The sequence below is a fragment of the Conger conger genome, chromosome 9 (genome assembly GCF_963514075.1).
Source record: "Conger conger chromosome 9, fConCon1.1, whole genome shotgun sequence".
NCBI classification, from domain to species: Eukaryota; Metazoa; Chordata; class Actinopteri; order Anguilliformes; family Congridae; genus Conger; species Conger conger.
This window is the reverse complement of record NC_083768.1, coordinates 1,360,317-1,432,405: the sequence shown is the minus strand read 5'-3', so window position 1 is coordinate 1,432,405 and position 72,089 is coordinate 1,360,317. Positions and strand designations below refer to the sequence as shown.

At 44.2% G+C, this 72,089-nt stretch overlaps 3 protein-coding genes across 4 annotated transcripts in view; 2 read left to right on the top strand and 1 right to left on the bottom strand.

Annotated features, from left to right (window-relative positions):
- LOC133136344 (metabotropic glycine receptor-like) overlaps positions 1 to 25,204 on the top strand; it is a 76,786-nt gene extending 51,582 nt beyond the window's left edge. The window contains exons 6-11 of the mRNA XM_061253769.1: positions 9,691 to 9,800; positions 14,113 to 14,351; positions 17,601 to 17,739; positions 21,824 to 21,929; positions 22,106 to 22,252; positions 22,777 to 25,204. Of these exons, the coding sequence (XP_061109753.1) occupies positions 9,691 to 9,800; positions 14,113 to 14,351; positions 17,601 to 17,739; positions 21,824 to 21,929; positions 22,106 to 22,252; positions 22,777 to 24,618 (2,583 nt within the window). The 3' untranslated portion in view covers positions 24,619 to 25,204. The remainder of the gene's footprint in view (positions 1 to 9,690; positions 9,801 to 14,112; positions 14,352 to 17,600; positions 17,740 to 21,823; positions 21,930 to 22,105; positions 22,253 to 22,776) is intronic.
- Positions 25,205 to 40,770: 15,566 nt separating this feature from the next.
- LOC133136363 (annexin A13-like) lies at positions 40,771 to 53,723 on the top strand. Of its 2 annotated transcripts, none has more exons than XM_061253812.1 (12): positions 40,771 to 40,890; positions 41,232 to 41,362; positions 42,598 to 42,673; positions 44,501 to 44,595; positions 45,414 to 45,587; positions 46,175 to 46,208; positions 46,734 to 46,813; positions 47,825 to 47,893; positions 49,522 to 49,623; positions 50,020 to 50,095; positions 50,806 to 50,918; positions 52,007 to 53,723. In XM_061253812.1, exons 2-12 carry the CDS (start codon positions 41,348 to 41,350, stop codon positions 52,124 to 52,126), a joined length of 954 nt encoding a protein of 317 aa, XP_061109796.1. In that variant the 5' UTR covers positions 40,771 to 40,890; positions 41,232 to 41,347; the 3' UTR covers positions 52,127 to 53,723. The 2 variants fall into 2 exon arrangements, with proteins under 2 accessions (XP_061109796.1, XP_061109797.1); XM_061253813.1 differs by having other exon boundaries at positions 40,777 to 40,890; positions 45,417 to 45,587.
- A 778-nt stretch (positions 53,724 to 54,501) lies between these two features.
- On the bottom strand, positions 54,502 to 65,502 carry LOC133136362 (CMP-N-acetylneuraminate-beta-galactosamide-alpha-2,3-sialyltransferase 1-like). The gene is made up of 7 exons (XM_061253811.1): positions 65,221 to 65,502; positions 58,814 to 59,471; positions 58,142 to 58,335; positions 57,802 to 57,981; positions 56,418 to 56,457; positions 56,147 to 56,266; positions 54,502 to 55,765 (listed from the first exon to the last, which is right to left on the bottom strand). Exons 2-7 carry the CDS (start codon positions 59,090 to 59,092, stop codon positions 55,595 to 55,597), a joined length of 984 nt encoding a protein of 327 aa, XP_061109795.1. The 5' UTR covers positions 59,093 to 59,471; positions 65,221 to 65,502; the 3' UTR covers positions 54,502 to 55,594.
- Positions 65,503 to 72,089: the final 6,587 nt, after the last annotated feature.

The following is a 72,089-nucleotide window of genomic DNA, read 5'->3' as shown; positions in this document are numbered from 1 at the left end:
TGATGAGATCTGAAGCCGTGAATCCATAACCAGAGATCATTTACCCACACAGCCACACTGCAGTGTCTGGAACATCTCTGTGCCTTTCCGGCTCCCACAGTCTGTCAGAGTCCAAATAAACACTGGACATTTTACTCTGTGCGTGATCCATACATTTACATCTAAATAAACACTGCAAATTTTACTCTGTATAATCCATACATCTACATTGATGCATGCAACCTCAAACAAGATTACCATACCATACAATTATACAAAGTTAATCATAATGGTATTAAGTATGTGCTATATTTCTATATACACACTGACTTTAGGCATCAGAATGTTTGAGTTGCTGTTGAATGATAGAATAGTATTGTTTATTGTAATTTTTTGGGATTGGGGTATAACAGGTTTGTTATAAACTAAACTCTGGTTGTTTTTGGTATATTTGCAGTGTTTCTGCTGTATTGAGCTCTGGATCTGGGTGAGGCTCATTGTAATTTTGGGGGAATGTGGATATTCTGTAGCAGAGTTTAGTGTGCAGGGCGTTTCTGCTGTATTGAGCTCTGGATCTGGGTGAGGCTCATTGTAATTTTGGGGGAATGTGGATATTCTGTAGCAGAGTTTAGTGTGCAGGGCGTTTCTGCTGTATTGAGCTCTGGATCTGGGTGAGGCTCATTGTAATTTTGGGGGAATGTGGATATTCTGTAGCAGAGTTTAGTGTGCAGGGCGTTTCTGCTGTATTGAGCTCTGGATCTGGGTGAGGCTCATTGTAATTTTGGGGGAATGTGGATATTCTGCAGCAGAGTTTAGTGTGCAGGGTGTTTCTGCTGTATTGAGCTCTGGATCTGGGTGAGGCTCATTGTAATTTTGGGGGAATGTGGATATTCTGTAGCAGAGTTTAGTGTGCAGGGCGTTTCTGCTGTATTGAGCTCTGGTTCTGGGGTCACAGCGCCCGGTCTTCCCATGCGGAGAGGCTGAGGCTCGCTGGGTCGGGTACTGTAGCAGGTCTCTGCCAGGCTGAATCTAAATAATTCTGTTCCCGGAGCCAGAACTATTTTTAACATCGGAGGCGAAGCCTGGTGAGCTGGAGCGGGGGTGCGGGGGTATGCTCGGCCCCGGGTTCCTCCGGGGGGGGGGGGGGGGGGGTGGCATGCATTTTTAATTTCAGGAGCGTGTCACAGGGAGGAGCACGGCTCCCTGCCAGGGAACCAGCCCCACGATATTACCGCCCCGGCCAGCCCCGCTCTGGGAGGGTGGGGTGAGTTGGGTGGTTGGGGCAAGGGTGGTGTGGGTTGAGGGTGGGGTGAGGTTGAGGTTGGTGAGGGTGGGGCGAGGGTGGGGTGAGTGGGTTAGGGGTGGTTGGGGCAAGGGTGGTGTGGGTTGAGGGTGGGGTGGGTTGAGGTTGAGGTTGGTGAGGGTGGGGCGAGGGTGGGGTGCAGACCTAGCGTTGGGCCCGGGGATTACCAACCCACCCCGATTCCCAGAATCCTCCTCCACACCTCCTCTCCTGCACAAAAATAACACACTTACCTCTCCTGTCCAATGACCGTTTACCACATCTGTGCTGTTTGCTGGATATAGATATCTGTGCTGTTTGCTGGATATAGATGTCTGTGCTGTTTGCTGGATATAAGCACAGACAAACATCGAGATTGAGACAGACATTGTAAAAACAAAACAGAGCAAAAATAATAATAAAAATCATCCAGTGTATTGTGCCATAATATTTATAGCTTATGCTAATTTTTATGGCTCATGCAGAAGATGTTTATTTGTTGCTTGCCTGTTAGGGAAGCACATTGACATACATTGAAATGTTGTACAATAATGTCGGATTATACCATAATATTTATAGTTTATGCTAATTTCCAATGCTTTTTGACGGCTGAAAAAACGTTTACCCTTTCATTTTTGTTTGTTGGATAGAGGCAGATAAAAACTGAAATCGATGCATTATAAAAAATAATAAAACACTGAATCAAAATATTTTACTATAACATTAATAGCTTATGCTAATTTCCTATGCATGTATAGATTAAGATGTTTACTGTTTATTTGCTATTGTTTTGATAAGGACAGATATGAAATAGATAGAATACAAAAAAATCATGAAATAATAATGAACAATAAAGCATTGTACTGTAACATTTATAGCCTCTGCTAATTTTAGAAGCATTGAAAAAGTAAAAGGAGTATGTTTGGTGAAGGTGTGGTGTAAACATTGGATTAGAGACCGTTTTATTGGTAAATTATCTATAAGACATAAATTTGTCAAGCCAATCACTCCATTTCAATATTTCCCCTCTTTTAAATATACTTTTAAGTGCCAAAGGAAGGGCAAGCTGTTGGCCCAGATTCAATCAGATCACAGACCTGTTTGTGCCTTCCCTGCAGCAACACAGAAAGGGGCCTTTACTTCCTTACATAACATCCTCAGGCTGGCTTTCCGTGGCAGAGGAGATTGTGTTGTGTGGGATAGGCTGGTTTTCATGTCCTGTGGGTTTTTCACTTGATATCGTAACATGCGTCTGCAGTATTTATTTTATGCAGTATTTACTGCATACGGTACAAGGCCCTTAACCCCGCATTGCTCCTGAAGGAATTAACCCCTGCTTAGTCTAAAATAACTGGAGTACATTGGCAGAAGGAGGTTCAGGCTAATGAGCAGCCCTACTGCAGGGTCGTGACCTTTGACCTGTGAGTGCTGCAGTCCATCTCCAGCCAGCCAGCGCTGTCACTTCCAATCTGAGAGACACGGTGAAGCGGCAGATCCTTGAGACGGCAGATCTGATTGGTTATAGCCACACATCTCCCTGAGACAGCAGATCTGATTGGCTGTAGACAATTCATTCACTGAGCTGCGATCTCCTCTCTCTTCACAATGAAGTTTTTTTAAGTGAAGAGAGAAAGAATTGGACTCCGGAGGGCTGTTATACTGATTACATTTTAAATATTTGTATTATTTTAATGAAAGAATACACCCCTTACAGCCTCTTTTGTCCCTGTGGTTCCTGTGCCTTGTGTGTTTGGGTCTGGTTCTGTGTGCAGTGGGTCTGGTACTGTATCAGGTCTGGTACTGTGTACATTGGGTCTGGTTCTGTATTGGGTCTGGTTCTGTATGCATTGGGTCTGGTACTGTGTGCATTTGGTCTGGTTCTGTGTGCATTGGGTCTGGTTCTGTGTGTATTGGTCTGGTTCTCTGTGTATTGGTCTGGTTCTCTGTGTATTGGTCTGGTTCTGTGTATCGGGTGTGGTTCTGTGTGTATTGGTCTGGTTCTGTGTATCAGGTGTGGTTCTGTGTGTATCGGGTCTGGTTCTGTGTGTATTGGTCTGGTTCTGTGTATCAGGTGTGGTTCTGTGTGTATCGGGTCTGGTTCAGTGTGTATTGGGTCTGGTTCTGTGTGTCATGCATCTTTAAAGCCGCACCAGCATCAGGCCATAAAAATACATCTGCTGATTAATTAATGTCTGCGCCGCAAGAACCTGATTTGTATCTGAAATATTTTTTGCTAAAACAAACGGGCTGCTTCCTTTGTACCCAAACTTGCTCTGCTCCCAAGACTGATCACTGTTTTCGCTTCCACTCCTGAGATCAGATTGGGGTTATTTTGGTTTATTATCATATCTTAGGTGTACCCTGTTGTGGTGGCCATGTGCTCTGACTGGTAACTAAACCGTGGGACACAGACAACACAGTTCAGTCTGTGTCTGAAATGACCTTCATAAGAATATACAATTTTCCATAAGCATGCCTGCTGATATCAGTGACAGCAAATTGGCAAATACAGTCATCGAGCACTTTATTAGGTATTTATTACACTTATTTTTTAGACTTATTGGTCTTCTACCTATTACTGTCACCTTCCCGTTAGCTTTGACCAGTCTGGCCCTTCTACTCTGTCCTCTCTCATTAACAACACGTTTCTTCCCGCTTCTTAGGATTGCTTGGTGAACTGAATTATGGGTAGTGATCATGTTACCGGATGATGAATTCCAGGGTCTTCATAGATGGGTTTGTAAATGATGCATCGATAAAATGATGCAGTCATAAATGATGCAGTCATAGACAGCTCATAGCCCTGTCCTCGGTCCTGGGTGCAGTTGGAAGCCTGGTATTCTGAGTCGCGTGTCTGCTCACATTAACACTGCAACACTGCAAACGACCTCGCGTAGAGTCCTGTACTCCCATTGGTGGAGGTGCTATGCAGAAATCGCCAGCGGGGTGTGTCGCCAAACTGCATAATCATCAAATCAGCGGTGATTCATGGAGCCTCAGCTCATTTCATACCTCATGTGTGCTGTCTGAAGGTATACGCTCTTTATTTGGGGTTCCGCCAAGTTGAAAATTGAAAAACTGATGAAATGTTAAAATGGGTTTCGGATTACTGTCAAATGCAAGACGTCACAAGACGTGAGGCGATGGGAATGAGGCGATGGCCTTTAACAGCGCGCTTTTTAACGCCCGCTTTCGGGGTCACCTCGATCAGCGCAGGAAAAGGACTGAAATAAAAATTAATGAGTTCCCCATAAATGTTAATTGCATGTAAATTCTTTTTCCTTAACTGACACAGTTTCAATGGAATTGACGCTCTCTGGCGAAAACGCAAGATAATAATGTGGAGTATATTTGGGTGTGTGTTTCAGGGATTCAGTGAGCTTATTAGGTATTTATTATGACTTATTGATCTTCTGCTGCTGTACCCAATCCACGTATTGTACGTTCAAGGTCTTCTGCAAAGCACTGTTGTAACCTGGCTATTTGCGTTCCTGTCCTGTCAGCTTTAACCAGTCTGGCCCTTCTCCTCTTATTAACATGGTGTTTTCGGCCACAGTTTTCCGAGATACTCAAAAGATCAGCAGTTTGTGAGATGCTCAACCCACCCCGTCTGGCACCAACAATCATTACATGGTCCATGTTGCTGAGATCACATTTCTTCCTCATTCTGATTTTTGGACTGAACAAAAACTGAACATCTTGACCATGTCAGATTTACATGATTGGCTGATTAAATACTTGCATTAACAAGCTGGTGTAGAGGTATACCTGTAGCCTAGTGGCTAAGGTACTTGACCGGGACCTGGAAGGCTGATGGTTCAAGCCCCGATCAGTGAGGCCTCGTCGCTTGGGGGGATTAGTCTAATCAACTGTAAGTCGCTTGTGATATAAGTGTCAGCTAAATAGCTGCAATGTAATCTGTAATGTAACAAGTAATAACATGAAACGTGTTACAGCCAAAGTTAGGCGTGCATAATGCATTTCCACTCAGAAATTCTCATTTTCACACACTCGGCCTGCCTCTTCCTGGGGAAGGTTAAAACCAACAATTGTTCCCTCGGCCTGATGACACAGCATCTAATGTGCGACGACAGTCACAAAGCAAGATGAAGTAACTTCCTCATTCAGGTCATTAATCTTCCTCGAGATACGCGGCAGCTACAAATCCCGCGGGCGAAGGACACATCCATCCCGTTAGCGCCGTGCAGGCATCGTCCTGAAACGACAGGGTCCTGTCAGCGTCGATTGGCTGTTCTCCTGGCTGAGACTTGGTGAGATATGGGGGAAGATCTGCAGCGGTTTTTCCGGAGATTTCCGACTTTTCTTTGTAAGTGGACATGCAGGAGGGTTCAATTTTGTGAGGGACGGGATTAATAGAGTGGATCCTGACCTCAGCGCACAGTCCGAGACAACGTGTCGCCGCAGTTCAGCGATGATGACATGGTGGGGCCTGGAACGAGAACTCAATTCTAGTAGGACAGTCTCTAAGGCTGGGACCAGTGTTTTTCATTTATGTTGACTGACAATTAAAAGCAAGAATTTGTCTTGTTTTTTTTCTTCACAAATGTAGTTCAGCAAGTTCAGTTGTCACTAAAACTAACCTGCCAAACTTTCAGCGGACAAAGTGTAACACTTTGATCAAATAGATAGATGTTGATTAAGTAAAGGCCAACATCTAGATATAATATTGAGACTAAGACACTGTTGATGACCAGAGCATTCAGTCATGAGTGTCTAAACTGAACTGGTTGAGGATAAAGTGGGATCCAAATTGTGATTTCTCACATATAATCATTTTATAAAATATCTGCTGAAATATGTGTGCATGTGTGAGACCATGCTGGCCAGGGATCATCAAATCTGCCTCTCTAATACAAAGCCAGCCCTGGTGCTCTTTTCTCCCGGGTAGTTAACTTAACAATTAGTGCTACTGACAGCCAGAGTCTTCACACGTGACTCCCAGGTAAAGGGAGGGTGGAAAACCAGCAGTTCTCAGCCCTCAAGGACTGTGATTTGATGATCCCTGGTGTATACTCATTCTATTTTCACCTGATTTACTACAGTAAATTAACAACTACAGTGACATGATAACCTCAGAAGCACTACTGTCTTTGCGCCTTCTCTTGGATTTTTGTGTTGAGTGTTTCTTGAAACATATTTATTTAAAATTTTTTAAAGAGAGGCTTTTTCCCTGACTGTGACACCTCACTTGTTGGCTGCAGCCTCTAACGGCCGTCCTGAGTCGTGGATATTAATTCATAGAGGGTTCACATCAGACCAGGATGAGCAGCTTCTCCCACAATTTTAGGAGCATCTCCTCGTCCCTTAAGGACAGTGTGGCCTGGACACCTCCACACCTGTGGTATCAGGTCTCTGTGAGTATTTAGGAAGGAAAGGAGAGGGAAGTGGAGTGTCTGACGGGGGATCGATAAGACCATGCGGAAAGCTCTCTGTCCCCACATCAAATTTAGGGTGAACTTTTTGTTTTTAGTTGTGGGAGCTTTTCCAATTCATGATTAAGGGGTTAGTTCACTTTCTGGGGTTTATGGGGTTTTTCTTTGTGTTCTCAGCTGGCCCAGACAGAGTTTGTGTGTGATGAAGGATATTATCTGATGTATTACTGAGTTAGTAATCCTGCTTTGTGAAACAGTGCAGTTATCCAGCTAACTCAGTAATTATGCTTTGTGAAACAGCAAAATTATCCAACTCAGTAAACCCCTTTGGCTGTAAAATAGCAGCAGGGAAATTTGGGGGTTCATGATGAAATACCCCAGAACATGAGATATATTATATTAGATGTTATTGTTTTGTAAGACCCTTAAGAGGATAGCCCTTAAGTTGCCTCCTTATAAAAGAAAAAAGCAGAAAAAAAAACAGTTACAGAAGTCTTTAATGAGCCTCGACTGAACATTGTGGCTTGCTGGTGAATCATGTCACAGCAAACTCAACATCTGTACACCTAATGAGAGCACACAATATCTCCAATAGTCCATTCTGTGTGGTGTGGGAATTTTTTTTTTTTTTTTTTTTTTACCAAGATGTATGCTTTTTTTATGTACTTTATATTGCAAGTTATGACATTTCAGTTTTCAGTGAGAGACGACTGTTTCAGAATGGCTGCTCCCTTCCCCTGTTCCCCATGGTGCAGTGTTGTTTTTCCCCTGAAGCAGAGCAGTGTGAATGAAACCGCATCCTGTTCTGGTAACGGGGGCGTTGAGCCGCTTGTCCTCCTCCTGTACCCCCCACCCCCAGCCTGTCTGCTCCACGGTTTCTCTCCCTCCGTATGCATCACTGCTCCCTGCTTCTCACTCAAACATTCATGAGGCTGTTTTCACACAGAGCGGAGAGACTGGGGACCATAACCCAGCCCCGACCAATCCGCAAACCCGGAATATCACTCCATTACCCAGCCTCGACCAATCACAACCCCGGAATATCACTTCATGACCCAGCCCTGGCCAATCACAACCCCGGAATATCACTCCATAACCCAGCCTCGACCAATCCACAAACCCGGAATATCACTTCATAACCCAGCTCCGACCAATCCACAAACCTGGAATATCACTTCATAATCACAAACCCAGAATATTATATGACCCTTATTGAAGTCTATCCAGTAACTGTACGCTTCAAAGCAGTGTGGTCACTCTGGCTGACAGCAGCGATGAGGAACTGCCTTTACACGGCACCTTTCATCACTCTGACAGTGCTGCACTGTGAAGAAGGGGTGACTTTAAAGAAGCAGACATGGGTCAAATATGCTATCGTTTTGGACTCAAATACTTCTCTGTGCTTGATAGATCTTTCCTGGAGCAATTGAGCCAACCAAGCGAGCCAGAAGGTGGGGGTTTGCACTTTGAGAGAATTTAATAGGTTCCAGTACACCAGACAAACTCAGTAAAGCGTAGAAAAATGTTTGAATCCAAAACAGTTCCGTAGTTGAGCCAGGTCTGTTGGGAAGGAGGGGTGAATCTAAATAGGCTTCACTGTGAAGGAAGCTATTACCTTACAGAAATGAAATATGTAAGGGAATAGCTTCCTTCTTTCCTGTAACTGCATTGTACATACTGTGTGTGCACTTTTGCAATAAATCATAACGAGGATAATAAAAAAAAAACTTGCAGGCATAAAGAGTAAATTTCACCTGCAGGAAAACATAGCAGCTAATATGAGCCGTATAGCAGGTCTTTTTGGGCGCAGCTATGATTAGTAAACTCTCAGTGGATCCCCATGAGGCCAAGAACAACTGCTCAAGAAGACATTTTAATTAACTCCACAGCTCCACAAACTGTAGATGTTCTCGATGGGTTTCCAAAGACGAGGCAAGAACTTGTTATTGAAAGGCTCTGGGCTCATTCAGATCACTAATTTCTCTCTTTTTTCTTGCTCTTTATCTTGATAATTTCATCATCTCAAATCACTTCGGAAGAAACACCTCAACCACCCGCACTTCACTGACAGGAAGTGTGGGGAAACTGGGCAGTTTACTGGCCGATCAATTGGAATAATCCCCTTGCGGGAGCAGCCAATCACAGTGAAACCAAGTCTCCTGACACCCACCCAGGAGATGCATGGCAGCCATTTTGCACCAGAACGCTTTTCTGCTGTGGTAATTAATTAATGACCAGCTGCTTCTGAGAAGCTAATTATGTTCTTGTGTAGGTGGGCATGAGCCCTGGACTTCCAGCCAAAGCAACCACTGACCCCCGATACCTATACTAATGTAACACACCGACATAGGCTGGATCTCAGCACAGCCAGACATGCTGAAGGAAAACAATCTCACAAACTGTATAACCTCCCTCTCCAGACAAGAGAGCATCTGGGGTCAGAATGAGATTGAATAACCCCAGTAAAACGTCAAAGTTTCTGGACCGCAGTGAAATTCACATATAACCGAAGCGGCTTGCTTCGAGAAAAACACAATTAAAATTTTGCAGTCGCTCCGCGGCGCTCGGCTTTATCAGATCAGAGCGTTTCCTTATTTGCACGTTAACAAGCGGCTGGCAGATGTTCCCGGCGACAGCGGGAGTTTGAGCCGCAGATGTTTGCTGCGGTTTTCAATCACCCAGGATTTCCGCTGCTTCCCGAATTCGTTGCGCGTCGTCAGAAAAACCGAGGTTGAAGGAGGCAGGAGCGTATTGTGCAGCGCGGCATGTTTCCGACAGGCCCTTCGCAAGGGATGTGGTCACGAGGCCTGTGAAATGCCAGGACGAGCATATACATTCATACGATGAAACTAAAGTTGAAAGTCTTCCCCACACAGCAGACTGACTCCTCATCCATACCTTTTCATCATCCATCCACTATTTATTGCATTCACTGTGTATTCAATAAACATCCTCGCCTGCATACAGGTGATGGAGTGGTCCTGAGGCCATGTCGTGGTTTGTGACCTTGTGTACGGTGAATGTGTCCTTTTTCAGGTGGGGGTTCTGTACTTCCGCCCAAGCGTTTTCCGCTGCATCCTCCTGAGGTGGGTGAGAGTCTTGGGCTTCGCCGTGGTTTACGGGACTGTGATTCTCAAACTGTACAGGTACGTTACCTGTCCTCTCTGCCCTGACTTTACTAACAGCATGTTAACTGTATGGAGGCTCTGCTTTGTGTGGATCCAACACAGGAGCATTTCTGTATTCCCTCTTGATCACTGCTCCCTCTCTTCCCATTTCATCCTACAGGGCTACAGGGGCTGTTAACCTACAAGGCAGGGCTTATTCTAGAAAAACTTGAAATTCAGAACATGAAATTCAGGAAGTGATTTGATATCGTCACACTCTGTGCTCCCCAGTGTTTTCTGTTTCCTGCCTTCTTATTGTGTCTCTTGTCCTAGTTTTTTTCTGTAGTCTTTTAATTAATTAATTCGTTTCACCAGTGTCTCGTTACCTGTTCCCTGGTGTCCCATCGTTTCTGGTGGCGTACGATGAAGCAGGATACCACGATTATGTTGCCACCTTCCCTGAATGTATCCAAGGGAAATCCAGAAACCAGCGTCCGCAAGGCCTGCTTCAGCACCTCTCCATTTCTCGCCATCCCTGGTCCCACATGCCGTTGGATTTCGTCACCGGGCTACCAGCCTCGAAAGGGATGACTGTTGTTCTCACCATTGTGGACCATTTTTCTAAGTTTGTCCACTTTGTGGGACTCCCTAAGTTCCGTCCTCCAAGGTGACTGCTAAATTTCTGTTCCTACTTGTTCGTTTTCACGGTCTCCCGCTGGAAGTTACCTCAGACAGAGGACCAAAATTCTCCAGCCAGTTCTGGACGGCATTCTGCTCATTGATCGGAGCCAAGGCCTAATTACCATCCGCCTTTCCCCCCCTGAGTAACGGCCAAACCAAGCGCGTAAACCAAGAGCTGGAGAAGAGTCTGTTTGGTGCGAAATCCCCCACTTCTTGGGTCAAGTTGCTTCCCTGGGTCGAATACGCCTATAACTCTCTTCCATGTGTCTGTCTCCGTTCACTGGCTGCCTATGCGATCAGCTGCCCCTCTTTCCGGAGAAAGAGAAAGAGGTGGAAATTCCAGCCGCACAGAGAAGAGCTCGCAGCACACTCCTGCGTCATGTTACAGAGATGAAGAGGCCCCGCTCCCTGGTACATGGTGGGGCAAATTGTTTGGTTGTTGTCCCAGGACATTCCCCTCTGCCACAAGCTTGCCCCAAGATTCATCGGTCCCTACCCCCTCTGCCATCCGACTTAACCTCCCACCTCCCCTACGCCGCATCCAACTTCAATATTGAAAGTTGGGAAACTTAACTGCTAGGCAAATCTGGGTCAGGCAAGTAAACAAACTAAAAAAAACACAATTAATAATTCACAGAAAGAGACAACAATGAAAAGTTAACCACTAAACAATTGGCTGTTAAAAGCTCAGATAAATTGAGAAGCATGTTCTAACGCAAGGAGCGGTCTGAATATGTGGCACACTTATGGCCGTTCAAACACATGGAGTTACATATCGCTAGTCAGGGAGGCTATGGAAACACAGGCTGGGTTTTGAAGTGAAGGCAGTAAGCAGGTCGGAGTCGGTTTTTGGCCCACGTGGAGACGTGGTGACATTTTGCCTGCTGGCTGTTCTTTGAAATGTCAGTGTGTTCCTCTGTTCCAGCAGGGCCTTGCTGTCTGACCGTGCCATTTTGCTGTGACAGAATCTCTGTGTAGACGGGGGTAGATTAGATGGCAGCCAGAGAAAGCCAAGCCAAGAGGAACGAGACTCCGCCTGTAGATCGATCGCCCAAGAGTTAATCGCTCGTTGCACTAGGCACATCCTGGGAGACTCAGGCCATCCAGACCCTCTGACTGCCAAGTCACCTGCTGACAGGAAACCCGCTGACAGGAAGTGAGGGGAAACCCACTCACAGGAAGTGAGGAAAAACACGCTCACAGGAAGTGAGGGGAAACATGCTCACAGGAAGTGAAGGAAACTCACTGACAGGAAGTGAGGGGAAACTGGGCAGTTCACTTGCCAATCAATTGGAATAATCCCCTTGGGGGAGCAGCCAAGCTTTTTGCAATTTTTCAGGGTGGGGCAAAGCGGGGAAATTCAGGGCAGTTTGGGACAGAAAAGACTCCCTTACACAGTATGAGAATACATTAAATTTACACTACATTAAAAAAAAAAAGCATTGTTAGGTCAGTGGTCCAATCTGTGGTCGAGCTGTGACTCACTCACACACCCACACGCTGACAGTCACAAGCTTGAGCTGACACACTCAAAGACATTCACAGCTATCAGTATGTATGAGTACAATAAGGTTCCAACTTATTTCTGCTTAGGCATACAGAACAGTTATTATTACGCCTTTCTCTGGGAAGACCCAGGGGGAATCAACAGAAGGACTGCGATGCTTTTGTGTCTGTTAAACTGTTGCAATACCAGAAACGAATTACGCACCACTCGCAAAGCAGTTTAGCAGTGAATGGAATGAGCTTGTAACTGCAATGCCAGGGACACAGCCATAGTGCAGTCTGACCGTGCATAGCAATGCAGGCTCCAGTGCAAACTAATGCAACCCAGAAGATGAAACTGGCTCAAAAGGCATCTTATGAAGGCTGATCTGATGGTTGCGGCATCAGGTTTCTTAAATAAGTGTCATATTGCACAACTACTTGGGTGTGCTTGCACAGTGATACAGCCCGGTCTATGTCAGACCGCAAGAGGGAAAAGTATCGGGGAAATTGTTACTGCACACCAAGGAGTAACTCCAGCCCCTATCTGCCAACCCAAAACTAACCTGACTAGTCTTCAAAGGTTTACCAGGTATGGGGTGGCTTTGCCCACTCAACTCTGGCAAGAAGCAGATAGCGTGCCCCCAACAGAGATTTTTACATCTCCACCCAAAGTCACCTTCAAAAACAATAAAGCAAAATAACAAAATAGTGTCCCGATGGAAGGATTTGTAATGCAGCTGGGAACAGGATCTGGTGTCACTGTACGGCGAGCAGAGGGGCAAAACAAAAGCCAAATGCACACAAAATTCACTGGGCAATCAGAATAGAAAGGGTTCAGGACAAAAATCTGCTGAACGGGAAATGGTGGTCGGGAAGTACAGGTGTGACGAGGCATCCCAAAGTAGCGGAACGGAGGGGTCTGGCTGGTGTATAGGTTCTGATTAGCTTTTGGATGTATGCTGAGGCTGAACCCTTAGCTGCCTGGTATGCGAGCACCAATGTTTCAGATTCAACGCGAGCCATAACAGGCAGCCAGTTGCGGTCAGTGAGCAGGGCGGTGATGTGAGAGTGTCTGGAGACGTGAAAGACCAGTCGAGCTGTGGTGTTCAGGATGACTTGGATGATTTAACACTGAACATTTCATCCTGTAGGGTTTGCAGCTGTTCAATAACCAGCAGTACCAACAGCACTGTACAAAGGTCTGGAATCCAAGAGCACTTTCTGCCTCTAATGATCTGGTAGGGGTATAAAAATCATGGAGAAATCTTTCTGGCACAACTTCCACCCCAGGAAGAGGCTCACAGAGCCTGAGTGGAGTTCAGTCACAGAAGAGATGCTGGAGAGAGATCAGTGCATGTACAACCAGATGCAATCCCACCCATAGATTATAAAATGGAGGGCACATTACTTGAAGTCTAATAAAGGCTAATCCATGATACATAATATGTGTAACAACACATAACTATTCATGGACTTTTTATAGCTCATGGAAAATTGTATAGCCCTATCATTATGTATGCAAAACTTTTTTACAAAACAATATTACTGCCTGCATGTATTATTGCTGTGTTATGATATTGGTAACAAGCTGTAATATGCCGTCATAACTGGTTATGGTAGGTATTATGTCATTCTCATTACAGTGTTATCATAAACAGCTTTATAACCTAGAGTCATAAACACATTAACACAATTATGCTTGGCATCTGATACACAGAGCCTGAGGGCTGAGGAATTGCTCTGTAAAAGCACACACACCACACACAGCACACGCATACACACACACACACCCACCCCTCATTAGGGGTTATCTGGGACAGTCTTATCAGTGTGAGGCAGTGCAATGACAGCTATAAAGAATGTGAATGATTTAAATTGAGCAGTAAAATGGAAAGTTTCTTCTTGTGACCATGTCTTTTCCCACGAGGCTGTCTATGTATGCAGTCTCAAAATAATACAAAATGTCTGTCGTGTTCTGCAGGTGGTTTGATCTGTAATGTTCTGCTGGGTACTGAAGGTGTTCTGCTCTGGAATGTCCTGTTCTGCACGGCTCTGAAGTTGTTCTGTAATATTCTGCAGGGTTCTGACAGTGTTCTGCTCAGGAATGTCATGTTCTGCAGGGTTCTGAAGGTGTTCTATAATGTTCTGCAGGGTTCTTAAGGTGTTCTGTAATGTTCTGCAGGGTTCTGAAGGTGTTCCTTTCGCGCTCAGCCCAGCGGATCCCCTACATGACCAGCTGTCGGGTCCTGCGCTTGTTGGCAGTCATCCTGCTGGTGGTGATCTGGTTCCTGGTCTCCTGGACCCTGTCCGTCTGCCAGAACACGGGCCGGAACCTGGCTCTGATCCATGTGGGCATCACTCCTGAGGGCCTGCAGTTCAGCATGTGTCTGCTGGACCGCTGGGACTACATGATTGCCATTGGTAGGCCCCGCCCAACACATCTCCTCCAATGCCTGAAGGCCAATGTACAGACCCCCTTTACTGAACTCAGCTTTACACCTAATCCTGCAGATTTCCCTTAGTCAAAAGCCCAAGATTCTCCCTTTAGATTTTACCCTTTACTCAATTCAACTTTACACCTAATTGAGCAAATTACCAACTTTGAAAATGCAGAGGAGGGTGCAAATTAATGAGCCTTCAAGTGAACAGTAAAGACAATGGCTTTTATGCCATCGCCATTTCAGTTGTTCAGACCACAAAGCTCCTGTAGAATTGGATTAGTGTGCACAAATAAAATCTTTGTAGTTTACTTTGTGTCCTTTATATTCTATATATTCTATATATTTTTCTTCATTTGTCAAAATATGCTCATTGTCATTGTGATCTCACTTTAAAAAAAATTTTTTTAGTCTTTAAGGCAGAAGCACTCTCTGTTCCTGCGAGTTATTTTTTTAAATCTCCTGTAATTCCTCACACAGCTGTGAGGACAGCAGGTGGTGAAACGGAACAGGATGATCCAACAAGGGGGGGGGGGGGGGGGGGGCTTTAAAGAGTTTGGGATGCAATGGGGGGGGGGTTAGAGTTTGGGGACTGGAAGAACAGAATTCATAACCAGCCTTATGATCACAGAGAAAGCGGAGCAGAACTAATACGGAACAATCTGGAAAAAAACTGCCCGTCTATATTCAGACTGGGGAGGATAATCTAAAACCACATTCAGATTATATAATTATTGACATACTTAAATATAAATATAAATATACATACTGGGCGACATGGCTCAGGCAGTGAGAGCAGTCGTCTGGCAGTCGGAGGGTTGCCGGTTCGATCCCCCGCCCAGGCTGTGTCAAAGTGTCCCTGAGCAAGACCCCTAAATGCTCCTGACGAGCTGGTCGGCACCTTGCATGGCAGCAAATCGCCGTCGGTGTGTGAGTGTGTGTATGAATGGGTGAATGAGAAGCATCAATTGTACAGCGCTTTGGATAAAGGCGCTATATAAAAATTCCAACCATAATGTCAATAGGAAAGAAAGTACATTTTACCCCACAAATGAAACTGCCTCAGTAGCAATAACTTCAGTCCCCAGCTAGCTGATTCCTTATGAGTTTTTTTTATAATGATGTAAGGTAAGCCAACTAGATAATATAAGCATTTAATTAAACGCAGATTCCATAACTTCATAATGACACAATGAAATTGGAAATGCACATTAGTGGTAGATTAGACTAAGAGTTGTTTGCAAGAACTGTTTGAGGTTTAGGAATTGAGTTCAGTCTGGGATAATGTAGAGATGGGGAATGGAGTTCAGTCTGGGATAATGTAGAGATGGGGAACAGAGTTTAATCTGGGATGATGTAGAGATGGGGAACAGAGTTTAATCTGGGATAATGTAGAGATTGGGAACAGAGTTTAATCTGGGATAATGTAGAGATGGGGAATAGAGTTTAATCTGGGATAGTGTCGGGATGGGGAACAGAGTTTAATCTGGGATAGTGTCGGGATGGGGAACAGAGTTTAATCTGGGATAATGTAGAGATTGGGAACAGAGTTTAATCTGGGATAATGTAGAGATTGGGAACAGAGTTTAATCTGGGATAATGTAGAGATTGGGAACAGAGTTTAATCTGGGATGATGTAGAGATGGGGAACAGAGTTTAATCTGGGATAATGTAGAGATTGGGAACAGAGTTTAATCTGGGATAATGTAGAGATGGGGAATAGAGTTTAATCTGGGATAGTGTCGGGATGGGGAACAGAGTTTAATCTGGGATAGTGTCGGGATGGGGAACAGAGTTTAATCTGGGATAATGTAGAGATTGGGAACAGAGTTTAATCTGGGATAATGTAGAGATTGGGAACAGAGTTTAATCTGGGATAATGTAGAGATTGGGAACAGAGTTTAATCTGGGATGATGTAGAGATGGGGAACAGAGTTTAATCTGGGATAATGTAGAGATTGGGAACAGAGTTTAATCTGGGATAATGTAGAGATTGGGAACAGAGTTTAATCTGGGATAATGTAGAGATTGGGAACAGAGTTTAATCTGGGATGATGTAGAGATGGGGAACAGAGTTTAATCTGGGATAATGTAGAGATGGGGAACAGAGTTTAATCTGGGATAGTGTCGGGATGGGGAACAGAGTTTAATCTGGGATAGTGTCGGGATGGGGAACAGAGTTCAGTCAGCTTGCCTGTGGAGAAATAAGGAACAGGAATACAGGGCATCTCCTGGATGGTTGTGGGAGTGAATATGCCTCTCGGCAGGACAGAGAGAAGGAGAGTGAGACAATGTGACAGAATGGGGTGAGCGAGGATGAAAGAGAAGAGAGAAGGTAGAAGAGACAGAGAGAGTGGGAGAGAGAGCGAGAGAGAGAAAAAGAGTGTGAGATTGGGAGAGGGAGAAGGAGAGAGCCTCTTTTCTGGGTGACAGAAGCAGTGATTCATTCTGACAGACAGCCAGGCAGAGTGGTGGAGACTGTGGAGTTAGTGTTCACAGTTAGAAAAAGAGAACGAGTGGGAGAGAGAGAGGGAGGGAGAATCGGAGTGTGAGGGAGAGCAGGAGCGAGAGGGAGAGAGGGAATGGAGGAGATGGAGTGACAGGGAGCGAGAGAGGGAGTAGATGAGAGGGAGAGCGAGGGAATGGATAAGAGGGATGGAATGGGAGAGAGTAGGAGTGGAAAAGAGAGGGAGAGGGAATGAGAGGGAGAGAGAGAGTGAGGGAATGAGAGGGAGAGAGAGAGTGAGGGAATGAGAGGGAGAGAGGGAGAGGTAGAGTGTGGAGGAGGCAGTGGAACAGCGCGACCTGAGGTGGGAAGGCGAGAGGATCTCACCGTGTTTCCCGCCTTTTTTTAACCATGCGTGGCAGCAGGCTCTGAAATAATCACTCAATCAAAGCTGCGTTTGGCATGTGTGTGACTTTAACCGACTGCACATTTGTATTTTGAGGTTTAGTATAAAAACCACTCACATTCTGCTGTTGAAACATTCATGATCATAAAGATCCATATGATTCAGTGCGTTCCACCTGAAGGCAGTGCACATATAATTGTGTGTATTTATTATGTTCATGTATAATAGATCTGGTTCAAATACATAATTGTCTGTTATTGGTCTTGGTCAAACATTTGAAAAAACTGTAATTGGACCACTGTCCAAATGCATGTATAATCTGTAACACTGTGATAGTATTATTGGTGTAATCACTGTGCCCCTGTGTTTCCCCCATTCAGCTGAGTTCCTGTTCCTCCTCTGGGGCGTGTATCTCTGCTACGCCGTGAGGACCGTGCCCTCGGCCTTCCATGAGCCGCGATACCTCGCCGTCGCCATCTACAACGAGCTGGTCATCTCTGCCATCTTCCACATCATCAGGTGAGCTGGTCATCTCCACCATTTTACACATCATCAGGTGAGCTGGTCATCTCTGCCATCTTCCACATCATCAGGTGAGCTGGTCATCTCTGCCATCTTCCACATCATCAGGTGAGCTGGTCATCTCCACCATTTTACACATCATCAGGTGAGCTGGTCATCTCCACCATTTTACACATCATCAGGTGAGCTGGTCATCTCCACCATTTTACACATCATCAGGTGAGCTGGTCATCTCCACCATTTTACACATCATCAGATGAGCTGGTCATCTCCGCCATCTTCCACATCATCAGGTGAGCTGGTCATCTCCGCCATCTTCCACATCATCAGGTGAGCTGGTCATCTCCGCCATCTTCCACATCATCAGGTGAGCTGGTCATCTCCACCATTTTACACATCATCAGGTGAGCTGGTCATCTCCACCATTTTACACATCATCAGGTGAGCTGGTCATCTCCGCCATCTTCCACATCATCAGGTGAGCTGGTCATCTCTGCCATCTTCCACATCATCAGGTGAGCTGGTCATCTCTGCCATCTTCCACATCATCAGGTGATTTTACACATCCTCAAGAAAACAGTGAATATTATTATTATTACTATTATTACTCATTGTAGTTGTTGGCTAATCATTCAGTTGACATTCCGATGACATATTTGGTTGTCGGTACCAGTTACTCCAGTTACTCCAGACAGATAATCCAGTCTGAAAGTACAGTGAATGGTTGAAGTTATTAGAGGGATTAAAGCTTCAGCAGTCCTTCTCTAGCATAAAGCCAGCATTAACACATCTTCCTCCACGGTTAGTCGGCTGACGGTTAAAGCGCGTCCCCTCCCAGAGACGGTAATTAGGTGCGTCTTCGCCCTGCTTATTTTCACACACCCAGGATGTTTTTACGGAGCCAGGCGGCTGCAGCTCAGTTTAGCTGTGATTGTGTCTGGCTGTGTTCTTTAAATAGAGTCTGTGAGGCACCCAGGCTACGGTTTCAGCAGCGGGGCTCAATGTTGTCTTTTTTTTCTTTTCTGAAACTGGCGGTGAAAGCATTGTCGAGGAAGCAAGGATTAATTCAAATGAGTTTAAAACACCTCACTTAGCCAACATGTAAAATGTTTATTTGATTTAAATTTGGTCATTATTATCAAAGATATGAAGTATTAATTGAATTGCCAAATTCAGGCTAGGTAACCAGTTGGATCAACCTTTATCAAAGGACTTGGATGCTAACTTCCAATTCAACCCAAAAAGTTAAAAAGCCAGGTCTGTTGCAAAGTATGGGATCTGATAGCAGGATGTCAGCATGAGGTCTGCTAGGCCACCCCCATTGAGACAGACATACACACGCACGCAGGCACACACACATAGCCGACCCCCCCAGGTTCTGATTCTCCGTACCTTATCTCTAGACCAGGCCTGGTCTTTTGAAGTTCCCTATGGCCCAATGGTGAATTAGTTTTATCAGAGCCTACTGAGATCAGAGCCTCGGAGTCCATCGGCGTGACCACACTCTCCCCAGGATGGCTGTGGGTCAGGAGCAGCGGTCTCCTCTGCGTTTATGGTTGTGAAAATGTCAGCTTGAGGTTCTTCGGGTTTTCTTACCGTCACAAAAGCAGAAGGCTGCCCCCCCCCCCCCCCTACAGGGCCAGGAACACAGAACCAGGGAGTGCTGCTGCTAAATGCCTGTAAAATATCTCTAAAAAGGGCTAGGGGGCTACACAAAATTGGATTGAATTGAATACTGCCTCCATTCTAAACACTCCACCCGGTTCATCCCCTATGACAATCAGCCACTGCAGAGTTGGGCTGCTCCACAGTACTAGATACACGTTTCAGTTCTATACCACATATCAGTTCTATACCACATATACCACATTTCAGTTCTATGCCACATTTCAGTTATATACCACATTTCAGTTCTATACCACATTTCAGTTTTATACCACATATCAGTTTCTCTGCCCTCCCCAGATTTATTCCCATCGGAGAGTTTTGGTTTTTTTGCTTCACATGCTTGCTATTTTGTGGGTCCTGGTCTGGCGTTTGCTCTTCAGCTACTCCGTAGAGCATCTTTGTGACAGTCATCAGTAAAAAGTGCAATAGAAATAAAATTGAATTGAATAGAAGAGCACCATTAACCATTAGACCAGGACTATTCAACAGAGAGGTGGGAGGGAGGGAGGAAAGGAGAGAGAGGGAATGAAGGAGGTAAGAGAAAGGAAGGATGACATGTAGAAGGAGAGAGAAAGGGACAAGGAGATGAACAAAAGAGGAGAGCGAGAGAAAAGGAAAGGAGACAGAGGGTTTTGATTGGATCATATTTGTTTTCCCTCATAAAAATCTAGAGCAGCTGCTCATTGAAGCTCATTAAAAAGTAATTACAACAAAGACAAAGAGGATATGAAGTTTTTGTACTGTACATACAGTAATTATCACCACTAAGTATTGAGCTGAGAGCTATTATAGAGAAAAAAAAAGAGATATAAAATACCCCAATGGCTGCACAATGTATGAATGCAAAATAAGACGAATACTTCATAGTGAAAGAACCGTACTGTAGATAGGCTATGTCTAGGATAGGTACAGTGCTGTGGAAAAAAGTATTTGGTGTATTGGAACCTATACAATTACATTACATTGAATGTTATTTAGCAGACGCTTTTAACCAAAGCGACATACAAAACACTGCATATCAAGGTCATACAACAAACAACCGAACACACCAGATAAGGTACAATTCACATAGGATTGGTTGTACGGCCATGAACATATCCAGTACACAAGGTACGTAGGACAAGTCTGTAACTACCATATCGAGACAACTACAGGAGAACTACAGGACTTCAGTACTACTTCAGGAACTACAGTACCATGGACAAATTCAAATTCATAAATCCTAGATTAATGTACAATATACATGGTATAGAAAAAACAAGCTTGTTCTGGGAGCTTTTGGTCTGTAGGTGGCAAGATACGTCTCACGCTGTGGATACTGTCACAAGTAATTTTGAGATCACAACATTACCTGGTCCGGGTGTTCAGTCATATACTCTCTCTGGTTTGGCTCCATTGGTCCAAATGATACACATAAAATTCAGTCAAGTTTGATGTAACTGTTTTGTTCTTAAAAATGACTGCTTGGTAAGATTTTACTGTATTAAGTTTTCATTGACAATTTTTCACAATAATCCATATTTCCTGACTGCCCTGCCTACATTATTGATGGTGTTGTCTCTGTCTTGATTTATTTAATATATCATGAACACATCAACCATCATACGCTGTTCTGGATGAAAGCATCCATCAAATAAATAACACGTATCCTCTGAATAAATTATAACTCTTCTCATCTAAATAGACTTTGTTGGATTAAGGGTGACATATCTCCCTTCTTCATTAACCAAAGGTTCAGCTTGATGTGAAGCATAATGAAAAATGAACTTAATGAGTAGACTTGTCACCTGCCCGCTATTCTAATGTTACTGGGGTGGAGGGTCGTGTCTCTGGTATCTATGGCAACTGGGGGCAGTTATAAGAGCAATGCTTTACGGCAGTTAGGGTCACCGTCTCACTGCCCCTCCCTGTATGGATTTCACCACATTCCCACTTCACTTACAGCATCAGACGCATCGTCTCTCTGGGGCTGTGTCATAATATCGGCCAGAATCTTAGTTTATTAGCTGATAAGACTGTAAAATGAAATTGGTGCTATCGGCCAATATTGAGCGAGCAGGCTTCATTATTTATCCCACAAGAAAATGTTGTTGAAATAGGCAGTTTTTTTCCCCCTTCATCTAATATCCCCCTATGCGCTAATTTGTTCAGTTATTGTGCAGTTTGTACAATATTTGAATATTTAGTGGATGAATTTCAGTCACTCAGTGGACGCCCCCCTCGGCTGGGCTCCTGCCCATATAAAAGATCCCTTTCCCCGCTTCGTCTGGGACCTCACAGATGACAACCGCACTTCTGCGGTGTCAACACGGTGTCAACGGGTGACATCACAGAAAGTACTGCAGAGCATCTAATGTGGTGATACGGGTTTGCATTTGACTCCTGTGCTGATTGGCTACTCTTCTTTCCCAAGGTTCACTCTGGCTCCTGCGCTGCACCCTGATTGGATGCTGATGCTGGTGTTTGCCCACACCCACCTGACCGTGACCATCACTCTGGGGCTGCTGCTCATACCCAAGGTACCCCCCCAACACGTGATGGTGTCAGATGATAAGCTCGTTAGTGAGGCTCGGTGGTGTAGCGCACGGTCGGTGCACATGCTTGCAGACACTGTGCGGGTTGAGCAGCACTCTTCATACCATGTACCACCCAAGTGGCCTAGTAATAGTAATAATAATATTAATGTCCTGTGCAGTTCTTGTTTACAGGGACCCACACGCGGGATGACATCGCCACCGAGGCCTATGAGGATGAGCTGGATATGGGCCGATCGGGGTCCTACCTCAACAGCAGCATCACGTCGGCCTGGAGCGAACACAGCCTGGACCCCGAGGACATCCGGGTGGGTGTATGCCATCCTTATCCCCCTTTAGCCAAGGCTATCCCTTTTAGCCAAGGCTATCCCCCTTTAGCTAAGGCTATTTTCCAAGGCTATCCCCTTTAACCAAGGCTCTTCGCCAAGGCTATCCTCTTTAGCCAAGGCTATTTGCAAGGCTATCCTTTAGCTTATGCCATTGACCTTTACCGTAAGACTAGGTAGCAGGGTGTACATCCATGTCAATCCTCTTTAGCATAAGGCTATGAAAAAACATAATCAAAATGTACAATTGTAGGAAAGAAGGCATGTTTGGTGTATTGGTGCTATTATTGGTGATGGTAATGGGGCATTAGTATTGGTGACATTAGTTATTTAAATATTGTGAAATTTAATTAGCTAGGGTGTGCATTCCTTAATGTCATGTACAGCTTGCATGGGGTTTGCATAGTCCTTGCTAAATAACTGAAGGAATTAAGTAAATGCTGTTCAAATGGTGATCTTAATCACCCCTTGTTTGACCTGTTCCGTTTGCCCTTACATCCCCCCAGGAGGAGCTGAAGAAGCTGTACTCCCAGCTGGAGGTCTACAAGCGGAAGAAGATGTTGGCCAACAACCCCCACCTGCAGAAGAAGAGGAGCTCCAAGAAGGGCCTGGGGCGCTCACTCATGAGGCGGATCACCGAGATCCCCGAAACGGTGAGCCGGCAGTGCAGCAGGGAGGACAAGGACCACCAGGGGGAGCACGGGGGCACCCGAAACAGCATCTGCACCCTGCGCCGGAACCCCTTCGACCCCTCCCACGCCTCCAAGCACAAGGTCTTCTCGCTCCAGAAGTCCCACAGTAGCTACGACCACGTTCGGGACCAGGGCGAGGACAAGATGGCCGCCGACGCGGACAAGATGGAGGCCTCGACCACCGAGAGCTCGCTGCTGGACCCCCTGGCGGGACAGCCGCTGCAGAGGAAGGAGGATGGAGGAGGAGGCGGGGGCGAGGAGAAGGCCGAGGGCGAGTCGACGGAATCGGTGCCGCTGGTGTGCAAGTCGGCCAGCGCTCACAACCTGACCGCGGAGAAGAAGCCGGCACAGCTGCGGACCTCCATGCTGCAGAAGTCCCTGAGCGTGATCGCCAGCGCCCGCGGGAAGACCCTTGGCCTGACTGGGAAGATCCACGGCGTCGGGGAGGACGGCCGGAAGAGCCACCACCACAGGGCGAAGGACTCCAGCAAGGGCTGCCCCGAGCCGGCCGAGACGCCGCAACGCTACCCCAAGATGCCAGTCAGCCAGTCGGTGGAGTACAAGCAGACGGCCAGCAAGGTGGGCATCATGAAGCCGCAGGTGAGCGGCAGCCAGCCGTCCATTTGCTCCGAGCCAGGCAGGAGCAAGGAGCTGTACGACCTGTCCGAGGTGTGCCCCTGGGAGCTGGAGGACCTGCCCACACCGTCTGAGGGCAAGGTGCAGAAGCACGTGTCTATCGCGCCTGGCGAGACCACAACGGTCCATGGGACCACCGTCAAGGGAAGGCCGGGGGCGAAGCAGAGAGGGTCAGACCACCAGTCGCCATCGTCTAGCAGCCGGAGGCCCCACCAGCGCCCGCTCGAGAGGCTGAACATCTGCCCCTGGGAGGAGGAGGAGGAGGGCGTGGTGGAGGGGGGGCCCAAGCCTCAATCGCCCCGGAGCCGTAGTGACAAGGGGCCGCAGAGACCGGAGATGTGTCTGTGGGGTCCCGGTGCGCCTCCGGGGGGGGCAAAGGTACTGGAGGGGGGGCTGTCCCCCGATAGAAGCCGCCGGAAGAAGAGCGTGACCCCCACGGAGGGGAAGGAGAAGGTCCTGCACTCGGATCACTCCAAATCCACCGGCAGCCTCCTGCAGCCCCCCGGCCTGCGGGTGGACATCTGCCCCTGGGACTACGACACCCCGCCGTCCTCCCCCAACGCCGACCGAGCCGCCACTCACGCCCCCCGGGCCAACGACTCCTCCCACCCCAAAAGGAAGGGCAGCGGGGCTTCTGCCAAGACCCTGGAGAGAGAGAAAGGGAGGGACAAGGATGACGGCCGGCGAAGGTCCAAGAGCAAGGAGAAGAGCTTGTCTGGAAAATCCACAGAGAAGCGTCGTGTCAGCCAGTCCAAAATGGCGGACGGATGCCCCTGCGATGGCGGGGGTGGAGGTCAGGGCGACTGCAGAGCTGACCGGCGGAAAAGCTCAAGCAGTGAAGCAGGGTCAGCCTATAGCAAGCAGGCGGAAATCAGCCCCAGGGATTTTGAGAGCATACCCGACAGCAGAAGCACTAAACAGAGGCCGCCCAGTCTGAAAGCAGGGGTCCCTGCCAACGCCAAAATGGCAGATGTTTGTCCATGGGACTTTGAAGACAAAATGTTGGGGAAGAATGCATGACACTTGTCCCATGATAGGACTTATCAGAAGATTTAGTTTTCACTAAATATTTTATAAACATGGTACACAAATCCCTAAAATGTTAACTGACATTTAAACTAAAGGTTACTTGGTGGAAAAGAACAGAAGACAGATTTTGCACAAGTTGCCTTTTTTTTTTTATGTTCCCCTAATCTTTCCCTGTGTTCTGAAGAAAAGCAAGAAGCTAAATCGTTTTGAAAATAAGCATTCCAGATTTCTGCAAAGGATTAGCTAAATTGAGATGGTCGGTTGTTATAAAAAAAACAATTATGCAACTCTTAGTCACTTTATCTACAGCGAAGGGATATATCAACAAATCTGCACACCCTGGCACATTTTTTAAATATAGTTTTGTTCAGACTTTAAGCTACATCGCCACATTCAAGTCAATCACATACGGCAGACCGCAAAGTACGCGTGCAACGCTGGTCATGTGCTAGCTGGACGAAAAATAAACGAATGCCTTAATGCAGTCTCTACGGATGAATACCTGCACTCGGTGGCTGCACGGGACTCAAACAGCTGAAAAGAAAATGAAATAGTGCAGCTGCTGCTGGAGATGGCGAATGAACGCGCGGTCTCCGTTCGTATGAACACGCGGTCTCCGTTCGTATGAACGCGCGGTCTCCGTTCGTATGAACGCGCGGTCCCCGTTCCTATGAACGCGCGGTCCCCATTCATACGAACGCGCGGTCCCCGTTCGTACGAACGCGCGGTCCCCGTTCGTACGAACGCGCGGTCCCCGTTCGTACGAACGCGCAGTTTTTCTTTCCCCTATGTTGGGGAGCAGGCGGAGTTCATATTCCCAAAAATAAAACGGTAGAAGAAATAAGATCGCCATGATGAGGCGCGGTTCAATATGCTGCTGCAGATCAGTTACTTTATCACCAGTCTCACGTTCTGCACATCTCTGCATGTTTCTGAGGTTTCAAAAAAGTAAATAAAATCCGGGGGGCCTTTCTTATCGATGCACTTTCCTGGTTTCATCGGACAGTGTGCGGTGTGAAATTGGTTGGTACTTTAGACAGCCGTTCCCAACCCTGATCCTGAGGCACCACGTGTAAGCTAAGTTTTATTTCAGCCAATGGGAATTAAGGTGACAGAAAGCACTTCTTCCATAATTATATGTGCTTGAACAGATGGACACAATGGGCTCTTTCCAATCAGTTATTTTTCACCCCCCGTCTCCTTGTCCTTTGCCTGATGCGGAAATCGACTGAGGTTCGCCACCTTTAAGGAAATTCCAGTTTGTTCAATTCTAAAGGCCCAAGAGCTATAAGTAGAAGTTAGGAGGCTCTCCCGATAGGTGGAAGTAGGAAAAGGAGCCAGGAAAGGAATAAGGAGGTGAAAAATAAGTGATTGCAAAGAGCCCATGTTCCTTCATCTCATTACCTTTTTCGTCTTCATTTTCCAAACATGGTTTAATTTTAATGACCAGGTGTACACGCTGGTCACTGACATTCCAAAATGGTCATTAATAACTTAGCTGACAGCTGTAGGTCTGCCAATTAATTTATTACGCAATGCAACTTCTATGGTGTGCCACCACCAACACGTTACTTAAGAAAGCATTCGTTGCCTGAGGTATGATCAAACCCAAACTATTAAATATTTGTTGAGTCCGTTTCTGACACATTGTGCCATAAATAGGGATCCCTCATCCCTTGTTACACATTAATGGTCTCAATTTAAGCGATTATTAGCCATTGCTAATTCATTGATAATTGAGTTGCAATGAAGGCTTGAACAGACATCGGCAATCACAGAGGTACTCTTGGACAGGGCTGAGAACTGCTGTTTTAGGGGAAGGAATGTTGCCAAAGGATCACTCATGACTGTGGAGAGGTGAGACCACCATTGCTGATTGCTTCTTTTCTACAGGAAGATGTGTTCAATATCCAACAGTCAGAACTCTTTTTATATGCTTGCATTATATTTATAAAACATAAACACACTCATGCATTTCAATATGTTGTGTGTGCATTAAAACACTGCCACTCCAAATAAGTAAGAAGCATGTGACATTTTTTGCCATTTGTTTTTCTTTGCAGCCAAAACAAAAAGCAATTTTCTGTGACGGCTTCTCTTTCTTTGGACAAGGAATTAATAGTACAATCAAAATGCCAAATTCCCATTTGTCTTCTCAAAAGTAAATGTTGATGTCTTGTTTGCTAGTGTAATTGGGGTGTCGGTTACTCGTTCGATGGCATTTTCCCAGATATTACACACGGGTTTCTGTCTCTGCTTTCCGTGAAGAAGACACAGTGGTCATAGCTTAGCGAAAATAACAGGATGCGTATGTGCTTGCAGACTTCACCTATAAAAATGTGTGCAATGTGTTTCATAGCGGGGGTTTTCTTTTGCATTTGGAAGGCATTCACCTGTGATGTACTTTATATTATTTTGTGTATTAATATGATACTGGGGAGATGAAATGCATGTTTATTTTCTTCCACCGAACTTATTGCCTAAAAACCATTAGGAACAACTTCCATTCAGTCGTGAGGAATTAGCAAATGCATATTGCTGGCACTGAAATAATTTGTTATTTATGTATTTGTTTAATAGTGTTGCACATATTTATTACACCCAGTATCATATTACATATGGAATATCAGCATGAGATCCCCAGTTGATTTACAGAAAGTGACGGCAAAACTGATTTATTTTTAAAGGTAACATTATGAAAATGCAATAAATGTTTATGTATGAAAAAAAAAAAAAAAAAAGTTTATATCAAAAATATCAAACTGTCTTCTATTGAAAATGTGTATGTTTTACAATATATGCCACAATATATACATTAAAATCCATGATGGTGGCAGTATATTTGTTCTGAAACTGTGGTCTCGTCACTCGTCCCGACTGAAAGCCCTCGTGCAGAACCAGCTGCTGAGCACCAGCCCAGTGTAACGCAGAGCGAAACCTCACAGGCTGAGCAGGGCCGGACGCGGACACCAATTAGTGGGGAAACTGTCCGGCAGACTGCCAGAGTGGCGGAGTCTGCCACTGCCAGAGTCTGGAAGCACTGCTGACGATCCGGAATCCGGGGAACCTGGGAAACCCACCTCCTCTGTGAATAGGCTCAGAAAAAAGCAAATAGATCTGAATTGATTTGACTTTGGCTTTGCCACTTTAACACAGATAGTGCTGAAGGATACTGGTCATGATCAGAGGGCCCTATGAGACCAGAGATGATTTGCGACACACTCACACACGCACGCACGCACGCACGCACGCACGCACACTCACACACGACTGCATACACATGCGCATGCACACACACACACACGCGCACACACACACACGACTGCACGCGCGCGCACACACACACATACACACGCACAACTGCATACACATGCGCACACACACACACACACACACACACGACTGCACACGCACAACTGCATACACATGCGCACGCGCACACACACACACGACTGCACGCTCGCGCGCACACACATACACACGCACAACTGCATACACATGCGCGCGCACACACACACACACACACACACACACACACACGACTGCACGCGCACACACACACACATACGCACATGCACAACTGCATACACACACACACACACACACACACACACTATATGGCCCCTATCTTGCTTAATATGGAGTCGTATATTTTTATACAGTCAAATCTTTTGAAAATGGTTATGCTTTATCTATGAAATATTTACATCACATTACATTTTTACCTACCCATATACATTTAAAAATCACCATTCCAGCATCCATAATGCATGATTCTTCTGTATCCTTTCAGTAGTTTTAGTCGTAAAAACATACAAATGGATTTTAACCTTTTGTTTTAAGACTATATAGTTTTGCATGACATTATTACAGAAGATAATCTATGTCTTCACAACAATATTCTGCAATGTGTGAGGTCGCAGGGGCTTGTTCTCGTGCGATCGTCTTCGGTTATGAACACCTCGGCCAAGCCCCAGACCTACCACCCACTGTTAGACCCTCCACCCACTGTTAGAGCCTCCACCCACTGACTCCAGACCCTCCACCCACTGTTAGAGCTGAACCACTGACTCCAGACCCTCCACCCACTGTTAGAGCCTCCACCCACTGTTAGACCCTCTACCCACTCACTCCAGAACCTCCACCCACTGTTAGAGCTGAACCACTCACTCCAGACCCTCCACCCACTGTTAGAGCCTCCACCCACTCACTTAAGACCCTCCACCCACTGTAAGACCCTCCACCCACTGTTAGACCCTCCACCCACTGTTAGAGCTGAACCACTCACTCCAGACCTACTGTGGAGTGAGGTTTCATCCCCCTGTGTCCCACAGCTAATGGCTACTGTAACGTTAACAGTGACAAGGCCTACCTGCTGTTACCCCCAGCAACAATAGCCTGGCTGCTATTGGCCAATGAGCAATACATTTCCACCAATCGCCATTCACATCCTCAAGCAAACCGGTCACCTGTTACAGCAACTTCCGAGATGTGCGCACCCTGGATTCAGCGTTGTGTTGTTCAACTTCTCACACGTAATGGAGTCTTCGGCTATCTCTCGTGTTCAGAGTTATTGCCACATGCACTCTTGATGTTTTGGCAGTTAAAGCAGTATCTCCGCTCTCTCCATAATCTATCACTCTTAATAATCTCCCATACTGACAGTATTTTCTCTGATGGCAAGAATAATTTCCAATGCCACGCAGAGGAAAATTCAGCCGTTTGGCCTGACTGATCAGATCAATGTTGTATCAGCTCGGGGCGGTGGGCGGACTGTGACATACACCGGTTCAGATTAGCACTGCTTTTTTTTTGTGCCACTGAATTTCAAGGTCGTTAAACGCAATGCGCTCTGGGAACTCCTCTACGTTGCTGGAGGGATTCTTCACCTCGTCTGTTCCTGTGGCCCGACGTGGCCCATGTTCACGGCTCTGGTGACGTGTGCATGACATCATGAGTAGGACTGGTGTATTCACTGCCCTGTTAAACCCGCATCTCCCACGGTTACGGTCTGCATGGTAAGAAGAGGCTCCTCGCCCAAGTTAAGCTCGTCACGGGGCAGACAGGCTGCTGCATCCACGTGGAGGTCTTTGGTCGATTTATATCGTGTCATATTGTGATCGCATGTAAACAACACACCTCCTCTGCAATAAACATTTTTATCAAACTCAAACCTTCTGTGGAGCTCGGTCATTGACTGACATGTAGCACACCGGTTTTATGTTTGGCAAGATGTGTGGCTAGATATAATTCTTCCATGTTTCATTCTGACATATTTATTCCAATTTTCATTATTTTTATTTTTTATTCATTTAAACAGCACTATCTTGTGGTTATATTTATAATACCCTGTAGTAAACAGGGCCTCTGGGGCCAGGGCCGGGGGCGGCCTGTAGCGTAGTGGTTAAGGTAAATGACTGGGACACACAAGGTCGGCAGTTCGATCCCCGGTGTAGCCACAATACAATCCGCACAGCCGCTGCGATTGTCTCCTGCTTAGTCTAATCAACTGTACGTCGCTCTGGATGAGAGCGTCTGCCAAATGCCATTAATGTAATGTAATGGGTACAGGGCCTCTCAGGCTGGGCTGGTCTAACAGCCCATGAAAGGCTCCTTCCTACTATGCAGTCTGTGTGTGCTGGCTCATGGGTGCAGCCGTCTATCGAGCCGGTTCCAGTCCTACTGAACACTGAGGGACTGACACATGCGGGACCATGTGAGAGGCAGCCAGATCGGCCTTCTTCGTTCGTGCGTCTCATTTCCTGGTCGTGCTGAGAGACGGTGCTCTCTAGCGCCACTGCGGGTGGCTCCAGTATAGGCCATTCAGACCCGTTTTCAATGTAAAGTCTACGGCAAAATTGCAGTCAAAATACAAAGTCAAGGGTGTCTCGGTGGCGCAGCCTGTAGAGCACTGACCGCATGCTCATTGCGAGCCGCGACGTCGGTGGTTTGAATCCGACCGTCCGACATTTGTCTTCCCCTCTCTCTCGCTCCCATTCTTCCTGTCTCTCTATACTATATACTGTCCAATAAAGCTGAAAAAGGCCTAAAAAATCTAAAAAATAAAAATAAAAAAAATTACAAAGTCAAAAATGTTTTCCCACAAGAAAATTTTTTGGAAAACACTGTTGTTTTTTCTTCATCGAATGCCTCCCCATGTGTTGATTTTTTAGTTGCTGAGTTATTGTGTAACAAGGACAATCCAGCAATACCTCAGGGACAGATTAGGTCACTCTCTCTCACACGCTTCACACGCTCAGTGGCTTCCCTACTGCGCTGTCGCTGGCTCCAAACAGTACAACATACAACAGCTCCAGTAACCCAGACTTCAGAACACTTTTCACGAGCCCATGGATAGTCGCAGGGTGACATAACAGGCACTTAGTCAACATTTTGGTATGAGGTGACCCACCCAAAGGACCACAAACAAAAAGCAGACAGCCAATCACAATCAGATGCACAGGAAGCATGCGAGATAGACGATTAAGTACTCTTTAACATTCAGAATGACATAAGATTGCATTCCATGCAGTGAACCGCCATCGGAGGTTTTTGTAAGCTTGTGTTTAGAAACTATGTAAATAAAGTTTTACTCACAGTGTATGACGGGTGGGAACAGGTGAAGACCTATCGACTGGGCACATGTAATAAGGACGACAGCCCTTGGAAATAACCTCCTCAGAGCGGGTTATGAATATTACTGGAGGACAGTGCAGGTCAGGCCCCCTACCCTAAGCATGACTACCTGGAACATCGCAGAGTCAGTTTAGATTAGCAAAACAGGATGTCCCGATAATTAGAGAGGCAACGCTCAGTAGAAAAACCACTGTGGGTGTTTGCTGTGACACAGAGCTAGGCTGTGGCACAGGCAGACACAGGAGCCTTGTGTTTCCACAACCCCGATTAATACCTGTAGTTAGACACATTATGTTGTTATTAAACACTCATTTGTCTGAACTAGAACAAAATGTAAAAAAATTGTTAAATAAATAAATCAAATAAAAACTTTTGAAATGGTTACTTTGAAAACTTTGTTGAACAGACTGGAAACACGGACTGGTACTCTGCCATTACAATGACTTCATGAATGGGCAGACATCCATCATTAACAGCTCTATGCCAATATATTAGCTCTCTTTATATTAGCACTGTGCGTGTACTGAATCAAACAAAAAGCACTCGCGCTCATTTGCATACCAATAGCGGCTCTATCCTGACTCACCCAATGAAAGCAGACATTAGCATTTCAATTCATGCCCATTCTGCTGCAGTGACCGTTTGTAGCCTACATTAACTCCATCATATCTGTCTGTAGCCTGTGTTAACTCCCTCATATCTCTGTCTGTAGCCTGTGTTAACTCCCTCATATCTGACTGTAGCCTGTGTTAACTCCCTCATATCTGTCTGTAGCCTGTGTTAACTCCCTCATATCTGTCTGTAGCCTGTGTTAACTCGCTCATATCTGTCTGTAGCCTGTGTTAACTCGCTCATATCTGTCTGTAGCCTGTGTTAACTCCCTCATATCTGTCTGTAGCCTGTGTTAACTCCCTCATATCTCTGTCTGTAGCCTGTGTTAACTCCCTCATATCTGTCTGTAGCCTGTGTTAACTCCCTCATATCTGTCTGTAGCCTGTGTTAACTCGCTCATATCTGTCTGTAGCCTGTGTTAACTCCCTCATATCTGTCTGTAGCCTGCGTTAACTCCCTCATATCTGTCTGTAGCCTGTGTTAACTCCCTCATATCTGTCTGTAGCCTGCGTTATCTCCCTCATAGCTGTCTGTAGCCTGCGTTAACTCCCTCATATCTCTGTCTGTAGCAGCACGCCAACGAATATGGGGGCATTTAGAAGTCACGCAAAGCCAGATCTACGAAACAGAGTACGTACATAATAGATAATAGAAATATTGTGAGCAAATAAATGTATTTTTTTGGTTGGTTGTTCTGTGAGATTACAGCATATACTCCCACAGTCGTCCCACTGAGTGAGGCACAGGGGAAAGGCCCCAAAGTGTTTGTCTTATTTGTTTGCTGTGTGGATATATTTCCACAGTGTTTATTATTTTTACATAGGGTTGTCTCTGAATTCTTTGTATTTGGCTTAATGTACAGCACTTTGAGCTACATTTTATGTGTATAAATAATTAACATAACATAAGGTAATGGCGAACAGGCCATTCAGCCCAGCAATGTCCGCCTTTTCCTACCCCTAAGTGTGCCTACTGCCTAAATTGCCTAAAGGCTAAATATTTATTATCCATCCATCCATCCATCCATTATCTGAACCCGCTTATCCTGAACAGGGTCGCAGGGGGGCTGGAGCCTATCCCAGCATACATTGGGCAAAAGGCAGGAATACACCCTGGACAGGTCGCCAGTCCATCGCAGGGCACACACACCATTCACTCACACACTCATACCTACGGGCAATTTAGACTCTCCAATCAGCCTAACCTGCATGTCTTCGGACTGTGGGAGGAAACCGGAGTACCCGGAGGAAACCCACGCAGACACGGGGAGAACATGCAAACTCCGCACAGAGAGGCCCCGGCCGACGGGGATTTGAACCCAGGACCTCCTTGCTGTGAGGCGGCAGTGCTACCCACTGCACCATCCGTGCCGCCTTAATAAATATTTATTATTATTATTATTATTATTATGATCTGGTTTTATCAGAAAGCAGTCGCAGTCAAACCAAACCAGCCCATCACTGCTGCATGTCAATATAGTAATTACTGAGAGTAACTAGTATTGGGAATATCCTAAGCACTTGAATGCTCATGAACTTGTGTGCATTAAAAGGGGACAAATTTGCGTGGTATATGAAGGTGCGTAATATTTAACTACAGGGCAAGGGAGTCTGATGCATATTTTGGGCAACAGTGAGGAACAAGGTTTTTTTTAGTTTTTTTTTTACCTGAAACTTTTTCATAAAAGTCAAGGATGATGAATTATTATCCCAGTTTCTCCCTCTCTCCCTCCATCTCTTGTTCTTGTTCTCATTCTCTCTCCCGCTCTTCAGCTCCTTTTTCATTTAACAATAAGGACGCCTTTTCTCTGTGAAAAAACAGACCTAAATATAGGTCTTTTGTCCCTTTAATAGAGTGTTTAGACCCCACAAATTCCTTTTGCCCCGACACATTCATTCACCAGATAAGACCATGACAGCAGGAACACTGCTTCACTAATGCTTCCAATGCCAACAGAAGGCCTACTGTCGACCATCCCTGTTCTTTTAAATAAATGTTTGCCTGATATTTCTCTCAAGGACACGAAGCTACCAGTTTACACATAAATATTATGCCTTTGATCATCATCATTGTGGTTCTAGCTTAGTTTGTATTTCTCTAAAGTCAGGCATGCGGTGCAGTACTCTCCGGTATGAAACACTGCCACCATGTGGACAAAATGTAGTAAATCAGAGCGACTACCCACCTGAAATCTAACAATATTTTCAGCATATTATGCTCAAATCATTCAAATCATGCGTTGAATCGTGGTAGTATCCGAATTATTCATCCCCCTGTTTTATTGCACATCAAGACAAAGATGTGCAAGGCGTGCAGATCTTCAAAACTTTGCGCCTTTGACCTCCAAAGAAGGGGAACCTACGCCACGGCTCTAGATTTCCACGTATGGCTCCAGATTCCACTGTGGAAACTTCACAGACACTCACTGTACTTCCCGCAAGCCTGGCGGTTGGCTTACCTCGCCAATGAAAATGTCAGGGATGGAAAAAGTACCCAACAATTATACTTAAGTTAAAGTATAGGTATGATTAAAAGTATCTAGAAAAATAAACTCGAGTGAACGTTAAAAATAATTCTCTACTTTAAAAAATGTCCATGTATTAAAAAGTGAACTTTTTTAGGGATATACAATGTTATATAAATTAATGGACAGGGTAATTTTTTGAACTGAAAGGTCTACACCAAACTCAAGTGTGTCATTGCAACACACTAATGCACAATAAATCACATTAGTTTTGTATTAACTAAGCAAGATTCTAATGTTAGCTGGCTAATGTTAACAGGGAACAGCTAACCTTACGTCAAGGCTAGTCAGCTACACCAATCGTTGCACTCGCTCACGTTAGCCTAGTAAGTCATTTATGAAAATAACATCCTGCTCATGTCAGCTTTAGCTAACGTTAGTTACATGCCGTCTGACGGTTAGCTGACGTTTATGTTGCTGGAATCGATAGCTAACCAATTTAGTGGTAATGGTACACACTAGTAAATAAACTAAATAAGGTAACGTAGCTAGCTAGCTTGCAAACTTATCTCGACATGTTTCCTCAAACTGCATGGAGAATTTTTGAATGCAGAAAGAGCGGGGGAGGCGAAGGAGACATTTTACTCACTGTTGACTTCAGCGAATGAGAGCATTTCGTGGAGATTGGGCCATGGATGCTTAAGCCTTTTATTTCTGTGGTGGTTGCTCACTTGCGTGGCCGTGAGCTGACTCACTAGTTCCAGCAGTGATTCAATTAAAAAATTCTGTACTTCAGCTTGTGTCTAATCGGGTGTTGAGCAATCAGAATGGGTGTGGGTGGGTTCACCAACGTTTTGGGTAATGTACATTTTTTCCGACTTACCCAGACTAGATGTTCGATTTAATTTTCATTTTTGTGCATTGGCTCGGTTTCCATGTTAGTATAACCTCCTTCAAAGTGAAGAAATACACCTTACAGGTATCATTTGTATTTGAAATACACGTGCCGGAAAAAAATTGTAACGGATCACTGTGCTCAGCCAGCGGAAGGATACACGTGTGTTCAGCGGTTATGTATCAAACGGATTGGGTTACCGGCATAGGCATATATACATAGACATACATATCTCTATAGTTACGGGTAACGTTAACCAATAAGGTAACATACCATAATTGTAAGGTTAATTGTGTTAAGGGTAACTAGCTGGGTAACTACTGTTACTTTAGTGACTATAATGACCGGTCAACTGTTCGAAGCACTTTGCTAAATGACTGCTATGGATCTATTTCCGGTCACCGTCGCAGTCTCAAAATCCGCTACGGATTTCACCGTAGCCGTCCCAAAATCCGTACTTGCTTAAAGTCCATAATGTCTATATACCAAGTCCTTGAGTGAGATATTGATTTAATAAAACGGTTACCAAACATAATAACATAGATATTATAGGTATAGATATATGGACACAATCCAATAAAACAGTTTTTTTTTATTAACAATATCATTACAAAAATAGTTTACAAGAAAATAGATCCTGTTGCTGGCAGATAGTGCCAGGCGGTTGCTATGCAACGTTAGTAAACTCTTAACAGTTCTGCCAAACTCGCTAGCTAGCTTGCAAGAGTTTATGCCTTTTTGATGTTTATGTATAGCTTCGTGCAAGCACTGAAAAACTGCCCAACATAGTGGGATCACGTTGTGTAATTATACGGTTAATTGTGTTAAGGGTAACTAGCTGGCTAACTACTGTAACTTAACTAATTCTGTCTATCTAACCCAAAATAACGTCTCTCGTTTTTACAATTTTTGGGTAAAAAATAAAGCGATATTTCTCCCGAAATGTTGATGTATTCCTTTAACCATTGATATGGGTTTGATTAGCTGTTTTAAATAATGATTTATATTTTGGCCAGAGGAAAATAAAATAATGCTAATTAAAATGTGTAACGAGTAGCCTACTGACGGTGTAAATATGTAAGGAGTACTTGTACTCGAACTCAAATGTAATTGAATGACAGTACAAGTAGGGAGGGCAAAGTGGAGCTTTAGAATGTAGACCGCTGTGTGTGCACGTGAGCTCGCCAATAGGTTTCTCACAGAAAACGTAATTTGTCCACTTTTTTTACTTTACAGTAGAGGTGATCAAACTTACAATAACTAAGTGCTAGTGTGTTCTAAGCCTTTACTGGTCCCTGTACGGTGTTAGCATGATGTAGCTAGCATACGCGAATAGCACAAAGCCATACAATTTGCTTTTTAACGGCACTTGGTCATTCGAACGATATAAATAAAAGCATTCGATTAAGTTCGACGGCAACGGAATTTTCTGTCGTACCGTCCATAAATGGCAAAAGTCCCACCATAGGATTTATTTAAATCTTTAAAAGTTATACATTTTCTGAATCGTCATTAATTCATCTTGTTGAAGATGTCTATCAGTGATTCGGCGTTGTACTACAAGTATAAAAACAGTCAAGTAAACTACAAATCCCCCAAAATAGTACCTAAGTATAGTGAGAAAGTACGTTTACCCAAGTACTTCCTGGAAAATGTTATTTGAAGATATTACAGGGTAGTAACTCCTTACTAAAATATTTATATCTTAATAATATAGACTTGTGAGGTAATTTACTTAAAGGCAGTATGGGGTTTTACATGTAAGTTGTGCAAGAAGTTGAGTGATGAAGGCAAGGTATAGAAGGTATTGCCAAAGGCAATTTTTAAAAAAAGTAGAAAACCTGACTTATAAACTTGAAACATTTGACTTTTAAACTTGAAACGCTAAACTTTTGACTTGTGTAACATATTTCAACAAGATTAAAGTCGAAAGTTCTGACTTTTAAAATCAAAAGTTAGTCTAGTTTTTTTTTTTTTCTCCTACATGGCGCTAATAAGCTTCTGTCATTTTTAGAGCCTGACACCTCTGAATAAGAGGGAAATGCCAGCATGATGCCTGTATAATGTGATCCACATTTTTCACTACTAAAATCATATTTTCACTTGGAAACATAATCCTTCAGTGAACTGGATTGGCTCCAGTTGCTTTAAAAGTGCATCTACACCAGGGATCGTCCAATCACGGTCCCCGAGGTCCAAGACCCGCTGGCGTTCCACTCTCCCTTTACCTGGGAGTCAGGTATGAAGCCAGTCTGGCCAATTAGTAGCACTAATTGTTAGGTTAATTGCCCAGGAGATAAAATAACCTGGGCTAGATTTGGATTTTAGGGCCAGATTATATTGTATTATATTGTATTGGAGGGCCTCATCCCAGACCAATATGAATACTTGAACTGTTTCTAATTTAGTGTGACAGATTATTCTCTCGGAGAAACTGAACTCCCAAGGGTACTGAAGGTGCTTTGTGAGTGGAGGGGTCCGCCAAAGGCCCAGTGAAAATGTGACTGGTTTAAAGACGTCCCGCGTGCTGTTACTGCAGACAGAGTAAAGGGAACTCTAGTTAATTGAATTGAAGCTTGCTTTTCATGTTTTTGTTTAAACGCTTGTTGTATCTCCCACTGTATCACACAGCTCCCAGCTCCCATAATCCTCAGTACACTTCAACTTTCATTCACTGCCTCTTCCTCCCAAGAGATGCTCTGTTTCCAACACAGAACAGCAGAGGTGTGGTGTCCTTTTAAAAGCTGTTTGCAGGAACATGAAACAATGATTTCTTTCCATCCGGTGGATTAAAATATTTATGAAAGATCTTGCCAGTGAGCCAGACAAACACACACACACACACACACACACACATACTGTATGAGTTTCAGTCCAAAGATGTTTATGCCTATTATAAAATACCTTGGATTAAGGTATCGGAGCACAGGCTGTTGCACAATAAGAGGTTTCTGAAATGAATCTTAGGTCTTATGTAACTAAACTACAAAACTACGAAACTACACAGTAAAAAAATAACCCATAAAGCATGATGAAAGGACTGGCAGTGCTGTTACCAGTGAAAAACCATTTAATGAAGGAAAAAGCTGTAAAAATCCTGTTATTTAACCGTACAGGTCCTGTTATTTTATGGCTATACGAGTTTTGGTATATGTGTGTAAATATTAAGTTACGGCCATCATTCTGCATGAATACAGTGAAATCTTGTTTTTGTTTTGTTTTACTGTAAAATAGTTTTTTACAGTATATCTTAACTACACATAATATGGGTTTGTCAAACCCAATAATGTTGGGTTTGACAAAGTGATTCATACAGTCCAGACAACTGGTCAACTGATATTTGTTGAGTGGCCTGTTCACCACCATCAAGAATTCCTACGTTCCTACGTTTCATTTCAAAAACCGTTTGTCAGATCTGCATTCGCAACAGTCTGTTGGCATCGCTGTAATCCCTACTCCATGCTAATGCCTGAGCATGCAGTATGCTCCCAGTAGACTCCCTCACAGGTCCCTCCGTATTCTCCAGCGCAGGTCAGTAGCGTGTGCAGAGACTGTCTTAGAACTCCAACTGCTTCTATTGCTAATACTCAGTTACTGTGTTCTGATAGACAAGGTTGTTATATTCTGTGTGAAACAGAAGTTTAGTTGGCTTACACCAACCTGACGGACGCCTGATAGAGTCGATGGAGTCGTAGGGGCGGTCTGTAGCGTAGTGGTTAAGGTAAATGACTGGGACCCGCAAGATCGGTGGTTGTAATCCCGGTGTAGCCACAATAAGATCCGCACAGCCATTGGGCCCTTGAGCAAGGCCCTTAACCCTGCATCTGTAGGGGAGGATTGTCTAATCAACTGTATGTCGCTCTGGATAAGAGCGTCTGCCAAATGCCAATAATGTAATGTAAAGTAATAACTTTTTTTTCTTCTTCTCTGTCCCAAATCTCTGAAGCCTTCACACTCACATAGTCGTTTCCTCATTTGCATCCATTTGCATTGTCTGCCTCAGCGAACGCAAGTCCTCATCTAGCCTGTGTGTTGTGTCCTAATGGGTTCGGAGGGAGAGGGAGAGGGAGTCACACCTCATTCTAATCTCCGTCTCTGCAAATAGATTCAGTACATTTTAAGTACAGCAAAAGGGCTGCTGATATGGTCCTTACCGCAGCACAACACATTACATCACATTACATTACATGGCATTTAGCAGACGCTCAAAAAGCACAAAAAGCTCTGCTCGAGACTCATTATCTTCATCTATCCACCTGAACACATGTATGTAGGCTCCAATACAGTAGGCAACAAGCAATCCATTCACTTAATATAATATATTAATACTATATCTATATCATAGATTCTGCTATCTGGTGCTTCAGAATGTGTCCTCATGTGATGCAGTTGGCAGAGGCCCGTCCCTGTTCCACAGTGAGTGGATTGTGATTTTATCTCTATATTTGTATTTATTCTACGTTTATCTTTTTCTGATTCATGGGTAACAATGAACAACACTCACCCAACTTTGAAAAAGAGTACAAACTACAAAAGTTGAACACCGTGTACAAATAATGGAAACAGAATAGCAAATAAACAGTTCGAAAGCAGTGTAAATCTTTAAGCAACGCTTGAGATAAGGATGAATGTTTATCCAATCAAAGGTGCAGCTACGCGTAAGACCACGCAATCACCGTGTTCCTCTATGGATCAGCCCGGTGTTATGAGGTGGATCGCAAGACATTTCCCACTCAATCTGAGCGTGTTTAGAACAGCATTTCATGTGTATTTTGCTAGTTTCTGGATGTGATGCTCTGACTTATGGTAGAACCTATGCACTTGTAAGTCGCTTTGGATTAAAAGCGTCTGCCAAATGACTAAAATGTAAATGTAAAAATGTGTATGCTCCAGGCCTGAATGTAGATTTTTTTTTTTTTTTTCCCTGTTTCTCTCTGATGACATTGAACGGGGTGCTCTCTCCTCACAGCTAGCACTGCCCCCCCGGCTGAAAGCCCAGCTTATCTGGGGGCTGGAGCTGTTTTGTTCAGAGGGAAACAACAATGGAGGCTTTGTCCCATCCACGAGCCTCGGACAAACAGAAAGCTAGAGCTGTTCCCTTTTTTTTTTCTTCTCTCTTTAAATATTTTATACACGCATCATGATTATACTCCTTTTGTAAGCCACAGCTTTTATTATGAGATGCAGCACAGTGCCGGGCCTGCTAACTAACGAGAGACAGCAGCTCAGAAATGAAAACCTACTCCTCCCCACCGTTTCCACGCTGAGCCACGTTTTCCATTTCGTTGATTTTGTTTTTTCCCCAGTTCTGTCTCTGCCCAGTTTCCCCCCCTGCCAAAATCCAAGGCTGAGCACATAAAGAATTGTTATTATCTGCAGGAGAGTGACATTATTTTTAAGCTGCCAAAACACAGTCGTGGCAAGGCTGGGTTCCTGGCAGCGAGACAGGGAAGAACAGACTGTTTATCAAGTAAAGTGGTAGCCTTCTGCAAACACCAAGTTCAGTTCAACACGGGTAATTACTCAGGCTCTAAATGAGCAACTCTGTTCCTGTTTTTTACGGCCCTTTATCTGTCTGCCACCTCATCACTTCACTGCGTCGGCTCCGAGGATGCTGGGAGAAAAAGGTGGGAGGAGGACTATTGTTCGTCCCAAGGTCAGTGTTTCTTTGCTGCCTAACAATTTCATTTTATATGATATACTTCCCATCCCAATGCAGATCACACACCCCTTTTACGTCAGAACTCAGGGGTGCAGGGGTGGACTTGCAACCCCCTGCGCCTCAAAAAATATATATCTATTATTTTAATCAGATGCAGCAATATACATTAATATTATTATTATTTGTAGTAGTAGTAGTAGTAGTAGTATATTATACAAAGGCACATGATCGTTTGTAGTACAGTATTATAAAATTAAAAACAGATGGAAATACAATGTGAAGAACGTACACCACTTAGCGAAACATTTACCAGAACAGTCTCTTCCGCTAACCAGCTGCGGTGACGTCACCGCTGCAGTGCAGGGCGGGGCTGTGCCCCAGGCCTCAGCAGGAGTAGGGGACTGAACTGCAGCACTGACCGGCAGCCACGGCGACAGACCAGCATCACAAAATGGGAAACATCCAAGTGGGTAACATATATCTCCTTCCATATATTTTCGTTTGCTGTCTTGTTTACCTACCGCGCAACCTGTACCGGTGCAGATCTTTAACTTTGGGAGGGGATTTTTTGGGGAATGGCGGATGACGTTGCCAAGTAGCTTCATCCATAAGAACAATTCACGATGTACTACATCTGATTGGTTGCACTGCGTGAAAATAATGCGAGCTTAAAACTAAGGCACAAAATTAACGAGACACGGGCATGCAAAATGTTTGCTGGAATGTTCGTTATGAATGCCAAACAATGATGGACACAATTCGGGGTTTAGAGTTTCGCTTTTTAGCTCGTAGAGCAGGCTTGCAAATAGTGGGGCACTGTATAAAATCAAACGTCTTAATGATAATAGTACACAATTTGTTCCGTTTCCTAGTTATTAAGTTTTGCCCTTACGTTTTTTCGTTGACACGGCTTGTTTACGAATTACGACATACGAATATATATTTTTGTCGCTCTATACTTCGTCTGCGTGTATAATTTTAAAGCGCCGTGGTGCTTTAAGCGTCAGCATCCTTCCGCGTGATCTAATGTCCGGAGGAGACGGCCGCTCCCTTGGGGAATGTATCAGAAGAATCCCTTCAAGCTCCGCGTAATCGTAATCAATGAGGCCGCATTGTGGCCGGCCGTGGGTGGGTGGTGTCGTGGGGCCCCACGGCCGCAGCACACTGCGCAGTTTCAAAACTCAACCTACCAATGAGTCACCCTGGCGAGCCCAGCCCGCCCCACCCAGCCCCGTCCGCAAACCCGGCGAGCGGACTGCCCTGCCTGCGCTGAAAATGAGACACACATGTAGCCTTTGGAGCATCGCCTTTCTGTGTGTGTTCGTGTTATTCATAGAAGTACTCGCATATCCGTATATTGTGTGAGCATTAGTCATAATGGAACAGTACGCTTTCGGAACATTTTAGGTCATTATTTTTTTTTATTTTTTATTATTCTTTGCTTCTGATGGTACTGACATATGACTCAGCAAAGTGGATACAAATATATTTTATATTTCTCCATACTCAATTCTCAATTTAGCCCAGGAGTTAAGTTTAATGTGTCTGCCAAACTGGCCCTTTATCTATTATGGCTTAGCTGGAGAATGGGCTATATTGGGAAGGGCTATGGCCAATATATTTTTAATATAGCCTACAATTTGCAGTTGTACACAGTTGTTTAAATGCAATGGGAAATATTTATTTCTGCACTTTTTCCAGCCAACAATTGTGCCCTACGAAGATTTTGATGTCGTGGCTGACATCAAGGCTATCCGCCAAGCCTGCAAAGGCCTGGGTAAGTTCACTAGCCTCTGTTCATTGGCCCAGCTCAGTTCACCAGCCTCTGTTCATTGGCTCAGCTCAGTTCACCAGCCTCTGTTCATTGGCCCAGCTCAGTTCACCAGCCTCTTTTCATTGACCCAGCTCAGCTCACCAGCCTCTGTTCATTGGCTCATTGGCCCAGCTCATGAATGGCCCTTTTTCACAACAACCGCAGTGGCAGTTGAATAAGGCACAGACCACAGCCGCCCTCCTGCTTTGTATAATCTTCACGGATCTGGAGGCGTGGTCTGGGAAAGCAAACAGGAACAAGCTCTGAACTGTTTAGCTTCTGTTGTGAATAGTTCCTGCCCACTTCTAGTTCCTACCACCCAGTGGAAAAGGGTCTAAAGACTGTGAGACTGTGGTAGTCTCTGCCTTAGGAGAGGCTAAAAGGCCGGTGGTCAATGTCACTTGTGAACGCAGCTCAAAATGCAGTTTAACGCAGAGCCTTCTCTCAGGAGTGTTGAAAAATTCACTTTGTCAACCGTAATACCAGCAAATGTAGATAACTAAGATGCTAGATAATCAAGATACTACACTGGGCTGGAGGTTGCAGGTTAGATTCGCACTGCCGTTGTACCCTTGAGCTGAAGGTAAAGGTCACCAGCAGACAAAGATGCTTTGCAGAGTAATAGATAAAATACCCAGCTGTGTAACATGGATACTATGTAGGAAAAAAATCTGTGTGCGGTAAGTCCCTCTGGACAAGTGTCTGGTAAATGCCTGTAATGTAATAACTTGTTCTCTCTGTGTTTGCAACTAGATAGTCTAGTGTAGACTGGAAACGTATCAATCCCAGAATAGGTTTGACTTCACAGGGATCGCACTTATCAGTCGCACTTATCAGGCGTACGATCTAGCAGCTTTTTTAGTGGAGGAGGAGAGCCTACCTCAGACCCCAGCAGCGTGTAGGAGGGCGACGCACGACCACCATTTTGTGCCAAAACTCTCACCACACATTGGTCTGCATGTGATTATGATGTACAGTATGTACATGGCATTGATGTCTTATATTCACATTACAAGTGGAAAAAGTGGATGTTTTAACAGCAATTTTAATAGGGAAACTACCGTAAATCCTCAAATTGTGTCCGGGGTCTTTTATTTACTTAGGCTGCACAAAGCACAGGCCTTTATTTGAGGCAGGCTTGTATTTGAGGCAGGCCTTTATTTCATATTAGGCTTCTGGTGTAGAATTTTATTCTTAGAAATAAAGTAAAAGGCTACACTTAAAGTGGGCCAACACTGTTCAACACTTCCTGTAACCGTTCAGAAATCAATTAGTGTAGGCTAATCAGGAAACACCGTTTTGGTAAGTCATAGTGTCAGTCTTAACAGACTTAGTTTAGACTGATTTACTTTTTATTAAATTCGTAGGCTGGAGTGCCTCGCGGCAACAATTGTTTTTAAATGTATACTGCTTCAGCCTTTGGCAAGCTACTTAGAAGGGGGCGGCAAGCAACTGGTAGCTTGAGAGCAACGTGTTGGAGACCCATGGTGTAGGACAACGACTTTTCATTGGCAACAGTATTAAACCAACCAACAATATAAAATATTAAGAAGAGCTCTTAAATTAGTTAAAGTTAAATCGAAACAATGTCTTCTAGTGCTCATGGACTGATAGTCCTACTGGTAGGCAATATTACCCCGGCTTGTATTTGGGGGCCGGCCTTTATTTATCCGAATCGGCCACGCCCCCGGCTATTATCCGAGGCCCGGCTTCAAATAGAATCCCGGACACAATTTGAGGATTTACTGTAATAATAACTAATTTACAGATCTTTTCTCTTCTTTTTTGCAGGGACTGATGAAGAAGCCATAATTAACATCTTAGCCAATCGCTCTTCGGCCCAGCGTGTGGAGATCAAGCAAGCGTACTTTGAGAAGTATGATGATGTGGGTACTTTTATATTTTCTATTCCTCATTTAAAAATCTGAAGAAAGTTTCTACATACATGTACTGGGTGGCAGGGTTGTGCAGCTCTGTTGCCTCACAGTCAGAAGGTGACCAGCCCCTCTGCATGTTCTCCACATGGGCTCCCCGTGGGTACCCTTGGTTTTCTCCCAAAGCCCAAAGTATGAGTGTGTGAATGACTGGTGGGAGGGGCCTGCGGTGGCAAGCTGCAGCAGACTGAAATCTTCCCCAAGTTCATAACACAATTCTCAAACTTCCTATGCCTCTGTTTCACAAAGGAATTGAGTTCTCCTGGTGGGAGAAAGGTGCTTCCAAAACCTGGCTGCACAATATCTCGTCCCCTGCCGCAGCCTGAGGGACAGTAGTGATGATTGTATATATTGTGAAAAATAATATATAATTATTTTTGGATTAATTATTTTTACTAGTCTAATAAATATTAGTTTAGTATTTGCATGTTATGTGACAATTGTTATGTGTTTATGTTGTTGTGTCATGCATTGTATTTTATGTACAGTACATTGTAATGTTTTTTTAGTAAAGCTTTGGCAACTGTTACGTGAAAATTTGTCATGGCAATAAAGCATTTTTTAAAATGAATTCAGAGAGACACAGAAAGAAAGAGAGAGAGGGGGAGAGAGTGAGTGACGGAGAGGGAGAAGGGGAGAGAGTTAATGACGGAGAGGGAGAGGGGGAGAGAGTGAGTGACGGAGAGGGAGAGGGGGAGAGAGTGAGTGACTGAGAGGGAGAGGGAGAGACAGAGAGTGATGGAGACCCGTTCTCTGCTCTGATTGGCCAGCAGGAGCTGGAGGAGGTGTTGAAGAGTGAACTGGGAGGCAGCTTTGAGAGTGGCATCATCGCCATGTTGGACCCGCCCCACATCTTCACCGCCAAGGAGCTGAGGAGGGCCATGAAGGGGGCGGGCACCAGCGAGGACATCCTGGTGGAGATCCTGTGCACCAGCACCAATCAGGTCTGTCCTTTCCCCCTCTCTGTCCAATCAGGTCTGTCCTTTCCCCCTCTCTGTCCAATCAGGTCTGTCCTTTCCCCCTCTCTGTCCAATCAGGTCTGTCCTTTCCCCCTCTCTGTCCAATCTGTCTTTTCTGTACTTCTGTACTAGAAGAGGCTTACCAAAACTAGAGGCTGACCAGGAGGCTTACAGACATATTACAGACTAAAGAACAGACATATTTAATACTTTCTCCAATGCCCTCTTGTGTAAATTGCATATAAAAGTGCGACCAATAATGAATAATTATCAAGTAATTAACAGGTGCAAGACCTGTGTGATCAGAACATTATAAAGTAAAAATATTTGGGAACAACAGAAATGTATGAATGCAATTTGTCTTTACAGTGAAGTGCGATCAGATTACACATACAGTAACGTGGTAAAGTGTGTGGACAGCAACACTGCTGTTGGCCTGTACACTGTGCAATAGAGTTCCAGCAGGATTTCACTGGAGTGAACTTTGCTTGTATTCACTTGTGTCTGGAGTGAGTTAACTGCTCCTGGATGCATTGCTTATTGTTACTTATTGCTTTATGTTTCCCCAACAGGACATTTTGAATTTGAAAGAAGTTTATGCCCAGTGTAAGTATACTCTGACCATGAAAGTTCACCATCCACTCATGAAATACCCTCTATGTCTGAGCAACATCTGTAATTCGCTTTGGTTTTAGAAAGTATGCGTATAGAATAAGTGTATATAGTGTATATTATTCCCGTAAATACCTTCTGCAGTGTTTAAAGGGGACATAAAAATAAAATAAATGTGTCTTACTGTCTGTCTCTCTCTCTCTCCCTCTCTGTCTCTCTGTCCCCCTCTCTCTCCCTCCCTATCGCTCTCCCTCTCTCTCTCTCTCCCTCCCTCTCTGCCTCTGTCTCTCTGTCTCTCTCCCTCATCCATCCTTCACTCTATTTCTCTCTATCTCTCTCTCCTCCCTCTCTCTCCCTCCCTCCCTCTCCCTCTCTGTCTCTCTCCTCTCTCTTTCCCCCCTCTCTCCTGCTCTCCATCCCTCACTCTATTTCTCTCTGTCTCTCTCTCCTCTGTCTCTCTCTCTCCCTCTCTCTCTCCCTCCCTCTCTCTCTCTCTCTCTCTCTCTCTCTCTCTCTCAGTGCACGAGCGGGATCTGGAGGCTGACATTGAAGGAGAGACTAGCGGGGACGTGAGGAACTTAATGGTCGCTCTCCTGCAGGTAGAACCTCACTGCTCTCAGCCCTTCCACACTGTTCTCAGCCCTTCCACACTGCTCTCAGCCCTTCCACACTGCTTCAGCCCTTCCACACTGCTTCAGCCCTTCCACACTGTTCTCAGCCCTTCCACACTGTTCTCAGCCCTTCCACACTGCTCTCAGCCCTTCCACACTGTTCTCAGCCCTTCCACACTGCTCTCAGCCCTTCCACACTGCTTCAGCCCTTCCACACTGTTCTCAGCCCTTCCACACTGTTCTCAGCCCTTCCACACTGCTGTTCTCAGCCCTTCCACACTGTTCTCAGCCCTTCCACACTGTTCTCAGCCCTTCCACACTGCTTCAGCCCTTCCACACTGTTCTCAGCCCTTCCACACTGTTCTCAGCCCTTCCACACTGCTCTCAGCCCTTCCACACTGCTTCAGCCCTTCCACACTGTTCTCAGCCCTTCCACACTGTTCTCAGCCCTTCCACACTGCTGTTCTCAGCCCTTCCACACTGTTCTCAGCCCTTCCACACTGTTCTCAGCCCTTCCACACTGCTTCAGCCCTTCCACACTGTTCTCAGCCCTTCCACACTGTTCTCAGCCCTTCCACACTGTTCTCAGCCCTTCCACACTGTTCTCAGCCCTTCCACACTGTTCTCAGCCCTTCCACACTGTTCTCAGCCCTTCCACACTGTTCTCAGCCCTTCCACACTGCTTCAGCCCTTCCACACTGCTTCAGCCCTTCCACACTGCTTCAGCCCTTCCACACTGCTTCAGCCCTTCCACACTGTTCTCAGCCCTTCCACACTGTTCTCAGCCCTTCCACACTGTTCTCAGCCCTTCCACACTGCTTCAGCCTGACGGAGTTCTCTAACTCTCACGGTCTCACACATTCAGTCCAGATTTCCTTCCCTCTCCCTCCTCTTCAGGGCCAGGCCCTGCTTTCTCTTATGGCAGGAAACAGGCATTGTTTAATTGTTGGAAATGAGTAGAGACAGGCCCAGACTTCCTGTTTGCTTCCTCGTCACCAGGCCAGTCGGGATGACGGCTACGATGTGGATGAGGAAATGGCAGAACAAGACGCAGCGTCTCTGATTGAGGTAAGGTCCTCGCCAGGCTTCTTTCATGCCTTAGTAATATCAACTTCAGGAGAAGGAGAAGGTCACATCATTTCAGTTTGGTCACATCATTTCAGTGTACGGGCGGCCTGTAGCGTAGTGGTTCAGGTAAATGACTGCTCGAGGGGAGCATTGTCTCCTGCTTAGTCTAATCAACTGTACGTCGCTCTGGATAAGAGCGTCTGACATTACATTTACATTTACATTTTTGTCATTTGGCAGACGCTTTTAATCCAAAGCGACTTACAAATGCATAGGTTCTACCATAAGCCAAAGCATCACATCCAGAACTAGGAAAATACACATAGAATGCTGTTCTAAACATAGTCGTCATCCTAAGTGCAATTTTTTATTTTTTATTTTTTTGGGGGGGGGTTAGACAAGGATAGAGATAACAGTAAGGAGGGGGGGAGGGAGGACTAAGGTAGAGTTTGAAAAGGTGGGTTTTGAGTCTGCGTCGAAATAGGGGGAGGGATTCTGCTGTCCTGACAGTGGTAGGCAAGTCATTCCACCACTGAGGAACCAGAACGGAAAACAGGCGTGAACGTGCAGCTCGACCGCCAGGTGCACGTAGAGAGGGAACCGTAAGGCGACCAGAGCTGGCAGACCGGAGTGGTCTAGCTGGGGAGTAGGGAGTGATCAGGGATTGTATGTAAGGTGGGGCAGTCCCCTTAGCAGCCTGAAATGCCAACACTAGGGCCTTGAAACGGATCCGTGCGGCAATAGGAAGCCAGTGGAGACCAATGAAGAGACATGAGCCAACCTGGGCTGACTGGTGATCAGGCGGGCTGCAGCATTCTGGACCAGCTGGAGGGGCTTGATGGCACACGCTGGGAGACCGGCAAGAAGGGAGTTGCAGTAATCCAGGCGGGAAATGACGATCGCCTGGACTAGGAGCTGGGTGGCTTTCTCCGTCAGGAGATGACGGATACGTTGTATATTATAGAGAAAGAACCTGCAGGTTCTGGCAGTGGAGGATACTTGTGGAGCCAGGATGAGGCAGTTATCAAGAGTCACCCCAAGATTCTTTGCCATACGGGAGGACAAAATGCCAATAATGTAATGTGCATGAGATTAAAAGAATACGATGCACTGTCTTTGCGCATTTTTGCCAAATCCATGCGCCGCTGCCTATATTTATTCTTCGAGGATGCATTTGGTTTTGGTGTGGGTGTGGCACTCTTTTCTGTGTGGGGAGGGTGTGTGGCTGCCGACCCTGAGGGGTGGGGTAGGGTAGGGCTGGGTGGGGTGGGGTCAGGGGTCAGTGGTCAGAAGCAGGTGAAGAAGCACAAGCTGACAGGGCTCAACCTTGGAACCGCTTTTCCGCAATGGCAAATGGGAGATATGAAAATAAAAACGGCAGGATAGATCTCTAAAGGTATGATAATTGACTCATAATAAAAATAATAATGATTGATAATTGATAACGGACGTTCTTTGACGTGGAAACGTCAGTCTCACATTAAACAGAGTGCATTTCTCTGATCCCAGTGTGCTCCACCGTCTCTTATGTCAGGCCAGTCCTTGTGAAGTTGACTGGGTGAGCAGTCTTGTGGAAGGTATCTGTACTGTGTTTATGTGCTGATTATGTGTGTTTCTGTCCGGTCCAGGCTGGGGAGGGCCGCTTCGGGACTGACGAATCCACCTTCACCTACATCCTCACACACAGGAACTACATTCAGCTCCAGGCCACCTTTAAGGCGTACGAGGCGGTATGTTCTTCATGGTTTGGCACGCTCACAACAGGTCGATGTGTTTCTTATGAGTCTGTTGGTTAGTTTCGTGGACACAGATTAAGCATAGTGATTTTGAATGGAGATTCTCCATACAGGAAACAATTTAGTCCAGGACTAAGCGTAATCTGTGTCTGTGAAACCGGCCCCATGTTCTTTACGAGTCTGGATGGCCTTTACAGGATGGTATGGTCTTTACGAGTCTTTATGTTCTTTAAGAGTTGGGATGGTCTTCCAGATGGTCTTCCAGTTTTCAGTTGTGCTTGCTGCCACTACCCTTTCATAAATCGGATGACATGGCCCACTCTGCCACATTTACGTTATAGTTGATAAATGATGTTTCATCCAGTGTTACCCTTCCTCTTCTTACTGTAGCTAGCCGGAACAGAGATCTTGGATGCCATCGACAGCGAAGCGACTGGCACACTGAAAGACTGCTACATCACTCTCGGTTGGTGTCCATGGGCCTTTCTGAGTGGAACTTCCCAGCTCCTCTGCCTCCTGCAGTACCATTAAGGCTAGCTAGGAAACTACAGACGTTAGGAGGAGCCATCAAGATCTGGTTCATGCTCAGCACTAGAAACACAAACACCCACACAGATTCAGGACAAGCTCTTTGGTTACATACCATGTGCCTGTTTGCTGGCTTATTTTAGCCCTGTCTGAAGTTATGTACTGTGAGTCCACAAGGTTGCAGCCTTGGCTCATCAAATGTTTCAAAGAAGTTTACATAGGAAATGATTACTTGTAGTTGTTTGTTGAAAGGTATTTCTATTTAGTGCCTCTAACACGTGGAATTGCATGGACTTGTTTGTGTTGCCTTTGGACTATACATATTGTGAGAATGTTGCTGTTCCCTGTGTAGTTTGAACAAGCTTAAGGCTCAGGGAAGGAGACAGGGAAGACATGGGGATAGAGTTATAGTTACAGTATGTGGTGACATTATAGGGGCAGATATTGGGTGCTTATTGGTACAGGGTTATGGGGAATCTGTGGGGAAAGGGATTTAAGATGTTGTGGGTACTGAGCTTAGGGAACTTATGGGGACAGCATGTAAAGGCATTACAGGTACAATTTTCAGGAATTATGGGTATATGTGCTGTAACAGGCACAGGGTTTGGGAAAGGGTGGAGGCTGACCTGCTTCTTGGGTGTCCCACAGTGAGGTGCGCAAAGAACCCGCAACTTTACTTTGCACGCCGTCTGAATGCTGCCATGAAAGGTGCGGGTACTGACGAGGGCACCCTGATCCGCATCATCGTGGGTCGCTCTGAGGTACCCACAAACCCCCTACACCTGATGCATACTCTCACACTGATCTACCCACAAACCCCCTACACCTGATGCATACTCTCACACTGATCTACCCACAAACCCCCTACACCTGATGCATACTCTCACACTGATCTACCCACAAACCCCCTACACCTGATGCATACTCTCACACTGATCTACCCACAAATCCCCTACACCTGATGCATACTCTCACACTGATCTACCCACAAACCCCCTACACCTGATGCATACTCTCACACTGATCTACCCACAAACCCCCTACACCTGATGCATACTCTCACACTGATCTACCCACAAACCCCCTACACCTGATGCATACTCTCACACTGATCTACCCACAAACCCCCTACACCTGATGCATACTCTCACACTGAGGTACCCACAAACCCCCTACACCTGATGCATACTCTCACACTGATCTACCCACAAACCCCCTACACCTGATGCATACTCTCACACTGATCTACCCACAAACCCCCTACACCTGATGCATACTCTCACACTGATCTACCCACAAACCCCCTACACCTGATGCATACTCTCACACTGATCTACCCACAAATCCCCTACACCTGATGCATACTCTCACACTGATCTACCCACAAACCCCCTACACCTGATGCATACTCTCACACTGATCTACCCACAAACCCCCTACACCTAATGCATACTCTCACACTGATCTACCCACAAACCCCTTACACCTAATGCATTCTTTCACACTGAGGTACCCACAAACCCCCTACACCTAATGCATACTGTCACACTGTGGTTCCCACAAACCCCCTACACCTGATGCATACTCTTACACTGATCTACCCACAAACCCCCTACACCTGATGCATACTCTCACACTGAGGTACCCACAAACCCCCTACACCTGACGCATACTCTCACACTGATCTACCCACAAACCCCCTACACCTGATGCATACTCTCACACTGAGGTACTAAAGTAAAGTGAAGAGCCCTGACAAGACTAAATGGCGAAATTGTATAGAACGGGATGTAAACAAATATACAAATGAAACTGCCTGGTGACATTCTTTGGCTTTTATGTTCACCAGATTGACCTGGAGATCATCAAAGACATGTACCTGGAGAAGTACGACGTTTCGCTGAAGGACGCCCTTTGCTCGGAGTGCGGGGGAGATTTCAAACGGCTCCTCCTGGAGATCTTGCACTGAGATTCTGCAGCACACTGCCACCTAGTGGCCAGCACTGGCTACAGCTGCTACACTCGCCAAGGGAACTAACCCATCCCTCACTCACAAACCTCACTGTCCATAAAAAGGGAAATTCAGCCCAAGTAACTATCCCCAGAAGGGATTATTGGATATGTATCTTATCATTCAGTTTTGTTGCATGAAAATACACAAACCTCTAGATTTTCTTTAGAAATGGGAGCTGGGGGGGAGGGAATGTGTAGTATTTGGTTTTGCCACGATGGCTCATTTTGGTTTCATTTTGGTTTAAGCTTTCTCTGTCAGAGAAACTTTGCTGGACCTGAAAAACTCAAATTAGTTTTTGCCTAAAACTTTTTCCCTCCATCTTGCAACCACAAAGCCACAACTACTAATGGATGGGGAAATAATTCAGTACATCTTGTTTCAAAATGCCTTATAAAATAAATGTATGTTTGAATTACAATCCAAATGGCAGGTGGTGTAGGTATAATACCATACAGAAAATGTAAGTAACCTGTATGACATATGAAATACAAACATGCAAATACATATTTCAGGTGTATGTATTTGGAACTACTGCCCAACCCTTGTCATTAGGCACCATCAGGGACGAGGTTTGAGTGCCAGCATTCAGTGCCACTGATCACTTCCTGTTGTGTTAGTGATGCCTTAGGAAAAACATGTAGGAATATGTTCAAATCCTTCTCTCTGGTAACCAAGACAGCTGAAGTGGCGGAAAGGCGGAGCCGCTTTTGGGACACCTTCCGCCCCTCAGCGTGTCTCTCGTCGAGGAGATTCATTGGACAGTGTACACCCCTAGCTTGGTGGGTGAACATCGCTTAGTATGCAATCACTATCCATTCATTTGTCGTTTTTCCAATCTTTATAGGTTTTCAGTGTACTGATGGTACAGTCCTTATGAAACCATTACACACCCAGTATAATCGAAAGCCAGTCCTTGTGAAACCATTACACACCCAGTATAATCGAAAACCAAACCTTATGAAACCATTATACACCCAGTATAATATAAAACCTGCTTCGTCATGCATGCCCATTGCTTTGTGAATCCCGTTGTTGGCTTTATTACTCCATATAGATGCTATATACAAATCTCCAGTATATTAAACTCATTAACTGGTACTGTGTGATTGATAACTAGTATATACTGTATAGACAGAGAATGGCATAGTTTTGTCAGATAGGCAAATGAGGGAGGTTGGTGGATGAAATGAAGGTTTAAGGTTTCAAGGGCGATGTCATTAAAATGACTTCACTCTTGTCTCGCAAAGCCAGTGACACTCTCGTGCATGTGTCACCATGGCAGCAGGTGCATACCTCTTATTGAATCATGTCCTGGGTTAGCATATCAATCCTGTGTAATCGTACATTACTTTTCCTGCATTTCAACCAATAATGCTGGCTTCCTATGTATCCTATTGAAGAGAGTGAGCATACAGTAGATTTGTCCAGTAGAGAATGGTTTATTCACCTAGTCCAAGAAAATTCATAGATACCAAGTCGGGACCAATTTTAACCTCAGTATATAGCCAAAGATGTATGGATAAATATTAATAAATGAGAAATAATATGGAAACCTTTGTCTGGTGTTTTTCTATATTCAGTGGAAACTGAACTGGGGGGAGAAGTCAAAACCCTCAGAGCAGAATACCTGTGTGAGTTCAGGCCGAGTCTAAACACTGAGAGCAGAATACTTGTGATATTAGGCCGAGTCTAAACCCTCAGAATACCTGTGTGTGATTAGGCCGAGTCTAAACCCTCAGAATACCAGTGTGATTAGGCTGAGTCTAAACCCTCAGAGCAGAATACCTGTGTGAGTTCAGGCCGAGTCTAAACACTGAGAGCAGAATACTTGTGATATTAGGCCTAGTCTAAACCCTCAGAATACCTGTGTGTGATTAGGCCGAGTCTAAACCCTCAGAATACCAGTGTGATTAGGCTGAGTCTAAACCCTCAGAGCAGAATACCTGTGTGAGTTTAGGCTGAGTCTAAACCCTCAGAGCAGAATACCTGTGTGAGTTTAGGCTGAGTCTAAACCCTCAGAGCAGAATACCTGTGTGAGATTAGGCCGAGTCTAAACCTCAGAGCAGAATACCTGTGTGAGATTAGGCTGAGTCTAAACCCTCAGAGCAGAATACCTGTGTGAGTCTAGGCTGAGTCTAAACCCTCAGAGCAGAATACCTGTGTGAGTTTAGGCTGAGTCTAAACCCTCAGAGCAGAATACCTGTGTGAGTTTAGGCTGAGTCTAAACCCTCAGAGCAGAATACCTGTGTGAGATTAGAATACCGTCTGAGCAGCTCATCAAATAAAATACATTTTTTATCAAATAAAATAAATGAGAAATAATTTATGAATGTGAGATAAAGTTTGAAATGCATATAACCCCAATCCCCAAAACCCAAACCTTGCACATTAGGAATTTCATTGATAAGGCACATAGGGACATAGCCCTCAGTTATTCACCATGTGTACACCGGTCATACAGGCAAAGTTATATATCCATTTAAAACTAAAAATGTCCCATGTTATTGATAGAACTTTATTTTACTTGATTAAATTACTCCCTCAATACAAAGCATGTGATAGATGAGCTGAAGTCAAAATGTACTTTTTCCCCAATTTAGTCAAAAAAACACATGTTAAAGTATTCCAAACATTTTTATAAAACTGTAATACTTGTTTTCACACCAAAGTTTTTTTCCATCCACTTCTCTGATTTCACATCATTGTGGACCAATGTTGGTCAAAAATCTGTCAATTCTCCATTCCCCTTCAATCAGCATCCTTATCACCCAGCAGTGTGGTCCTCATTTCACATCGGTCAATTTGACTCCCCGCCCTTCTAAAATTACCCATTTATATGTCATATTACCCGGGTATGTCATATCCAGTTTTACTTAATATATGTCATATCTAGTTTAACTTGTGTATGTCATATCAAGTTTAACTTGTGTATGTCATATCTAGTTTAACTTGTGTAAATGTCATATGTCAACTTATATTCAGGGTATTCTAGCTGCCAACTGTGGTATGCTAGTTTGGAAGTTGATTGTACTCTTCAAGGGTTCTGATTATCTGTATGTTTATGAATAGGACTCTGTACTGTCCTCTCAGGTCCTCTTAGCACTCATACTTGTGTTTGATTTGCACTTCATTGTACGTCGCTCTGGATAAGAGCGTCTGCTTAATGCCATGTAATGTAATGTAATAATATCTAGTTTAACTCGTGTATGTCAAATATAGTTTTACTTGTATATGTCATATCTAGTTTTACTTGTATATGTCATATCTAGTTTAACTTGTGTACATGTCATATCTAGTTTTACTTGTGTATGTCATGACATTTTATATCTAGTTTTACTCGTTTATATGCCATATTGTGGAAGCCAGTGCTGCTCTCACTTCAGCCTTTAAGGCCGTTCGGCAGTCCTGTTCATTTCACAGCCCTCATCTCCCTTCAAACAACTTCATTTTGTTGTTACAGGCCAGCAGCTTCATGGCGAAGGACTCATACTCTCCAGGATGCACTCCGGTTGGCGCTGTACGTTTAAATTTCATTGTCTCCCAGTAATGCTGCCAGGTTCCGTCCTTGTCTGCCCCAAATCCAAAAACATTCACCTGAGACCAAGAGGAAGTAGATGGACAGTTACCGAGTAGATTTCATAAAGTCCAGTTGTTGGAAGTATATATATATAATTACTATTGTATGGCCTGCACACTTGAGATTGAATCCAGATTGTATTAAATCAGAAGTACAATGTAAACACTGCATCTGCGGTTCTAACGAGACATGATTAAGAGTGATAAGTGATGGCAGGGGCAGTTAAATTTGAACATGTGTACCGTACTAAAAGGTATGAGGGCATTTTACCAACACTAGATGGCAGTATATGCCAACTCAAACATCCACCTCATTCAACACTGCACCTTAGCTTTTCTCTTGGGTAAATTAGATATGGCTTTTTATATAGTTTGTTAAAATGTATAATATGTGCTTACCTCATCACATATGTGGATGGCCAACATCAAGGTTAAGAAGCCGGTGGAGGGATATTTCCCATGGCGTTCAAGCCACACATCATGGACATACTTTAAGAACGTGGGGTTGTATATTAACACCTGTGTTAAAATAAATCATAAAAGTCACCAAGTGAGCACAAGAGGCATACGATATGTGACATTTGCATACTCACACACTTGTGCATGCGCACACACACACACACACACACACACACACACTCACACACACACATCAACAAGACTCTCTCACCTTGTCTGTATTAATCAGGGTCATCTCAGGTGAAGGGGCGCTGTTGAACACAGGGAAATGTCAATGGCCTGTCAGGTGACACACAGTCCAATGAGAGATCGTTGTCCATAGCTTTGCCTGACACCCTAACAATAGGGACTTTAAGCAGCTCTGGATTTTGGGATGGCTACGGCAACAGGAAATAGATCTGTCTTGATGCTGTCACCGTCGCTGTCAAATCCATAGAAGTCACTATAATATAATATAAGTGCTTCCAACAGCTGACCGGTCACTATATTCACAGCAGTTATCCACCTAGTTACCCGTAACACAATTAACCTTATAATTACGTTACACCTTTATTAGTTATAATAAAGGGGAAGTCTGTTTTTTTTGGCAGTTAGTTCATTGGATAACATTTGATAATCAGTCATACATTCCAGGATTTACGGCCTTCCAGAAAGGCGGCCGAGCTGGTTTTACAGACGTTTGCGTTTGGCAATGAAAGGTGATGGGGTTCCCTGGGTAACAGAGCCTCCTACATATGCAGTACATGCCCTGCTGGAGAAACAGAACCAGGGGTTTCATCTCAGCCCTCTCCTTAGGGCCTCTTACAGTCCAATCCATTTGGGATTCATTGTTTTGACAAGTTATAAGCAATCTTCCATGTGTATCTAAAAATCGTGACCATCAGCTCATACACTACAACTTTCTTCACAGAACGTACATAACACAGAGAAAACATCACAACATGAAGCTCACTCATTCTCCATTCTCAGGGGTCTGTCAGCACCTTAATAATATAATAATAATTATAATTATAATGCGTTGTTTAGCACCAAGCTTCCGGGCCCCAAGACTGCCTCAGTCATGTACCTTAGGCATTAGGCTACAGGCTGCCCCAGTCATGTACCTTAGCCACGAGGCTACAGGCTGTCCCAGTCATGTACCTTAGCCACTAGGCTACAGGCTGCCCCAGTCATGTACCTTAGGCATTAGGCTACAGGCTGCCCCAGTCATGTACCTTAGCCACTAGGCTACAGGCTGCCCCAGTCATGTACCTTAGCCACTAGGCTACAGGCTGCCCCAGTCATGTACCTTAGGCATTAGGCTACAGGCTGCCCCAGTCATGTACCTTAGCCACTAGGCTAAGGATTTTCCGGACATGCCTAGTCTTGTGTGGCATTTCTGGGCCATGAATTATGCTAATTCCCATGCATGTTGTCATTTAAGGCAGTTTTCTGAAGTTAGGATTGTTTGTTGAATCCTATGTGGCACACACGTACAAGCCCTTCATACAAAACAAGTTCGAGAGAATTACGATAAGAGTACGAAAATATGATTCATGCATGAGCCCCAATGTTCAGACACAAATGCATTCCCAATGTTGCCCATGGCCATCTACCTTTTCATAGAGCCTGTGGTCAAAGCCTTGGTGATCCACTGTAGAGTTTCAGTCTTGAATGGTAACAGAATCAGGTGTGTGTCGTTTTGCAGGTGCCTGATAGATCCTGGGTACGAGATGCGATGGGTGGTTCTGTTCCCTACGTCCTTTTCATAGCCCAAAATAGGAGCTGCGTTCATTCTGCAGAGACAAAATATACTTTTTATATATCTGTTGCTGAATAAACTAGTCTTGAACTTAGACAATGCAATCATGGCAGCTGCATTTTACACAGGCTTTCCAAAACACTCTGAAACAGCTCAATTCTACAGCCCATGCTGTACAGCTAGATCATCATCACCTTATGATGAAGTCATTGGAGTCAATGAGAACTCCGTAGTTGGATCCAATGAGGTTCAAAGAATTCCCGACTACAGCGCAAGTCCTGCAGCGATTGGGCGCTGAGTCGTTGTAGTGTTCCTGGCCTGGGAAGACCTGGAATAGTTTCTGCACCACATTTCTGTAGTTGGCTTTGTTTCCCCTGGGGCTTAGCCGCTGGGGACACAGGAAAGAGACACAAGAGTGACTCTCAGCTACTCAAGAGTCAATCAACAAGAGCAATGGAACAGAAACAGCAGCATTGAAGCAACAGCATTATGGCTTTAGCATGCAGAATGAGCCAGGCAGCGCTATGACTTTAGCATGCAGAATGAGCCAGGCAGCACTATGGCTTTAGCATGCAGAATGTGCCAGGCAGCGCTATGGCTTTAGCATGCAGAATGAGCCAGGCAGCGCTATGACTTTAGCATGCAGAATGAGCCAGGCAGCACTATGGCTTTAGCATGCAGAATGTGCCAGGCAGCGCTATGGCTTTAGCATGCAGAATGAGCCAGGCAGCGCTTTGGCTTTAGCATGCAGAATGAGCCAGGCAGCCCTATGGCTTTAGCATGCCGAATGATACTTTTTTGGGAGAAGATTGGGTGAACTGTGTTTGTCTGAATTGGTAGGAATCCATGTTTGTGTGTGTGCCTACCTGCCACCATTTAAAGGTGCTCGTAGAAAGCATGGCGTTCTTCTGTGACAGGAACGGCGATATCGACGGGTTAAAGCGCTTCCTGAACCAGGGGTTTTCATCCTCAACAGAGATGCACTGGCGGCAGGCACACAGTGCCTTGGAAATAGGTTTGTTGGACCGCCAGAAGGCAAGTTGTAACGATGAGGTGCTGCTGTAGTTGAATGTAATGATGGTAATGGCACAGATGCAGAACAGCACAATCAAAAGCTTTCTTGTCCGATTCTTGAGGTCCACCATTTTGTAAATGATATGTGTTTAGAGACTGGAAAGTCGGAGAGCTTTGGAGGGTTTGACTTGAGACGAGGCTTTGAAAGGATTGTATCAGAAACAAAGTGCATGACACATTAAGGCAGGGAATTTCATCCTTTTAGAACAGCTCTCAGGTGACCTCAAAAGCTAAATGCATGGAGTTTGCACTTTGGGGTTTTCAGTATGGTAAACTGTAAATAGGAGAGGTACTGACAGAGTTGTAGATTAGTAAGTAACTGACATCTGAATAGGAGGGAAAATGTGACGGTTTGAAGTGCAAGCTTGTGCTTCCTGTTAGAGCGAGGTGGTAAAGGTGAATGAGGTGGTAAAGAGATGGTGAAGCTGCTCTCTGCTGGAAATCACCCACCTAGAAAGAAAACAAAGGAGGACTGATTACACTCAACATATCTATGGTGCATATCAGTAATGGACCTGGAGCATTTCCCAACAGAGGGGATTGCTCTCCATAGAATCCTTTGGAGCACACAACCGACTTAAATATTATCAGATTTTTCAAAAACCAAAAATATACTTATTTTATTTCCAACCTGAGACTGTTACACTCAAGGAAAGAAGGACTGGCACCATATAAAGCTATGTAAGCTATTGTAAGTATTCACTGTTCTGCATGTAAATGAGAGGCTTAGCACAACAGATACGCACAAAGAAATGTTTATTTTGAGGGGAAGTAGCGCACTGAAGGTGAGTATAACAGGTTTGGTAAGTTTCAATAAGTCTCAATAAGTTTGGTAAATGTATTATCTTTATATTTATATCAATACTTGTAGTCTGGAGCATCCAGGCACACAGAAATAAAACCATATACTGTATAATACTGTGATCATATTGCGTACAGTTTATGTATATTACAATACCAAATGTAGATACTTTGGGCCTTATAATATTTGGTGTACACCAAATATTAGTGGTCATATAAGATGCCTTAGGCCCATACAATGCCCATACTACTTCTCATAAGCTACCAACAAGAAGATAAAATAAGAGGTAGATATTGCAGATGATTATAGCTAGATATTGCAGATGATTATAGCTAGATATTGCACATGATTATAGGTAGATATTGCAGTGACTATAGGGAGATATTGCACATGATTATAAGTAGATATTGCACATGATCATAGGGAGATATTACCCCTGATTATAGGTAGATATTACACTTGACTATAGGTAGATATTGCACATGATTATAGGTAGATATTGCACATGATTATAAGTAGATATTTCACATGATTGTGGGTAGATATTGCACATGATTATAATTAGATATTGCACATTATTATTGTGAGACATTGCACATGAGTGTAAGTAGATATTGCACATGATTATAAGTCGATATTTCACATGATAATAAGTTGATATTGCACATGATTATAGGGAGATATTGCACTTGATTATAAGCAGATATTGCACATTATTATTGTGAGACATTGCACATGAGTGTAAGTAGATATTGCACATGATTATAGGTAGATATTTCACATGACTATAAGTAGATATTGCACATGATTGTGGGTAGATATTGCACATGATTATAGGTAGATATTGCACGTGATTATAAGTAGATATTTCACGACTATAAGTAGATATTGCACATGATTGTGGGTAGATATTGCACATGATTATAAGTAGATATTTCACATGACTATAAGTAGATATTGCACATGATTGTGGGTAGATATTGCACATGATTATAAGTAGATATTTAACATGACTATAAGTAGATATTGCACATGATTGTGGGTAGATATTGCACATGATTATAGTTAGATATTGCACATGATAATGAGTTGATATTGCACATGATTACACTCTTTAGGTTCAATCTCCCACACCAGGCAGGTTAGTGGAAACAGCCTGTGCACATGTGATTTGCAGTTTTCCATGTCTGTTTCCTCATTTTATGTGAGATCTACAGTCCCCTCCAAAAATATTAGAACAGCAAGGTCAATTTCTTTGTTTTTGTTGGGACAGCTTGTACAACAACTTGGAATGTCCTGAAACAGAAAGAAAACCCTGGTGTACTGAGCAACAGACATCGAATAGGTCGATCAAGGAAAACAACAGCAGTTGATGACAGAAACATTGTGAGAGCTGTGAAGAAAACCCCCAAAACATCAGTCACTGATATCACAAACAAACTACACAGGGCTGGGGAGAAAGTATCTCAATCAACCGTTCGAAGAAGACTTAGAGAGCAGCAATAGAGACGCTATACCACAAGATGCAAAACACTCATCAGTAGTAAGAATTACAAAGAAGTACAGAGATGAGCCACAAAAGTTTGGAATCGTTGGAACATTGCCTTTTTTTCTGCTTTTTCTTATTTAATATTTTATTTTCTCTGGGATCAAATATTTTAACCAAAAAATTAATGCACACATTGTCAAATAGCTTTTATTAAAGGGTATTTATATACATTTTGGTTTCACTTTGTAGTAATTACAGCACTTTTTATATCTAGTCCCCCATTTCAATGTATGAGACCAGCTCATACCCAGCTAGGGCATCTAAATTTTAAAGCTAAATGCTGATAAGACCATGCTTATGGTTTTCTCTTGTACAAAGACACAAAGCTCTTACTCCAGTAACCCAACCCATTATGGCAGCAAATGCCTCACACATTGAACATGACACTCTCAGTGCCTGAGAGTCTGGTAGGATAAGGACCTAAACTTCAAAGGGCACATCACATCAAACGCAAGGTTAGGCTTGGCTCCTTTTATCAAAACGAATTGTGCTTTTCTCAATACACAAAGACCTGTTTCCTCCACCTCCATGCCAGGTCTAGAACACTGTGTTATTCTTCATATAGCAGCTGCACGATATGAGGAAAATATGTGATATGCGATAACTTTGTTGCCCTGACTACATGAGTCATGTGTCGCTGGCAGTTGTTGAACATCATTCCTCGACAAGTGCCACACCTTGTGCATTTTATTTGAATTATATGCAAGCATCACTTTAATAGTCCCTTGGTTTACCCTGATTATTCTGCAATGTAGCCAAATGTTTTCATGTTCATTGAAAGTGTTTCAGTCTCGCACACAGTAGGCAGAAATATAAAACATATGCAACGCAAAAATATGTGTAGTAATTGGTTGTGTCTTCACAATTGTTACTTTGTGACAATACGTTACTGTAAACCAAGGTCTAATGAATTTGTCTGAAGAAATGAGCTGACTCCAGTATGGTTAGAGAACTTAGTGCCAGCAACATCAGCTGTCCCTGTGGCTTCAGTCATTGTGTACTGACTCACTGAACTGTCCAATTAACAACAGTGCTAGAATGTTCTCTTTGTATCTACTGACGTACCCTATCAACTTAGAGTTACGATGTGTTGTGTGTTCAGAGATGCTCCTCTGCATACCATTGTTGTAATGTGTGGTTATTTGCGTAACTCTCACCTTCCTGTCTGCTTTGACCAGTATGGCCATTCTCCTCTGACGTCTGTCAGTAACAAGGCATTTCTGTCTGCCTTTTTTGTTTTTTTGCACCATTCTTTGCAAACTCTAGAGACTAGTGTGCTTGAAAATCCCAGGATATCAGCAGTTTCTGAGATATTCAAACCACCCTGTCTGCCAACAACAATCATTCCATGGTCAAAGTCTTCGATCACATTTTTTCCTTATTCTGATGTTTGACGTGAAAATTAACTGAAGCTCTTGACCCGTATCTGCATGACTGTATGCATTGCACTGCTGCCACACAATTGGCTGATTAGATCATTTGAATTTCACATGAGTAAGTGGGTGTAATAAAGTAATATAATATAAAGTAATGTTCCTAATAAAGTGCTGAGTGAGTGTCTATTTTTATGTTAATATTGTCATGGGCCATTTCTGCTGAGTGGGCCTTTATTTTTATATTACATATTATATTAGTATGGCTGTCATATAGCTGATTTTATTTGTGTTGCAAATGTTTTTCAGACAAATTCAATGCAAATATTATTAATTATTATTATGATTCTTGTTATCATTATTATTATTATTATTATTATTGCTGTGATTGGTATTGGATATTCAAAACAGTGTTCCATTCCAAATTTTTTAATGAATAAGTAGGCCTAAATGTAAATAGTGTCGGGCTGAATAAGGAGCCACACCCTAACCGAAGTCAGGTGAGGTGTCAGCCTCTTCTGTTTCTACACAGCAAAGCATTATCTGGCAGATTCAACAGGAAGAGAATGCCTCCCAGTCACATTCTTTTAGGGGTGTGAACGGTTTTGACAATTTTACAAATTGGGGTGTGAACAGTTAAAACTTTGGTTTTAACCGTTCTCGGTCATCACACAGCATTAATTGCAATATTGGAATGCAGAAGTTTATCTCTGAACGCACAACATGTTGAAACTTGAAGTGGATGGGCTACAGCAGCAGAAAACCAACAAGTCCAAAATAACTGCAATAAATACCTAATAAAGTGATCAAATGGTAAATGGTTGGTATTTATATAGCGCCTTTATCCAAAGCGCTGTACAATTGATGCTTCTCATCCACCCATTCATACACACACTCACACACCGACATTCACACACCGATTGGCTGCCGTACAAGACACCAACCAGCTCGTCAGGAGCATTTGGGGGTTAGGTGTCTTGCTCAGGGACACTTCGACACAGCCCGGGCGGGGGATCGAACCGGTAACCCTCCGACTGCCAGACGACTGCTCTTACTGCCTGAGCCATGTCACCCCGATCACTGAGTGTGTATGCTTTAATGTATATTATTAACCTGATGTGTCCACCTAAAACAGAGGTAACTCTGTTCCTGGAGATCTACCTATAGGTTTTTCATACCTATTCTAATAAAGCACACCTCATTCAACAGCTAGAGATCTTGTTAACCAGGGGGTGGAAAGAAGACTACTTGGTTTGTACTTCATCACTGTACTATAGCGGGGAATTTGCACTTTTTTTGTATGCTTGTACTTTCACTCAATTACATTTCAGTGACAAATATAATACTTTTTACTCTCTACATTTTCAATGTACACCTTCACAGTACCATATTTCACAGGTCCAACTTCAAAACTTTTTTTTTTTCCTCTGGCCAAAATATCAATCCCTGTTTTAAACAGTCAATACAACCCATATCAGTGGTTAATGAACCCACCCACACCAATTCTGATTGGTCATTGTGCAACGCCCGATCAGACACCATGATGTAGTCCAGGCGTCAGTGATAAGACTTTGAACATTTTAGCTAGCAATTAGCTTAAGCTTTTAGCGATTTATCTGCGTCATTATATTCCAGTCCGGGAATCGTTGTGCATGGTAAATGTTTTCACTAAGATCAAATAAAACCAATTTATTTGCAAAGAAATGTGGCTTCTGTCCCTTGATTCCAGCATTGTATATGTCCTGAGTATTAAACGGTTTACTTTTTTACTTTTAATACTTCAGTAGATTCGTTCACTCGAATATATATTTTTAGCGAGATACTGTGACTTTTAATTTAGTGAGATTTTTACTCAGTAGCCATACCTTAATTTAAGTATAATTTCTGGGTGCTTTTTCCAGCCCTGCTGTTATAGACATTACATTTTAGGTCAGTCACAGGGGTTTTCACTGACCACTTTATTAGGTAGATCTGTACACCAGCTTGTTAAAGCAAATATTTAATCAGCCAATCATGTGGCAGCAACAAAATGTATAAAAGCATATGCAGACGTGGTCAAGAGGTTCAACTGTTTTTCAGACCAAATGTTAGAATGGGGAAGAAATGTTGGTTGCCAGTCACGGTGGTTTGAGTATGTCAAAAACTGCTGATCTCCTGGGATTTTCGCACAACCGTCTCTGGTGTTTGAAAAAAATGCTGGGAAAACAAAAAAATTAAACTATATTTATTCAGTGACCGATAGAAGTGGCCGCCTTAACTGATTTTACGTCGGCTAGGTCACGGATACTTTTTTTCAACTACAGACTTCATAATAATGCGAATGGAGATAATGAATTAAGCAATTACCGCGACGTGGTTCTGTTATTACAACAGAACAATGTGCACATGTCCATATAGGACACGAACAGTCAATGCATCAGTTTCAAGATACGAAATGATATTAATATCTTGACAATTAATATATTGCCCACTTACTTTGGATCTTGGGCTGCCCGCACTTGAGAAACTGATATCCTATGCAGTTATTCCATAGTCACCCATATGTCCATCATGCCACAGTAGCGCTGGTAGTGTACGGATAAATGGATGCTACAGTAGAGTGACGCTCCATCGCACAGCAGTGAACTGGCGCCGTGGGTAGAAGAGTATAATACACTGTTGCAGTAACTCCCCCTTCTAGCGCACAAGGCAGCATTGAAATGGCACTACTTACCCCATAAGCCACTCATACGTTTCTGACACGTTGGGATTACTGTACCTATTGTACGTGACTTCAAGGTGCCGTTGGACCTGAATTACCGGATGAGTCGGTGATTTTACTCAAATATTGCGCAGTGTTTCCTTGATGCACTTAAAATGAGAAGTTCTGGACTTAGTTGGGCGCATATGTGGTTGAGGAGAACCGGCACAATTGTAAAATGTTTAACTTCTTACTCAATTACTCCAAAGTAACGTGATCCAAAGTGGCGAAATTTAACCACAAAGAGCATACACTGATCTGCTTGAATAAGGCGTGTTAGATTTGAGGTGATTTTTTTTTTTTGATGGTTCCTTTACAATTTAAACAAACATTAACAATTGTGAAGTGTGTGTATTTGTGAATTTGTAAAGGAGGTGCAGCACAATTGTGACAACAAAAAATAACTGCATTAATCAAAAAATAATAAAATGTGTGTATTATTTTCCAGGACAAACACTTGGCTCAAAAGAGCATATACTTTATGAATGTTTAGTACCAGCAACCAATTAGGAATGGCATTAATTTTAGTTCAGTTGCGAAATTGGATGAGTTTTTGTCCCCATACATTCACATGTCACCCCCCTGCTCAGCAACCTCCACTGGCTGCCTGTTATGACTCACATCAAATGTAAAACTCGCGTACCAGGAAGTTAATGGATCAGCCCCTGTTTATATTCAATCATTTGTCAAGACGTATACACCAGCAAGACCCCTCTGTTCTGCCACTTCGGGACTCCAAGCACCTGCACTTCTCACTCAGGACTGCTGTCTGTCCTGGCCCCACGGTGGTGGAATGACCTTCCTGTGGATGTCAGAAGAGCAGAGTCTCTGACCTCTTTCAAACGAAGACTGAAGACTCATCTCTTCAGGCTGCACCTTTCCCTCCCTGCCTCACCACTATGATTGGCCTAGTATATGGCATAGATTATAATGGCACTTTATTATTGTATTGTTGTACTCGGGGTATTCCAGCTGCCAACCGTGGTATGCTATTTCGTAAGTTGACGCATTCTTCAAGGGTTCCAATGGTATCTGTATGGTCACACTTGGACTCGGAACCGTACTGTCCTCTAGGGACCTCTTCACACATGTTCAATCTGCACTACATTGGATAAGAGCGTCTGCTAAATGCTTTGTAATGTAATAATGTAATGTAATGAAGGCACCATTTCTTACCATGTGTTTGCAATTCCATTGTCATTTAATTTTTTTAATTACACGATTGGCTGTTGGCAGACACTCAGAGCGACATCCATCGAAGAGTAAAGTGCATACCCATAACCTGGGATGATTTATGTAAGTAAGCGATACAAATCAAACATTTGCATACTTGGAACCAGTGATCAAAATGGCAGAAACATCGAAGAGCAAAGAGAAACACAACCAATTATTTAATTAACTTAAGTAAATAATTTGCTCAGAGTTTAATGCACAGGTCTCAACCTTGCATCTCCTTTATCTGACGTGTTTGGTTGTTTGTTGTATGTTTGTTGTATGGCCTTGATATGCATTGTTTTGTACGTCACTTTGGATAAAAGCGTAATGTAATGTAATGCAGAGGAGCATCTCTGAACACACAACGTTGAAACGTGAAGGGGACGGGCTACAGCAGCAGAAGACCAATAAGTCTAATAAATACCTAATAAAGTGGTCACATAGTAACATAGTTGGCTCCTGGGTCGGTTGCACAAACTGGACATACAGAATTATTGGCACCCGTGATGAAAATGAGAAGGGCTGTATTTAAAAACAACCCAGATGATAATCTATAAATGATGTTCAGATTCCCACGAGCAGTACCTCACCATGAGGTGTCTCGGGGACGAACTCAAGTACTCCGAACGTGCTGGAGCCCTGGTAAGTTCTACTGAACTTCCAGCCCAGTCTCGAAGTGAAGGGTGTGATGCAAATCTGATATTCGATGTCCTGTATTCAATGTATTCCTCTAAAAGAATCTTTATCACATATGATTATAGTAAGATATACTTTATTATAATCAATCAAAAGAATAGAGTTATACAGATTACAGTGTAAATATCATCTTTCAGTTTGCTGATCACATGCAAGTTACATATACCCCTTTAGCTCTTTCTAATTTACCTTTCCACCATGATGTTTAAAAGTCAAGGTACACCCCTCAAATACCCATCCTCTTTGGCCTTAGCCTTATCCTATAGCTCCCCCTTCTGGACGTTTAAAAGAAACTATTCCTAGAATATTATATTTATCTAACTATAATAACTTCTCTACATTTTTCTACCTTATATAGTACCTTAATGAGAAATAAAAGACATTAAAATAAAAGGAAACTTATAATGTGTTACTTCTGTGTATTACTTTTCCTACTTCTACAAGTAATATAGATTATAATTACCACTCCAGCTTGATTATAGCTGTTCTGCGTGGCTCTTTCTTCAACAGCTCGTAGATATCTTGTGAGGCAAAATTCTAAGATGCTATCCTAAGGTCTAAAAGCTTATTCCTTATATATCTTTTTTTGCATACAAAAGTGTACCTTTTTGATAAGAAATGTCCCCAATATTTCAAGCGGGAAGACATTTATCTCTTATGCAACTTGTTTTTTAATGACCATATTCGTCACTTCTGTTTTTCCCACTGTCAGTTTCTCATACCTCAAAAGAAATTTCCCCAATACTTTATCTCATGTGCCCCTCCGGTTTGGGAATTTCCACCATTTTAATATACGAGTGGAAAAACACTAGCTTTTTTGTATTTTTTTAAGGAACCTATTCATCACTGGTGTCTGTTTCAATTTCATAGTCTCTCCTTGACTTCTTCCACACCTTGATCTCATGCAAGCCAGAAGTTAGTGCCTGCCACCATCTCAATACACTCTTCAAGTGCCCCTTTTTGTGGCGCCTTAAGGGATCTACAAAGGACATCCAGCTAATAGCTGAGTGTAATTCATCATTTAACTCCTCCACTGTTAGTCCTTTGAATCTATCTGATAAATTATTGGTGCTATAATCAGGAAGGCCCTTGAAGCCTCTTAATCTTCTTTCGGTATTGACATCCTTTCCATTTTCCTTATCTCTCCTACATTTACCATCTCCTCATATTCTTTGATCTCCCAATTATCTTCATGGTTTTTCTCATCCTGTTACTTTAACCAGGTCTTGTGCTCCTCCCCTGTAGGAGCAAGCCCACACGTGTCAACTAAGTATGTTATCACATCTACTGTCTCCTTGAATGCCAAACTCCCTGGGTCACCAATTTCTCTCTAAAACCCTGAATCTAAGTCCTCTGACTTCAGACTCCTCAGTGTCCATACACGGTTGTACATTTATCTTGTACCATATACTTCTCCTCTTACGGGAGCTTTTACTCCTACCCCATTGGCGTGTGCGAGGGGTTAACAATGCATTCCTGCCCATCTTCTGTCAATCTCTAATCAGGCGGGCCTAGGGTCCTCAACAGTCTTCATTCTTGCCCAGGTTCACTGGTGGAGAAGCATTTGGCAGACGACATACAGTTGATTAGACTAAGCGGGAGACAATCCTCCCCTGGAGCAATGTAGGGTTAAGGGCCTTGCTCAAGGGCCCAATGGCTGTGTGGATCTTATTGTAGCTACACTGGGATTAGAACCACCGACCTTGCATGTCCCAGTCATTTACCTGAACCACTACGCTACAGGCCGCCCCAGATATCGGGCGCCTAAATCAATAGGGCGTCTATTGCATGTCTCAACCACTCCTTTGCTCCACATTATTTCAGTGGCCCTGGGGGAGTGGAGTAAAGGATGGTGGAGTGAAAGATTGTGGGACGCAGTCTAGCACTGAATGGGGGCGAGTCGCGCACATTAAACTATGAGAAGTTAACGAGCACACCTGCGGACGATGGCGTATGACAGGTGAACACAGCGATGCAGCTTACGCCGGCCGGCAAACGCAAATGATCGGCTGAAATGGATAAGCCGTTTATAAACGGTATAGAATTGCGTCAGGACTTGATAAGAAAAGGCGGGCCATATCAAGTTTGCGTTGGGAGGCGAAGCTGACGAAATTCTGTCAGGAAAAGGAAGGTGATTTTTTGAAAGGGCACGGTTCAACATGCGTGATGCTCACCACAGACAGTGGATAATATTAGCGGCACAGAGTCAGATGAATATGCATTTCTGGGTGACGTGTCAGCGCAAGGCAAAAGTGTATGGGCCCAAAAGGTAGAAATGAATGGGGAATATATTGAATTTAGTGGTCCATCCCCAGTGAGTCCACAGCAGCATGGAGCCCTGCGCCCTCCTTTTAAAGTCCTGTACAGTCCAGGGGATACTGTCCTTAATGTTCAGGGATGTTTCACAGCTCAACTGCAGATTTCACAGCTCAAACACAGAGCGTCAGAGCAGGACATGCATGTGGTGTCAGGTCTTTCAAAGCCACTTCTGGGTTCACCATGCCACTGAGTCACTGCAGCTAATTCAGCGCACTCACGTTGTGCCGGCTGCAGGGGAGGAGTTTGTGAAGGGCCATCCAACTGTGTTCAAGGGCTGGGGAAGATTGGAGAACCAGACATGATTTCACACTGTGTTCAAGGGCTGGGGAAGATTGGAGAACCAGACACGACTTCACACACTCCCTAACTGCAGCCAGGAGAGAGTCTGGCTGAGGACAGAATGCACATGGGTCAGTACTGCAGCAGGTACAGACGCCTCGGCCTTATCGGGTCAGAACGCATGGCGGGCTGATGGAGGAACCACATTCACCTGTGGGCAACACTGGAGCCAGAGCCCTCAGACATGCTGCGGCACCAAGCTCCTCAGACACCTTTGTCTGGTGTTTTTCTAAATTCAGTGGAAACTGAACATGGGGGAGAAAAAGGGAAGAATCAATATGACCCTCCATGTTGTTTCCTTTAACCTCCTGCAGGTAGAGACAGAGCACCAATGTATCTCAGCAGGTCCAACAAACATAATCTATGTGGTTAATTTAACTGAGCTTGTTTCCTTCATGTTGCCAGAATGTCCAGACATCCCTTCTTAAGCACATTACATTACATTACATTATTGGCATTTGGCAGACGCTCTTATCCAGAGCGACGTACAACAAAGTGCATACCCATAACCAGGGATAAGTTCCTTTTTTTTTTTTTTTTTTTACAAATAAACAAGCAAACAACAAAGCAAAAGTGACCAAGCTTAACTATCGAAACACTGCTTACCTAGCCAACTAAAAATACCGATACACAAAGCAAGTCACAGAGACAACAATTAAGGTTCACAGGGAGGTAGGGAGGGATGGGGAGAGGTGCTGCTTGAAGAGGTGTGTCTTCAGCTTGCGCTTGAATGTGCGGAGAGATTCTACAGTTCTGACCTCAACGGGGAGTTCGTTCCACCACCGTGGAGCCAGAACAGACAGTAGTCGTCATCACTGGGTGATGGCGTGAGTGTGGTATCCCCGAGGGAAATGGAGAGATCCAGATGAGGAGAGGTATTAGCAGGGATGAATATCATTTCAATCTTACCTGGGTTGAGCTTAGAATACGGGCTGAAACCTGCGTATCAGACGGCGGGAACGAGACGAAGAGTTGGGTATCATCCGCGTAGCAGTGGTAGGATAGCCCCTATGCAAGGGAGCGAGTGTAAAGAGAAAAAAGAAGCGGGCCTAGGACTGAGCCCTGGGGAACTCCTGTGGCGAGGGGCCGAGGTGTCGATACCGAACCAGCCCAGGCAACCTGGAAGGAGCGACCAGAGAGGTAGGACTCAATCCAGTCCAGGGCTGTGCCACAGATGCCCGTTGCTGACAGGGCAGACAGGAGGATGGAGTGAACCACAGTGTCGAAGGCAGCAGAGAGATCTAAAAGAATGAGGACAGAGGAGACGGAGGCTGCTCGTGCGGCATGGAGTGACTCACTGACAGAGAGGAGCGCATTCTCTGCCGAGTGGCCCAATCTGAAGCCAGACTGATGGGGGTCTAGCAGGTTGTTGTTAGAAAAGAAAGAAGAAAGTTGAGTAGAAGCATATAGTTTTAGAAAGGAAAGGAAGAAGAGATACCAGGCGGTAGTTCTGGATGATGGAGGGATCCAGAGTAGGCTTTTTTTAGCAGCGGAGTGATGTGGGCCCTCTTGGAGGATGCCGGAAAACAGCCGGAAGACAGGGAGGAGTTGACAAGGGAGGTGACAAATGGGAGAATGTCAGGTGTGATAGTTTGAAGAGAAGAGGGGATAGGGTCAAGGGCACAGGTTGTAGGGCGGTGGGAGAGCAGGAGTTGAGAAACATCAGAGTCTGTAAGGGGGGAGAAAGTGGAAAAGGAAGGGATGGGCCTAGAGGGGGGGGGGAAGGGCACAGTGAGGGGGGAGGTGGTTGTAAAGGATCTGCGGATGACTGTGACCTTCTCATCGAAGAAATCAGCAAAGTCATCAGCAGCGAAGGAGGACTGAGGAGGAGGAGGCGGTGCGTTGAGGAATGAGATGAGAGATAATGATGAGAATCATCAGCATACATCGTAATGCAAGCATTATTTATAGCAGAAGGCAAATCATTTGTAAAAATAGAAAAGAGAAGTGGTCCAAGACAACTTCCTTGTGGCACACCACACACTAGGCTGCTACTATTGGATAAGCTACCATTGTAGTATACCTTTTGTGTTCT

Coding starts and splice junctions, on each gene's coding strand:
- LOC133136362 (XM_061253811.1), bottom strand. CDS start 59,092: ATGGTGGACCTCAAGAATCGGACAAGAAAGCTTTTGATTGTGCTGTTC. Junction 58,336..58,813: donor GCACCTTTAAATGGTGGCAG/GTAGGCACACAC, acceptor CTGTGTCCCCAG/CGGCTAAGCCCCAGGGGAAA. Junction 56,458..57,801: donor ACCACAGGCTCTATGAAAAG/GTAGATGGCCAT, acceptor TGTGTTCAACAG/CGCCCCTTCACCTGAGATGA.
- LOC133136363 (XM_061253812.1), top strand. Junction 46,209..46,733: donor GAAAGAAGTTTATGCCCAGT/GTAAGTATACTC, acceptor TCTCTCTCTCAG/TGCACGAGCGGGATCTGGAG. Junction 50,096..50,805: donor AGACTGCTACATCACTCTCG/GTTGGTGTCCAT, acceptor GGTGTCCCACAG/TGAGGTGCGCAAAGAACCCG.